The sequence below is a fragment of the Patella vulgata genome, chromosome 5 (assembly GCF_932274485.2).
Source record: "Patella vulgata chromosome 5, xgPatVulg1.2, whole genome shotgun sequence".
Taxonomy (NCBI): Eukaryota; Metazoa; Mollusca; class Gastropoda; family Patellidae; genus Patella; species Patella vulgata.
The window spans coordinates 43332858-43404946 of NC_065883.2; the positions used below are offsets into that span (position 1 = coordinate 43332858).

General features: G+C 35.1%; 1 protein-coding gene across 4 annotated transcripts; it reads right to left on the bottom strand.

Moving 5' to 3' along the window:
- Nucleotides 1-256: 256 nt before the first annotated feature.
- On the bottom strand, nt 257-29754 carry LOC126820265 (uncharacterized). 4 transcript variants are annotated; one of them, XM_050548121.2, is made up of 6 exons: nt 29634-29754; nt 28900-28999; nt 25049-25169; nt 24040-24137; nt 3955-4477; nt 257-1056 (listed from the first exon to the last, which is right to left on the bottom strand). In XM_050548121.2, exons 2-6 carry the CDS (start codon nt 28951-28953, stop codon nt 755-757), a joined length of 1098 nt encoding a protein of 365 aa, XP_050404078.1. In that variant the 5' UTR covers nt 28954-28999; nt 29634-29754; the 3' UTR covers nt 257-754. The 4 variants fall into 4 exon arrangements, with proteins under 4 accessions (XP_050404078.1, XP_050404079.1, XP_050404074.1 ...); XM_050548122.2 differs by lacking the exon at nt 28900-28999; XM_050548117.2 differs by having other exon boundaries at nt 28900-29754.
- Nucleotides 29755-72089: the final 42335 nt, after the last annotated feature.

Below are 72089 nucleotides of genomic sequence, written 5' to 3' on the forward strand. Positions count from 1 at the left end.
TATCTTTATATTTTTTTAGGTATCAATACAAAATGGTACTCATCTTCACCTCATCATTATCACAAAATTTACAAAATCTGTTACTTCTATAAATAAGTTATGGGCAGATAAACGGATTTTTCAAATACATACATCTCAGATGGTAATTTGTTGATGTGACTGAAATAATATCCAATATCCCGTCTGCTGTTCTCTGACTTAGTTTAGACAACATTTATGCAATAAGTTCTAGTAAAACAATGGAAAGAAAAAAAGAGACTAGTAATGGTCTTGATTTATTCATCATCCCAAATAATGAATAACTATAAATAAATACTGAACTTTTCAAAAATAAAAATGACAATAAATATATAAAGAAACTTGCCATATAAATCAAAGATTTGAAAAAAAAACCCAAACATAGAGTACATTTTTACTTAACAGAACAGGTTGAAGTTAAGAAAATGCTCAGTAATAATCCTTCTTGAATCCAGTGATGAAAAGTCCCAGTTTGTACATTGAAAAGTAACAGGATGGTATGTAAGGGGGAATATTTTAAAGTGTTATGAAGTTGAAATTATGAACACTTTCAATTGTGAAGATCATTTTCTAGTTAAACTATTTACATATCAAATTGCACGTAAGAAGTAACTGTTTTCTATAGATATACTATAAATTAAACATGTTACTTACAGATATTCTGTTGTAATACAGTATAAAAAATACATTTTTAATTGTGTATTTTATCATATTGAGGACGGCATAAGATTTCACATTATAATATCTGACAATGACATTTACTGTTGATGATTTCAGGACTAGATGACAAACCAACCTCTGTACTGGGAGTGGATATAGAACTACAAGATAACATAGATTTACGGCTATTGTAAAATCGATTCTGACAATCTTCTATATAGTCGTCATATTTACGATCAAGTTCCTGCGAGGCCTGGATTTGTTCGATCCTTGCTGGTACTTCTAAAGCCCGAGCACAATCTGCAGAACATGCCCAGTGTTGGAATGGTACACAGGTATTACCCAAATATGGATTTTTGAAAGTGATGATTTTATATCCTGTAAATATACAACATAAGTAAAACAATATAAGGGTCATTCCATGTCAAGTGGACCAAATTTCGGAAAGTTGGGAACATGGCCTCCTCCAAAAAAATTATACCAGTGGCTGCCAGGCAGGATACGCCCACATTTTCGAGAGATGGATAGAGAACAAGCTAAAAAGAAAGTGATTTTTCCTACAATCAAGGGCCATAATTCAGGAAATTACAATTCGATATGCGTGAATATCGAAAGGAACCAAGATCTTTGGGTTATAAACTTACATTTCAAGTTTCAACAAAATCGGATTAAAATTGTGACCTCCATAGGTTCCACAACCTTGATATACCATATTTTTACGCTATTTGAGAACGAAGGGCGCTCATTTTGTCTGTCAGTTTTGGGCCGATCTTCACGAAATTCGAACTCAGCTGTCCTGAGGGTGTAACGGTGATATAATAATACGTTTTTTTTAAATCGGATAAAAATTATGACCTCTATAGGGTCCACAAGCTAAAAACGTGATTTTTCGTTCAATCAGGGGCCATAATTCAGGAAGTTACGGTCTGATATGCGCGAATATCGAAAGGAACCGAGATCTTTGGGTTACAAACTTACATTTCAAGTTTCAAAAAAATCGGATAAAAATTGTGACCACTATAGGGTCCACAACCTTGATATACCATATTTTTACGCTATTTGAGAACGAACGGCGGCCGTTTTGTCTGTCAATTTTGGGCCGATTTTCACGAAATTCAAACTCAGCTGTCCTTAGGGTGTAGCGGTGATATAATAATACGTTTTGTTTTAAATCGGACAAAAATTATGACCTCTATAGGGTCCATAAGCTAAAAACGCGATTTTTCGTACAATCAGGGGCCATAATTCACGAAGTTACGGTCCGATATGCGCGAATATTGAAAGGAACCGAGATCTTTGGGTTATGAACTTACATTTCAAGTTTCAACAGAATCGGATAAAAATTGTGACCTCTATAGGGTCCACAAGCTAAAAACGTGATTTTTCGTACAAACAAGGGCCATAATCCATGAAGTTTCAATCCGATACATGCCAATATCGAAAGCAGCCGCCAAGATCTTTTTGAGATAAACCTATATTTCAAGTTTCGTCAAAATCGGATAAGAATTGTGACCTGTAGAGTGTCCACAAACAATTGTGGACGGACGGACGGATGTCCGGACGAACAGAAGCGACGACAATATACGTCCACATGAAAATGTGGGTGTATAAAATAATATATGTTACACTACATGGACTTAAGCTAGGGTACTGAAACAGATAATAAATTCGGTAATTTTTTTCAGGTTTTCGGATGTTTTAAACTCACATTTCTAATAGGAGAAGAACTCTCTAATTTTGTAATCTAAGACAACGTTTGGTGTAGATTATGAATTTAGCATCACACGCAATGTGCGATTCACACAGTTCGTGGCACCAGATGGCAAAATGTGAAACAAATGAACTATTCACTCTTTTTTTTTTTTTCAGGATTTTAACACTGGCAAAGTCACTATTGCATACAAAACCCCCAACATTGGCATAGTTAATGTCAGTGTGTCTTTTATCAATTTACAAAAAATTCTCAGTCGATGGGATATATACTTTTCCAAATGGCCAAAATTTAAGGTGAAAATGGGTATATTTTGTACGTTCTCGGTGTGCAATGAATTTCGAGACTGAATATTTGGAAAAGTATATATCCCATCGACTTAGAATCTTTTGTAATTGATATAAGACAAACAGACATTAACTATGCCAATTTTGGAGTTTGTGTAAATAGTGACTTTGCCAGAGGCTGTGGAAATCCTGAAAATAAAAGTGAATGGTTCATTTTGGAGGCAAAATAAAATTAGAACAATATAATGTACATTCAAATTGATTACATATTTGTAATTTACGCAAAAAAGTCACTCTAAATAGACATGTTTCAGGAGTATAGGTCATTTAGAAGTTATTTTAACATCAACGTGAAAAGTCAAGAATTTGGATAAAACTTGATCACCGCACAGATTTCAATTGCCAATTAAAAATATAAGTCATCAAATACACAAGATGGACTTTAATTAACGTATTTTATAGTAGGGTAATTGAAGTTTTATTATCAAACTTTTTCAGAATTTGACCTCTGCCCCACATGGCCAAAATTTAAGGTGAAAATGGGTATATTTTGTACGTTTTAAGTGTGCATTGAATTTCGAGACTGAATATTTGGAAAAGTATATATTCCATCGAATTAGAATCTTTTGTAAATTGATATAAGACAAACTGACATTAACTATGCCAACTTTGCAGTTTATGTATACAATAGTGACTTTGCCAGAGACTGTGGAAATCCTGAAAATAAAAGTGAATAGTTCATTTGTTCCACATTTTGCCACCTAGTGGCGCGAACAGTATGCACTGGACAATGGGTGAGACTCTAAATTCATAATCTTCACAAAAAGTTTTCTTAGATTACAAAGTTAGAGAGTCCTACTCCTATTAGAAATATGAGTTTAAAGTATCCGAAAACCTGAAAAAAATTACTGAATTTATTATCCGTTTTAGTACCCTAATTTCAAATGGACATATCTTAGCAAGTTTCTAACCTAGACAGGTAAAATTTTGGATTTCTCAGTTTAAGGCCATATACTAAAACATATATTTCTTATAATTTTTTTGGAAGGGGTCATGTTCCCACCATTGGTCCAGTTGACATGGAATGACCCATAAATTTTATTTACAATGTATGGCTTGAAAAAACACATAATGTTGCCATGATATTATCTTCCATAATTCCATAACATTTTAATATGATCATGTTCTGGACAATAGAAACTACTTTTTTTTTTCAAATTTGCAAAATTAAAAGGAATTTTATATATATATATATATATAAAACTTGTAAATACCCACCTGGTTTATTGGCTAAAGTTGCTGTATAACAATTGTGACAGATATTAAATAAGGAATATATATCTGCTATATAATCTCTTAAAACAATAGCAACAGAAGGATCACTAAAGAAGTCTTTTTTGGAAGCAATCACTGCTTTTGCTGCCCAAAACTGTAGACTCTCATGTTTCTGCAAGACACCATTATCATTTGTTTCAAATATTGGTATAATACGGTAGTTTACATCTGTATGATACCACATAAAAGTGGCTTTAAAATAGTTATGATTTCCATGTCGATGAATAGTTTCTATGGAGGATATTTGTAGAAGATATCCAGGCAAAGCATCCAGTAGATTATTGTCTAGTAGTAATGTTTTGAGGTTTTTACAGAATCTTAAAGTATATGGAATGGATTGCACTTGTAATTTATTGTTTGTTAAGGCAAGATATTGAAGTTTTGTTAAACGTCCTATATCTGGGGGTAAACTGTCTAAACTGTTATACTTCAAGGACAAATAGCGCACATTCTTACACTGAAATATCTGTAAAAAAACAAACAATGAAATAAAATTGTATCAGTATAAAAAATTTTTAAAAATAAAAGTTGTATTGATTAAAGGCAATAAAATATTCAGTTCTATTCAAAATATCTTCAGATCATATAAACCAGCGGCTGCCAGGCTGGATACGCCCACATTTTGCAAGAGATGGATAGAGAACAAGCTAAAAACAAACAGGATTTTTTGTACAATCAAGGGCCATAATCCAGAAAGTTATGGTCTGAAATGCGCCATAATTCAGGAAGTTACTATCCGATATGCGTGAATATCGACAGGAACCAAGATCTTTGGGTTATAAACTTACATTTCAAGTTTCAACAAAATCGGATAAAAATTGTGACCTCTATAGGGTCCACAACCTTGATATACCATAGTTTTACGCTATTTGAGAACGAAGGGCGGCCATTTTGTCTGAGTTTTGGGCCGATTTTAACGAAATTCGAACTCATCCATCCTTAGGGTGTAACAGTGATATATTAAAACGTTTTTTTAAATCGGAAAAAATAATGACCTCTATAGGGTCCACAAACGCGAGTTTTCGTACAATCAGGGGCCATAATTCAGGAAGTTACGGTCCGATATGCGCGACTATCTAAAGGAATTGAGATCTTTGGGTTATAAACTTCCATTTTTAGTTTCAACAAAATCAGATAACAATTGTGATCTCTATAGGGTCCACAACCTTGATATACCATAGTTTTACGCTATTTGAGGACGAGAGGTGGCCATCTTGTCTGTCAGTTTTGGGTGGATTTTCACGAAATTCTAACTCAGCCATCCTTAGGGTGTAACGGTGATATATTAAAATGTTATTTTTTAAATCGGATAAAAATTATGACCTCTATAGGGTCCACAAACTAAAAGCGCGATTTTTCGTACAATCAGGGGCCATAATTCAGGAAGTTACGGTCTGATATGCACAAATATCGAAAGGAACCAAGATCTTTAGGTTATAAACATGCATTTCAAGTTTCATCAAAATCAATTAAAATTGTGACATCTACTGGGTCCACAAGATTGATATACCATATTTTTACGCTATTTGAGAACGAACGGCAGCCATTTTGTCTGTCAATTTTGGGCTGATTTTCATGAAATTCGAACTCAGCCGTCCTTAGTGTGTAACGGTGATATTCGCGTACAAGCGGAGGCCACTTTGTCCGGCAATTTTGGTCCGATTTTCATGAAATTTCGAACTCAACTTTCTATACGGTGTAACGGTGATATAATCAAACGTTTTTTTTTTAAATCGGATAATAATTGTCAACTCCAGAGGGACCATTTTTCGGACAATCAGGAGCCATAATTCAGGAAGTTACGATCTGATATGCGCAAATCTCGAATGCACCAGGATCTTTGGGTTATAAACATGCATGTCAAGTTTCAACAAGCTAAAAACGTGATTTTTCGTACAATCAGGGGCCATAATCCATGAAGTTTCGATCCGATACATGCCAATATCAAAAGCATCCAAGATCTTTTGGGGATAAACCTATATTTCAAGTTTCGTCAAAATCGGATAAGAATTGTGACCTGTAGATAGTCCACAAACAATTGTGGACGTCCGGACGGACAGGGGGGACGACAATATACGTCCACATGAAAATGTGGGCGTATAAAAACAAGCCAACAGTGAGGCTGATGTCCCCTGCCCAAATCCCAAAATAAATAGATGACACATATTAATTAATTGCACATTTATTTTTTTCAAAAGTATCAAGCAATCAAACTGATTATCAACTATACACTAAGTTTCATCACTCTCTATCAGATAGAATCAAATCTATCTTGTCCCAAATCATCGACCAATGAAATTTCTTGGCTCTACTTAGCTTTAGCTCGAAATGTTAATCATTGAACTCAGTCAAGACATTCACCTAATGAACATCTACTTCAAGATTAAACATTCTATCTTAATTATAAGCAGAGTTGTTATGTTCCAAAGTCTTGAACAATCATATTGCTTATCGCTCCTTAGCCTAAGCAGAAAATTCTCATCATTGAACTTAGTCAAGGTAATGATATAATGAATCTATACTCAGAGTTTCATCACTCTCACTTAAGTAAAACCAAAGTTATCGTGCCCCAAAGCATCAACCAATCAGATTGCTTATCTCTGCTTACGGTAAGCAGACAATGTTTATCATTGAACTCCATCAAGGCATTCACCTAATGAACGCCTACACCAAGTTTGAATTCTACCTACCTCAATTAGAAGGAGAGTTATTATGTTCCAAAGTCTCAGTCAATCAAATAGCTTATCGCTCTGCTTACCCTGAGCAGAAAATGCCCACTATCGAACTTAATTAAGGTATTGATGTGATAATTAGTACTAATGTTATCTGTCCCAAAGCAGCAACCAATCATAGTGCTTATCTCTGTTTACACTGGGCAGAAAATTCTCATCTTCGAACTCCATCAAGGCATTCGTTTTTCGTTTTTCGACATTCGCCAATATTCAAACTTGAATCTCAAAAAAGCAGATTTGATGGATGTATATCTACAGAATGTCTCCAAAACACATTTGATTAAATATGTTTTATGTCATAAATGAGGATGGCAGTGTGAAGTTAGCTCGATTTTTGTTCTTCGTTTTTCGATATTGGTGAATAACGAAAAAACGAGCTACTCGTTTTTCGATATTGGCAAATAACGAAAAACAACTAGCTCGTTTTTCGATATTGGCGAATGTCGAAAAACGAAGCACTCGTTTTTGGATATTCAAACTTGAATCTCAAAAAAGCAGATTTAATGGCTGTATATCTACAGAATGTCTCCAAAACACATTTGATTAAATATGTTTTCTAAAACGAACTAAAGATGTCATAAATGAGGATGTCTGAGCAGTGGATTCACATAAAAAAGCTCTCCATCATTGTTTTTTTTTCATATTGGCGAGTGTCAAAAAAACAAGCTACTCGTTTTTCGATATTCAAACTTTAACCTCAAAAAAGCAGATTTTATGGTTGTATATCTACAGAATGTCTCCAAAACACATTTGATTAAATACGTTTTCTAAAACGAACTAAAGATATCATAAATGAGGATGCCGGAGCTGTGGATTCACATAAAACTTATATTTCTCCTTGTTTTTTTATATTGGCGAATCTCGAAAAACGAGCTACTCGTTTTTCGATATTCAAACTTGAATTTCAAAAAAGAAGATTTAATGGATGTACATCGACAGAATGTCTCCAAAACACATTTGATTAAATCAGTTTTGTAAAACGAACTAAAGATATCATTAATGAGGATGCCTGAGCAGTGGATTCACATGAAAATTACTCTTTCTACTTGTTTTTTGATATTGGCGAATCTCAAAAAAGCAGATAATGGAATTACATCTACAGAATATCTCCAAAACACATTTGATTAAATCAGTTTTGTAAAGCGAACTAAAGATATCATTAATAAGGATGCCTGAGCAGTGGATTCACATAAAAACTACTCCTTCTACTTGTTTTTTGATATTGGCGAATCTCGAAAATCGAGCTACTCGTTTTTCGATATTCAGGCAGAATACGCCCACATTTTCGAGAGATGGATAGAGAACAAGCTAAAAAGAAAGTGATTTTTCCTACAATCAAGGGCCATAATTCAGGAAATTACAATTCGATATGCGCAAATATTGAAAGGAACCGAAATCTTTGGGTTATAAACTTACATTTCAAGTTTCAACAAAATCAGATAACCAGCGGCTGCCAGGCAGAATACGCCCACATTTTCGAGAGATGGATAGAGAACAAGCTAAAAAGAAAGTGATTTTTCCTACAATCAAGGGCCATAATTCAGGAAATTACAATTCGATATGCGCAAATATTGAAAGGAACCGAAATCTTTGGGTTATAAACTTACATTTCAAGTTTCAACAAAATCAGATAACCAGCGGCTGCCAGGCAGGATACGCCCACATTTTCGAGAGATGGATAGAGAACAATCTAACAAGAAAGTGATTTTTCCTACAATCAAGGGCCATAATTCAGGAAATTACAATTCGATATGCGCATATATCGAAAGAAACTGAACGAACGACAGCCATTTTGTCTGTCAATTTTGGGCCGATTTTCACGAAATTCGAACTCAGTCATCCTCAGGGTGTAACGGTGATATAAAATACGTTTTTTTAAATCGGATAAAAATTATGACCTCTATAGGATCCACAAGCTAAAAACGCAATTTTTCGTACAATCAGGGGCCATAATTCAGAAAGTTACGGTCCGATATGTGCGAATATCGAAAGGAACCAAGATCTTTGGGTTATAAACTTACATTTCAAGTTTCAACAAAATCGGATAAAAATTGTGACCTCTATAGGGTCCACAACCTTGATATAACATATTCTTATGCTATTCCAGACCGAACGACGGCCATTTTGTCTGTCAATTTTGGGCCGATTTGCACGAAATTCAACCTCGGTCGTCCTTAGGGTGTAAGGGTGATATAATAATACGGTTTTTTAAATCGGATAAAAATTATGACCTCTATAGGGTCCACAAGCTAAAAACGCGATTTTTCATACAATCAGGGGCCATAATTCAGGAAATTACGGTCCAATATGCGCGAATATCGAAAGGAACCGAGATCTTTGGGTTATAGACTTATATTTCAAGTTTCAACAAAATCGGATAAAAATTGTGACCTGTATAGGATCCACAACCTTGATATAACATATTCTTATGCTATTCCAGACCGAACGGCGGCCATTTTGTCTGTCAATTTTGGGCCGATTTCCACGAAATTCAATCTCGGTCGTCCTTAGGGTGTAAGGGTGATATAATAATACGGTTTTTTAAATCGGATAAAAATTATGACCTCTATAGGGTCCACAAGCTAAAAACGCGATTTTTCATACAATCAGGGGCCATAATTCAAGAAATTACGGTCCAATATGCGCGAATATCGAAAGGAACCGAGATCTTTGGGTTATAGACTTATATTTCAAGTTTCAACAAAATCGGATAAAAATTGTGACCTGTATAGGATCCACAACCTTGATATACCATTTTCTTAGCTATTTGAGAACGAACGACGGCCATTTTGTCTGTCAATTTTTTGCCGATTTTCACGAAATTCGAATTCAGTCGCCCATAGGGTGTAACGGTGATATAATAATACGTTTTTTTAAATCGGGTAAAAATTATGACTTCTATAGGGTCCACAAGCTAAAAACGTGATTTTTCGTACAATCAGGGGTCATAATTCAGGAAGTTACGGTCCGATATGCACAAATATCGAAAGGAACCGAGATCTTTGGGTTATAAACTTACATTTCAAGTTTCAACAAAATCGGATAAAAATTGTGACCCCTATAGGGTCCACAACCTTGATATACCATATTCTTACGCCATTTGGGAACGAATGGCGGCCATTTTGTCTGTCAATTTTCACAAAATTCGTACTCAGTCATCCTTAGGGTGTAACGGTGATATAATAGAACGGTTTTTTAAATCGGATAAATGACTTCTATAGGGTCCACAAGCTAAAAACGTGATTTTTCATACAATCAGGGGCCATAATTCAGGAAGTTACGGTCCGATATGCACGAATATCGAAAGTAACCGAGATCTTTGGGTTATAAACTTACATTTCAAGTTTCAACAAAATCGGATAAAAATTATGACCCCTATAGGGTCCACAACCTTGATATACCATATTCTTACGCTATTTGGGAACGAACGGCGGCCATTTTGTCTGTCAATTTTGGGCCGATTTTCACGAAATTCGAACTCAGTCATCCTTAGGGTGTAATGGTAATATAATAGAACGTTTTTTTAAATCGGATAAAAATTATGTCTTCTATAGGGTCCACAAGCTAAAAACGTGATTTTTCGTACAATCAGGGGCCATAATTCAGGAAGTTACTGTCCGATATGCGCAAATATCGAAAGGAACTGAGATCTTTGGGTTATAAACTTACATTTCAAGTTTCAACAAGCTAAAAACGTGATTTTTCGTAAAAACAGGGGCCATAATCCATGAAGTTTCGATCCGATACATGCCAATATCGAAAGCAGCCGAGATCTTTTGGGGATAAACCTATATTTCAAGTTTCGTCGAAATCGGATAAGAATTGTGACCTGTAGAGAGTCCACAAACAATTGTGGACGGACAGGGGCGACGGCATAATACATCCACATGAAAATGTGGGCGTATAAAAATTGTAACCTCTATATGGTCCACAACCTTGATATACCATATTTTTAAGCTATTTGAGAACGAGGGGCGGCCATTTTGTCTGTCAGTTTTGGGACGATTTTCACGAAATTCGAACTTAGCCGTCCTTAGGGTGTAACGGTGATATAATAATACGTTTTTTTAAATCGGATAAAAATTATGACCTCTATAGGGTCCACAAGCTAAAAACGCGATTTTTCATACAATCAGGGGCCATAATTCAGGAAATTACGGTCCGATATGCGCGAATATCGAATGGAACTAAGATCTTTGGGTTATAAACTTATATTTCAAGTTTCAACAAAATCAGATAAAAATTGGGACCTCTATAGGGTCTACAACCTTGATATACCATGTTTTTACGCTATTTGAGAACGAATGGCGGCCATTTTGTCTGTCAATTTTGGGCTGAATTTCACGAAATTCGAACTCAGCCGTCCTTAGGGTGTAACGGTGATATAATAATACGATTTTTTAAATGAGATAGAAATTATGACCTCCAAGGGTCCACAAGCTAAAAACGCGATTTTCCATACAATCAGGGGCCATAATTCAGGAAGTTACGGTCTGATATGCGCTAATATCGAAACGAACTGAGATCTTTGGGTTATAAACTTACATTTCAAGTTTCAACAAAATCGGATAAAAATTGTGACCTCTATAGGGTCCACAACCTTGATATACCATATTTTTACGCTATTTGAGAACGAAGGGCAGCCATTTTGTCTGTCAATTTTAGGCCGATTTTCACGAAATTCAAACTCAGTCGTCCTTATGGTGTAACTGTGATATAATAATACGTTTTTTAAAATCGGATAAAAATTTTGACCTCTATAGGGTCCACAAGCTAAAAACGCGATTTTTCGTACAATCAGAGGCCATAATTCAGGAAGTTACGGTCCGATATGCGCGAATATCGAAAGGAACTGATATCTTTGGGTAATAAACTTACATTTAAAGATTCAACAAAATCGGATAAAAATTGTGACCCCTATAGGGTCCACAAGCCAAAATCGTGATTTTTCGTACAAACAGGGGCCATAATCCATGAAGTTTCGATCCGATACATGCCAATATCGAAAGCATCCGAGATCTTTTGGAGATACACCTACATTTCAAGTTTCGTTAAAATCGGATAAGAATTGTGACCTGTAGAGTGTCCACAAACAAATTGTGGACGGACGGACGGACGGACAGACAGACGTCCGGACGGACAGGGGCGACGGCATAATAAAAAAGGAGATTTGATGGTTGAATATCTACAGAATGTCTCCAAAACACATTTGATTAAATCAGTTTTGTAAAACGAACTAAAGATATCATAAATGAGGATGCCTGAGCAGTGGATTCACATAAAACTGATATTTCTCCTTGTTTTTTGATATTGGCGAATCTCGAAAATCATTTTTTCGATATTCAAACTTGAATCTCAAAAAAGCAGATTTGATGGTTGTATATCTACAGAATGTCCCCAAAACACATTTGATTAAATCAGTTTTGTAAAACGAACTAAATATATCATAAATGAGGATGCCTGAGCAGTGGATTCACATAAAACTGATATTTCTCCTTGTTTTTTTGATATTGGCGAATCTCGAAAATCGAGCTACTCGTTTTTCCATATTCAAACTTGAAACTCAAAAAAGTAGATTTAATGGACGTACATCGACAGAATGTCTCCAAAACACATTTGATTAAATCAGTTTTGTAAAACAAACTAAATATATCGTAATAGAGGATGCCTGAGCAGTGTATTCACATAAAAACTGCTCTTTCTCCTTGTTTTTTGATATTGGCGAATCTCGAAAAACGAGCTACTCGTTTTTCGATATTCAGACTTGAATGTCAAAAATACAGATTTTAATCATGTATGTATACAGAATGTCTCCAAAACACATTTGATTATATAAATATTCTAAAACGATATAAAAATATCATAAATGAGGACGCCTGAGCAATGGATTCACATTAAACTGATATTTCTCCTTGTTTTTTGATATTGGCGAACCTCGAAAAACGAGCTACTCATGCAAAACACATTTGATTAAATCAGTTTTGTAAAACGAACTAAATATATCGTAATAGAGGATGCCTGAGCAGTGGATTCACATAAAAAAAACTCTTTCTTCTTGTTTTTTGATACTGGCGAATGTCGAAAAATGAGCTACTCGTTTTTCGATATTCAAACTTGAATCTCAAAAAAGCAGATTTAATGGAATTACATCTACAGAATATCTCCAAAACACTTTTGTATTCAATTTTAAAAACCATTTAAATATATTATTTCACCTTAACATCTTAATAGTTCCATTCAAATTTCTTGAAAATCAGACTGATACTACATGTACCTGACAAAATGGACACTGTCCCTGTGTATGCAAATTGTGTAAAAGTATTTTTTTTATCTGATTTTGATAAAACATGAAATGTATGTTTATAACCCCAAAATATTGGTTCCATTTGGTTATGACCCCTCATGTTTTTAGCTTGTGGTGCCTCTAGGTCACAATTTCGTGAAAATCAGCCCGAAACTGCCCAACAAAATGACTGCTCCTCAGTCTTTGTACACAAGAAATATTATAAAAGTATGTTGCAATTTTTATCTGATTTTGATAAATCTTTATATGTTTCTATATCAATGATCTTGGTTCCTTTAGTTATTAGTGCATATCGGATTGTGACTTCTGGGATTATAGTCCCTGATTGTACGAAAAATTACGTTTTAGGTTATTGGCTCTCTGAAAGTTACAATTTGTATCCGATTTTGATGAAACTTAAAACGTGATTATTGAATATCAATATTAGCGCATATCTGACCATAACGTCCTCGATTATGCCTCCTGATTGTACGAAATATCATGTTTTTAATTTGTTTCTCGGTCAGATATTACCGGATCAAAAGAAGTAAAGTGTCTTTGGATAGCCCCATTAATGGACTATTATATGTCATCTCAATGGTACGATTTCGATGGTTAGAAAATAAATTGTGGTACACCGAAAATCTAGTATTTTCCGTTTTTTGAGCCATTTTAGACGTCTTTTTCTCGAAAACGACAACTCCGATTTTTCTGAAACTTTTTTAACGCAGAGTCCTATGGGTGGGCTATGGCGTGAGTCCAACAATAAAAGCATTGAAATAATATAAGTGGTCCAAAAAGAGCCTCAATCTTGGAAAAAAGTTGAAAAATCCTTAGATTACTGAAAATGATCTTCTAATTTTCTTTCTTTGGAAAACAGCTGAATGGATTATTCTGAAACTTCTTGTACAGAAGGTAAGGTAACCAAACAACTTGTTTAAGCTATCCCGACAATGATCCAAAAAACGGAAGTACATGTAGTCGAAAAAATTTCTGATATTTTGAGAAAAAAAAACCCTAAAAATTAAAAAAATGGAGATCTTGCGAAAAAAGTGATTATTACGCCAGATTTCACCGAATCAAAACAACTAAAGTGTCATTGGATAGTTCGAAAAATGGACAATCTTATGAGATCTAAATGGTAAAAATTCGCGGGTTAGGCAATATATAATGGAACGCTGAAAATCTATTATTTTCCTTTTTGGAGCCAATTCAGACGCTTTTATTTCGAAAACTTCTCTTATTTCCTTTCTTAAACTTCTGTTACTTAGAGTCCTAAGGTGGTCTATGGTGTGAAAGCCTCAATATAGTATAAATGGTCCAAAAGGGCCACACTCTTTGAAAAGAAGTCGAAAAATCGTTATATCTGTAAATCTGCTTCTAATGGTATAAGGGAGGTAAAACTGTCCAATGGATCTTTCTGAAACTTCTGGTACAGGAAATTAAGTTCCCATACCACTTGTTAAATCTATCCCGATAATGATCCGTAAACAGGAAGAAGTCAAATAAATATTCGATATTTAAAAAAAAAAGACAGTAAAAAAAATCGGTGCTCTTGCAACAATCGGGATTTCACCGTCGGGTGTGACCGGATCAAAACATCTAAAGTATCGTTTGGTAGCTCGATAAATGGGCTATTGTATGACACACTTCCTGTCTGATTCCTGAAAGCCGGTTCAGTGCTGCTTGCAGGTCTAGTTATTATTATTATTATTATCATTATTATTTCACCTTGCTTTTTGATATTTTGGCGAATCTCGAAAAACGAGCTATTCGTTTTTCGATATTCAGGCTTGAATGTCAAAAATACAGATTTTAATCATGTATATATACAGAATGTCTCCAAAACACATTTGATTATATAAGTATTCTAAAACGAACTAAAAATATCATAAATGAGGATGCCTGAGCAGTGGATTCACATAAAACTGATATGTCGTTTTTTGATATTGGCGAATCTCGAAAAACAAGCTACTCGTGCAAAACACATTTGATTAAATCAGTTTTGTAAAACAAACTAAATATATCGTAACAGAGGATGCCTGAGCAGTGGATTCACATAAAAAACCTCTTTCTTCTTGTTTTTTTTATACTGGATTCAAACTTGAATCTCAAAAAAGCAGATTTAATGGAATTACATCTACAGAATATCTCCAAAACACATTTGATTAAATCAGTTTTGTAAAGCAAACTAAAGATATCATTAATGAGGATGCCTGAGCAGTGGATTCACATAAAAACTACTCTTTCTACTTGTTTTTTGATTTTGGCTCATGTTGAAAAACAAGCTACTCGTTTTTCGATATTCAAACTTGAATCTCAAAAAAGCAGATTTGATGGTTGTATATCTACAGAATGTCTCCAAAACACATTTGATTAAATCAGTTTTGTAAAACAGACTAAAGATGTCATTAATGAGGATGCCTGAGCAGTGGATTCACATAAAAATTACTCTTTCTTCTTCTTTTTTGATATTGGCGAATGTCGAAAAATGTTAGCTCGTTTTTCAATATTCAGGCTTGAATCTCAAAACAGCACATTGATGGATGTATATCTACAGAATGTCTCCAAAACACATTTGATTAAATACGTTTTCTAAAACGAACTAAAGATATCATAAATGAGGATGCCTGAGCAGTGTAATCAGTTTTGTAAAACGAACTAAATATATCGTAATAGAGGATGCCTGAGCAGTGGATTCACATAAAAAACCTCTTTCTTCTTGTTTTTTGATATTGGCGAATCTCGAAAAACGAGCTACTCGTGCAAAATACATTTTATTAAATTAGTTTTGTAAAACGAACTAAAGATATCATTAATAAGAATGCCTGAGAATGGATTCACATAAAAAAACTACTCTTTCTACCTGTTTTTTGATATTAGCCAATATTGACAAACGAGCTACTCGTTTTTCGATATTCAGGCTTGAATCTCAAAAAAGCAGATTTGATGGATGTATATCTAAAGAATTTCTCCAAAACACATTTGGTTAAATACGTTTTCTAAAACGAACTAAAGATATCATAAATGAGGATGTCTGAGCAGTGGATTCACATAAAACTGATATTTCTCCTTGTTTTTAGATATTGGCGAATCTCGAAAAACGAGCTTCTCGTTTTTCAATATTCAAACTTGAATCTCAAAAAAGTAGATTTAATGGATGTACATAGACAGAATGTCTCCAAAACACATTTGTTTAAATCAGTTTTGTAAAATACAGATTTTAATCATGTATATCTACAGAATGTCTCCAAAACACATTTGATTATATAAATATTCTAAAACGAACTAAAAATATCATAAATGAGGATGTCTGAGCAGTGGATTCACATAAAACTGATATTTCTCCTTGTTTTTTTGATATTGGGCGAATCTCGAAAAATGAACTACTCGTTTTTTGATATTCAAACTTGAATCTCAAAAGATAGGTTGCCAGGCAACAAAACATACGCCCACAGCAGCTAAATCGTCCGAGCGGTCGTCAAGGGTTGTCGCATATTTATTCCTTTGTAGGTAATTGGGGGCCTTTACAAAACAGTTCCATACAGATCAGATTATAAATTTTGAGGTTTGAGGGTTTACAAGGTTCTACAAACTGAAACAAGGGTCTCAACTCTGGAAGTAATCTATAGAAATTGTTGAAATTTGACAGGCTTTTTCGTTTGACTAATTTAAATAATGCATATAAATTTCATACAGATCACATGATGACTTTTGTCATTCAAACATTCACAATCGCCATAACTCTAGAAATTATTGACGGAAATTGCTGAAATTCAATAGACCTGTTTCACAAATTTAAATGATGCATATAAATTTCATACATATTGGATGATAACTATCATCAATCGAGCATTAATAGAGTTTAACAAAGTGAAACAAGAGCAATAACTCTAGAAGTAATTATTGTAAATTGCTGAAATCCAATAGGCTTTTTCGTTTCACTAATTTAAATTATACATATAAATTTCACAAAGATCGGGTGATAACTTTTTGCGTTAGAGCGTTCACAAGGATCAATAAAGTGAAACAAGGGCCATAACTCTAGAGGTAATAAACGAAAATTGCTGAAATTCAATAGGATTCTTCGTCTCACTAATTTAAATAATGCATATAATTTTCAGAAAGATAGGATGATAACTTTTGACGTTAGAGTGTTCACAAGGTTCAATAAAGTGAAACAAGGGCCATAACTCTAGACATAATAAACAGAAATTGTTAAAATTCAATAGGCTTCTTCGATTCTCTAACTTAAATATTGCATATAAATTTCACAAAGATCGTATGTTAACTTTTGGCATTAGAGCGTTCACAAGGTTCAAAAAAGTAAAACAAGGGCCATAACTCTAGACTTAATAAACGGAATTTATTGAAATTAAATAGGCTTCTTCGTCTCACTAATGTAAACAACATATATCAATTTTAAAAAAATTGGATGATAACTTTTGGCGTTAGAGCGTTCAAAAGAAATTGTGGACGATGGACGGACGGACCGACCGACCGACAGACGAACGGAAGGGGGCGACGGCAATATACGTCCACATTTCAATGTGGGCGTATAAAAAGTAGATTTAATGGATGTACATCAACAGAATGCCTCCAAAACACATTTGATTAAATCAGTTTTGTAAAACGAACTAAATATATCGTAATAGAGGATGCCTGAGCAGTGTATTCACATAAAAACTGCTCTTTCTCCTTGTTTTTTTTATATTGGCGAATCTCGAAAAACAAGCTACTCGTTTTTCGATATTCAAACTTGAATCTCAAAAAAGCAGATTTAATGGAATAACATTTACAGAATATCTCCAAAACACATTTGATTTAATCAGTTTTGTAAAACGAACTAAAGATATCATTAATGAGGATGCCTGAGCAGTGGATTCACATAAAAACTACTCTTTCTACCTGTTTTTGATATTGAGGCTTGAATCTCAAAAAAGCAGATTTGATGGATGTATATCTACAGAATTTCTCCAAAACACATTTGATTAAATACATTTTCTAAAACAAACTAAAGATATCATAAATGAGGATGCCTGAGCAGTGGATTCACATAAAACTGATATTTCTCATTGTTTTTTGATATTGGCGAATCTCGAAAATCGAGCTACTCGTTTTTCGATATTCAAACTTGAATCTCAAAAAAGTAGATTTAATGGATGTACATCGACAGAATGTCTCCAAAACACATTTGATTAAATCAGTTTTGTAAAACGAACTAAATATATCGTAATAGAAGATGCCTGAGCAGTGTATTCACATAAAAACTGCTCTTTCTCCTTGTTTTTTGATATTGGCGAATCTCGAAAAACAATCTACTCGTTTTTCGATATTCAGGCTTGAATGTCAAAAATACAGATTTTAATCATGTATATACAGAATGTCTCCAAAACACATTTGATTATATAAGTACATGTATTCTAAAACGAACTAAAAATATCATAAATGAGGATGGATGAGCAGTGGATTCACATAAAACTGATATTTCTCCTCGTTTTTTGATATTGGCGAATCTACTTTTTTGAGATTCAAGTTTGAATATCGAAAAACGAGCTACTCATTTATGATATCTTTAGTTCGTTTTAGAAAACATATTTAATAAGATGTGTTTTCGAGACATTCTGTAGATATACATCCATCAAATCTGCTTTTTTGAGATTCAAGTTTGAATATCGAAAAACGAATAGCTCGTTTTTCGACATTCGCCAAAATCGAAAAACGAGCTAGTTGTTTTTCGTTATTTCGCCAATATCGAAGAACGAAAATCGACCTAACTTCACACTGCCCGTTTCAGCCTACTTGGATGTTAAGGAAGTTGTTTCTGCCCAGTAGAATATAACTTTTAGTTTTACAGAATCCAAGACCACAGTTGTTTGTCCAACTGACTTGAATATTTAATTGGCCCCGAGAGGTGCAGCGTTTTGATATTGGTATAAACTAAATACAAATTTTATCCTGAACTGCACGTGATGGAAATTTGGAAGGAGGCTATAGGCGTACATAATAATAACTCGGTCCATAATATGCAAAAGTAATTGCATAGTTAATGTAAGTTATTCCGTTGCTTAAGACTTTGCTTTGAGAAAATTTAAAGTTGAATTTAGGCTGGAGTAATGATCAGACTAATTGTATATGTAACCTAATTTCTCATGAAGCCTACAACAAAAGTAAAGCAATTTTTATATAATAATTATGCCTGGATTATCCCCTGGTTGATGCTGGTGTGCCATTAAACATTAATTCCATCATTTCATTTCATATCTTCAATCAAGGTTATGCAACGCAGAACACGGCATATGTGACTGTAGATGGTCTCGCTTATTATATAATTTTGTCCTTTTCCGTTTTTTTTTTAGATGGGCCCTCCTTTAAAACGGATATTACGAATGTAATTAATGCGTAGGAAATCTTGTTTTTTGAACTTATATTTTGTAAATAATTCTGTTTCTCGAAATAACTACATAAAAATAGTTTGGTTCATTCCTTGACATCTTGCGTAATTTTCATCTTGAAATAATATAGTGTAGATAACAATAATCAATCATTCAAGGGGTTATATTTTCGAAGATTCACTTTTTTGTCTTTTCTAGCGTAATATCTGAAACAATTCTGAACTTTTGTCCAATAACAATACTATGGATATCTATGATCCAGCAGTGAACTGTGGGGAATATTAAAATACCGGTATTTATTTTGCAAAAAAAAGGAGGTTTAGAAACAGCTCAGAAATATATGGAAAACTTTAACTGTGATGCAGTCGTGACGGGTTTCACCGGTGCCCGTTATCCTTTAACGAACGTCACATTCCCATGAGCATGATACATATTCAGACGAAATGGTCATTTATGATACCATGTTGACGTGTGGAACCCTTACAGAGTGACCAGTGCAAGATCGTATATCTACACAATATTACCAGTGGCGGCACCAAGGGTGGGGGGGACAGCATCCCCCCCCCCCCCCACGCATAAATCTGGTCTGCCCTCTGTTTGCCCCCCCCCCCAATAATTATTTGTGATACTTTTCGGTAATCAATACCTTCTGCGGTGATTAAATCCCACATCCTGACTCAGACATTGACTTGCATGTTGTAGAGTCTGAGTGATATCTTACCAAGCGTATCCTGCTGTAAACCTACTATGAAGTGCTTTTTACGATTTTCAAAGTTTTTGGGTATAGGTCAATGCTGCGAGAATATGCATTCCCTCAATACACTCACTCCGTTCGTTTGACACCACCCTCTCTTTTTGGATAAGCTGGTGATTTGGCGACCAAAAGTATCTGGTCAGCTCTATTTATCTCGAAGACCAGTGTCCGAAATGTTGCATTTCCGGCAGTCTACGTCACAAAATATCGTGGCAAAAATATTCATTAACTTTGAGTCACTCACTCCGTCCGTTTGACACTTTCCTGTCTGGTCGGATAAACTAGTGATTTGGTGACAGGCGGTACTGGTAAGCTCTATTTATCTCGACGATCAATGCCTGAAACACTGCCAGACTGCATTTCCGACAGTCAGTTTTTCCAAATTTTGGGGGGCTTCGTTGAGGTTCATTCATTTGACACTTTCCTCTCTGGGGTCGAATAGACTAGTGATCAGGCGACAGACTGCATCTGATCAGCTCTATTTATCTCTACAATCGGTGCCTGAATACTGTCAGACAGCATTTCCAACAGTCTATTTTTAAAATTTTCTTGGGGAGGTCCCCGGTCTCACTACTTTGGCACTCACAAAGGGACTTCGTTGAGGTTCGCAAGTCCGTTCGTTTGACGTTTTATTCTCTGGTCGGATAAACCAGTGATCAGACGACGGACGGTATCTGGTCAGATCTATTTATCACAACAATCGGTGCCTGACTGAATACTGTCAGACAGGTTTCCCCGCAGTCTATTTTTCAAAATTTTCTGTGGAAGGTCTCCCATTTCGCGCTCGTTATTGGGCTTTGTCGTGGTTCGCAAGTTTGACACTTTACCTCAACGATCAGTGCATGAAATACTGCCAGGCTGCATTTCCGGCAGCCTGTTTTCAAAATTGTCTGGAAGAGACCCCCCTACCCCTAGTTGAAGCTGGTGTTTTTGCCCCCTTAACCTTGGACTTTCCCCAGCTTTGCCCCTCAATCCCCCGACGGCTGGCGCCGCCACTGAATATTACTTAAAGGAAATTAGTAAACAGTATTATTAAATGGTATCAAATAACACTCTTTAGAAAAAAAAAACATGTTTGCTTCAAGGGTTGAAAATATGTCTGGTTTTTTTTTCAAAATCACTGTAGATGTGTTGGGCAAAACAACGTAAAAAGGTACTTTTGGACAACTGCATAAAGTTATAAACTATCTTCTGATGTATTCATATGTTCGCATTGATTTGTGCTTTTCGAATTAAAAGTTTTAAAATTTAAATATAAACAAACAGGTACGTTTGAAATTAAATTTGTATAATAAGGGTTAAAGGTACAACTTTTGCAAAATGACGCCATTTCTAATGACAAGAATGCTACAATAATCAACAGTCGCAGTAGGCATCAAGTAGTGTAAATGTCATGAAAATAGAAATGAAATGAAATGAAATGGGGTTTAACATCCTACTGTTCTGCTCCTATACTGGGCTAATGAAGACGGGCATACGCCATACAGTGTGCTATGAGGGGAATTTTGCCCGAGCAGCGGCACTATCGCCTACTCTTATATCGAATTCAATTTGCCAAGGGATCTTTTATGTGCATTCCAATGTATACACGGGACCTCGGTTTATCGTCACATCCGAAGGACTAGACAGCTGTCCTTATCAGGCCCTCTGGCACCACTGACAAGGGGAAACCATGTCGGAATATCCAGATGAACTTTCTCGGCCAATGCAGGGATCGAACACCCGACCTCCAGGCTAGCGAGCCAGCGTCTTAACCACCTAGCCACCGTGGCTCCCTCATGAAAATAGAACAATATTTTATTCTTTTGAAAAGTGACTCGCACAAAATTGCCTATTTCTCGTAAATAGCATATATTGAAAATGATTCATGAATATTTGGTTGATCTTATATATCACCACTGCACTATATAAATGTTTAGAAAATACAAATATTATATAACATTTGCGGGAAAACTGGGTACAAAAATCGATTCCCGAATTGCTCTGCTTATTTACCAGGACTATCCAGATATATATCAGCTAAATTCGGATAAGATAATATTTTGTACCAATGATTATTATAGCTAGTGCCAATGTATATATTATGCCATTGATACTGTGTCAATCGGATAATTATTATTTAGTTTATACGCTAAAAACTGTAAGGCCACAGGGAGATAATTTGCATAAATATATTTTGAATATTTATTTACAGCTGATCAGAACCTGTATACTTTGAAAAACTAATAAAGTGTTTATAAAAATGTCATATCTCTAGACCTTGCTCTCAAAAACTGAGTGGCTTAATGAACAGATTCTGCGAAATAAGCTGGTGAAAACGGAACATAATATTAATCCGACCAATAAACATGAGTGTGAGTTATAAACATACATTTCAAGTTTAACCCAAATTGTGACCTCTACAGTGTTCACATGCTTAAAACGTGATTTTTCGTACAATCAAGGACCATAATCCATGAAGTTATAGTCCGATACATGCCAATATCGAAAGGAACCGAGATCTTAGGTTGATAAACCTATATTTCAAGTTTCATTGAAATCAGATAAAAATTGTGACCTGTAGAGTGTTCACAAACAATTGTGGACGGATGGACGGACGGACGGGGGCAACAACAATATACGTCCACATGAAAATGTGGGCGTATAAAAATCGATCAAAAGAGGTCATGTTTGTGTCATGTGACACAACGGGTGCGAGGTCAAATTCAGCCAGCAGACCAGCTATCACCAAATTTTGCTGAGGCCTTAAAATTGAATTTTTTTGGGATATACGAACCATTGGCAGACGTTTCTGGCATATCCCCACAAACAGGGTGCAGATGACTTAATAATTAGTAAATTTGCGGGCGACAGTGTCGGGTGATTCCCCATTGCAAGATTCCGAATTCCGGCCCACACCCAGCACAGAAAGTCTATTATACCAGCCCATTCCAGACTCCAGTGATGGCGTGGCGGCCCGTTAAAGCCACCGGCCACATACAACATGATCTTCATCGCTCCATGGCTGGTCCAATACCCCCGCCCCCCATAAAATGTTCAGCAGAAAAAAGTTTTTTTTAGACGCATTGGACAAAATTATTTTTTTCATTTTTTGTCTGACCGGCCCTTCGGGCGATCGCCCGATCCACCCCTGTACATCAAGCACTCAATCTCCACGTGCAACCTTCGATGTCACGCGTGCAGACACTCCTAATCGTCAGGCAGTCGATTAGGGAAACCCGTACATTTTTGTCCTGTATGTGCTCCATGAGTGTTTTTCAGGGAATCCATTATTTTTCTAGTAAGATTGGATATTTCTACTTTCCATATATACCAAAATTGCCATACTTTTATTGGAAATAACCACCCGATAAATACTTTTCTGGAAACGTAGCTTTAAATTAAAAACTGAAGAAATGGCGAGGAATTTTAGAGTCGGGTTATCTCTTGGAACAGACAGTAGTATAAATGTTAGTTTTTGTAAATAAGGGCCATGGACTATTAAAAGATTGATGACAACATTGCACTAGGATATCAAGTCGCATGAGATAATGGAAATACTGAGTACATATAGACCCATGCTGAATGTCTACACATAGCAAGCAATTCTGCATGCACAGCACAATATAAACTTTATGTTTGTATTATGGTCGTTCACCATAATAATATACCTGATATCATCTAAAACACAGATAAAAAAAACTTTAAGATGTCTACTCATAATCTCAGTTTAAAATAAAATATAACATTACATGATCTTATTGGCTTAAAACAATTGACATACAAAGGTAGCCACTAAATCATAGACAACTGATGAAAATTCAGGTCCACTTTTCATACTGTTCTATAATTAATTTGGATTATAGGGTTCATGAATAAACTAACCTCTCTCGCCAGTCGATTATCATCGCCATATTTAAACATACTGTCTAAATGGAACTCTGTAAACTGGTGTTGGGACAAATACTGTGATAACAAAGTTTCTGAAACATTAAGTTAAAGGAGGCTAAGACAAATGAAAATTTTAAAATTGGCACACGAATCGTGTGCCAGAAATATTTTGAGCGAAGCAACTCGATTAACAAGGCTAAACATATCCTACAGGAGAATACTACCGGTGTAGACTGGAGTAACCAGATGCCAAAGACTGCCACTGAATTTGGCACGTATTTCGTCGAACATAACTAATTAGAAATTAATTTATATACATTCATAACACATTATTATGTGTTGAAACCAATTTATGTCCATTTCTTGGTGGCAAAGAATAGCGATTTAGCTCCTTTAAAGTTACAATTAAATATTTTAAAGTTATATTTTTAAAATGTATTAAAATAAAGCCCTATAATAGATGGTATCTATAAACAGTCCTACCTTGTTAAAGAATAATTCTATTAATCCTATAATTCACTATTGCCAGTTGAGAAATTGGCAAAAATATCATTTTCAACTTCAAATTCAAACGTTTGAAGATAGCTATTCCATGGTGGGGAATAGGAAAACAAGGGAAGTAATTGGGAGGTAATTGTGTTATTATTTCCGGTGTGAAGATTTTTAAGTGTGAGAAAGATAACCTATGATTGTATAATACTGAGTTGACAACCTATTGAGCAAAAGACATAGAAATAATTATGTTTTGACTTTCTTAGAAAATATGAAATTGTAACTTTAAAGTACAGTAAATAAAAGGATAATGCCACTTCCACCGACAAGTTTTGACGATATAATTTCTAATTATAAATAAATACAGAAATTACAGATAAAGCATGTATAAAAGTATTGTACCCAGAATTAGTCATTACATAAGGATTTGAAAAGGTAATTTATATGTTGTGATACAATGGATTTCTTTCTCTAAGAAATGATTCATAGTTCTCTACAAAAATACACCTACCATTTTGACGAGGTATTTGCTTTTTCTTCTCTCTTTCTATTTCATCTTTCATCAATGAGAGTAAATATTTCTGTCTGGTATGCAGTGATACAGATAAATACCAGAGATTTTGAGGGATATTCTAACAGAAAAAAAAAAATATGCATAAATTCATTATAGAAATCTTTATACATCCAACTCAAACAATAAAATTGATTAACACTCTTCTTAAAGGAGCTAAATCGCTAATATTTGGGATCTAGAAATTGAAACAAGTGGGTCGCAACTCATATAGTAATGTATATGTAATATGAATGTATATAAACTGTTTTACATTCAATCGTTTCCGTTTTTAATGTAATTTCAAATCAGTTAAACATACATCATGCAAGAGCTAAATCTGATTATTCCAAGTCTTTATTTAGGCTTCAGATGTCATAAAAATTATAAATTAGATCTTTATTTACACAACAAGCACAAAATCAACTCTGTAGATCCACGGATGGCTTGGATTTAAACAGGATTTCATTGATTGATTAAATTTTTAAATGGCGTCGTAAATTAAATACTCCCGGAAATTTTAGATCGAGGCTAAATGATAGAGTGTACGAAGCGAGGCCGCTGTAAAGCGAGGCCGCATGTCAGTCAATTTGATTGAAAGTTTGATATATACGGCCTTGATATTATGTTTAGTTGTGGTTAAAATGAGAGTTTGGATGTCGGTTTTATATGCTCTTTTGTCACTTGCGTTTACAGAAAAATATGGGAATTGATAAACATCGCAGCTAACATCACCCCACCCAGTTGAATTGCAACCCCATTGGATCACTGTTTCCTATTTGTCTGCTTCGGGAGTTACGCTGGCCTACCAGTTACAATACAAGAGTACAAGCAGGCTAACAAGAAGTGGGCTATAATTATGCCTCATTGATTTGGTCCATTCCTTTCAAACTTCCGCTTCTTATCTATATATTAAAAGTCTTACTTTTAATTTGTAATAAAAATAAATGTGATACGAATTGAATTGCAACCCCCGTCTCAAACCAAATAGGCTAACGGTACCACAGCCATTGAAAACGTTACTTGATAATCGAGATTATGTAGGTGGAGTTAACGCCTGTCAATCAAATGATGGGCCATTCTCGGAGACGGTGAAGAGAGAGTTGACTCCTATTTCTAGTCAAAAATTACAATGGTGATAACTTTGTTCAGAATAAAGTAATTTGACCAAAATTTTCAATATATTCTTCTTTCATCATCTATTTTTGAACTGTTATAGCAAGAATGGCCAACTCTCTATTAAAATCTCCCATAATGTATCTTTAAGTTCGGCAAAATAAGCCAGAAGTCTCAATCGAATGGCAATCTCTAGGGTCTGGTTATTCCAGTCTACACCGATAGTATTTATTGCGCATGGTCTCCAGATAAGAATATACCGTCACTGTTTGACATGACATGTGGAATATGTCTAGCCTCGTTCCTCGAGTACTATGTTACAAATGGCACTGAAACACATTATGGTACACGATTCATGTACCAATGGTAAAATGTTTATTTTGTCTTAAATATTGGATATCAGAAGCCCACCTTTTCCTATCACAACATCAATGTTGATTTAGATTGAACAAGCCAACAGTGAGGCTGATGTCCCCCGCCGAAATCCCGGAAAAAAATCGATGACACATGTTGATTAATTGCACATTTATCTTTTTCAAAAGTTTTGAGCAATCAAACTCACTATCAACTATAAACTAAGTTTCATCACTCTTTATCAGATAGAATCAAAGTCAAAGAAATTGCTTAGCTCTGCTTAGCTTTAGCGAGAAATGTTAATCATTGAACTCAGTCAAGACATTCACTTATAATTATAATGAACATCTACATCAAGTTTAAACATTCTACATCAATAAAAACAGAGTTATGTTACAAATTCTTGACCAATCAAATTGCTTATCGCTCCTTAGCCTAAGCAGAAAATTCTCATCATCGAACTTAGTCAAGGTAATGATATAATGAATCTAAAAAGAAAATGCTCATCTTCGAACTGCATTAAAGCATTGACCTAATAAACACCTAGACCAAGTTTGAACATTCTAGCTCAATTAGGTTTTAGTGTCCACAAGGCATTGACCTAATAAACACATACACCACGTTTGAACATTCTAGCTCAATTAAAAGTTATCGTGTCCCAAAGCATCAACCAATCAAATTGCTTATCTCTGCTTACCCTAAGCGGAAAATGCTCATCTTCGAACTCCATCAAGGCATTGACCTAATCAACACATACACCAAGTTTGAACATTCTAGCCCAATTAGGAAGAGAGTTATCGTGTCCCAAAGCATCAACCAATCAAATTGCTTATCTCTGCTTACCCTAAGTGGAAAATGCTCATCTTCGAACTCCATCAAGGCATTGACCTAATAAACACATACACCAAGTTTGAACATTCTAGCTCAATTAGGAAGAGAGTTATTGTGTCCCAAAAAGTGTGACGGACAGACAGACGGACAGACAGACGGACGAACCCATTTTAATAGTCCCCTGCTTTCTTCGAAAGGCGGGGGACAAAAATAATTTGTGTTTTCAATGTCGAAAACTTTGGATGATATTGAATTAGAGACTTACCTACTTTACCCTGAACACAAAATGCTCATTATCAAAGTTAGCCAATGTATTGCAACTATAGACCAAATTTCATCAATCTCACTGAATTTGAATCCAAGTTATTGTTTCCCAAAGTACTGATAAACCAAACTGCTTAGCCTGAACTCAGCTAATTAAGACATTCGTCAAACAAACATCAACACCAAATTAGAACATCCTACTTCAATTAGAAACAAAGTTGTTGCGTTCTGAATTGTGTGACTTAGACAGACGGACAACCCATTTTAGTAGCGCTGGGTGATATTTAGGTTGAGCTTTTTAAAATAAAAAAAATGTGATATAAATATTAATCTATCATTATCTTTAGTATACTCTTAAAAAAAAGTAGGGGACATTCAGAAACAATACAAAACTGCGGAAATGCAATGCTGTTTTTATTAGAGGTAACTAGTGTATGTTAATAACAGGCCAATTGCACAAGAACATAAACACTTCATATGGGCGGCTTATCTAACGGCCCCATTTCACTCGCAAAGAGATACACTGTCAAAAGTGAAAATGGACGTTTTTGATTTTTGTCTTAATAATTAATAATGAGTAATTGCTCCACCAATCCTCCGACATTCAGCAATTCGTCTTGGCATGCTTCTAATCAACCGTCCAATCACGATTTGGGGCAATCTGACCCACTCCTCTTGCAGTGCCACGGCCAATTCTTGCAGTGTTGTCGGTTGACGTTGACGAACACATCCCCCTAAACAGTAAATCTTATGCAAGAACCGATAGGAAAGCAAACATGGATAGAATAAACCAGCAAGCAGCAGTTTTCATCAACCCTTCCTTGAAGTGTCAAATTTGACAATGAACCCCTCCCACGTGTATGGCGCTATTGCGTGTCGCATATGCAGCTCAGTGGTTCTGTTGGGGCGATAAGTTCTTCAGCTGTGAACATACTCTCAAAGCATGTCAAGTGTCCATGACTATTTATCATATCACAACCTGCATAGGTATTTGCATTTCAATATCCCCTACTTTTTTTGAAGAGTATATTTCAACCTAGTCCTCATTCCCCCCCCCCCCCCCTAAATAAAAGAAAGAAAATATCTATAGCATTCATATAATTAAACTTAATTTGGTAATAAAACCAATTAACATCCAATATAGAACAATACTGTCATCCAGACAATAATGATTAAACAGTTATACTACTTGTATAGTAGGCCTAGAAGTAGGCCTACTGTTACAACAAATTTATAATTTCACCTACACCCAAATCGTCTAAATCTTCAATGACCAATCCCGATTTCCCAACTTTCTCCATTAATTTTCCTCTCCATTCTCTCCACTGGTCGGGGTGAGACTGGAACCTTTTAAAGAGCAGCAACTCAAAACCATGAAAAATCTCACCCATTTGATTGAGATTTTTATTGTAAAAAGAAATATGTGCGATTTATTTAGTTTCAAAAGAAAGGCTAATAATAAAAATAGTAATTCATATTTAATATCATTAGTAGGCCTATTATCATTATGATAGGCTAATCGTTATGACTTCAAATCATTTTATAACATCTCTTTCCATTACACCAGTGACGGTTATATGTAAGTAAGTACTACATATTGCATTAATAGACTGGATAATGATACATTTACATCAATTAAACTGAAATCAAACGTATTTCGACCAAAATGAAAAAAATATGCAGCCACAGGCGGGAAGACTAATCACCGGAATTCACCGGAAATCATTTACAATCACCGGAATTCACCGGAATTCACTTCTAAAATCCCGGATTCCTCCCACAAAACTCACTTATTTTAAATGTATAATACATTTTGATCTCTCCGCTGGCCAGAAAAGGGCGCTGTAGGTGAATTTATTTGAAAGACTACCGGAATTCATTTCAAATATATGCATCATGATTATGATAACGTAGGGCGCGTCGTATTACCCAATAGGCCGAACTCCAAAATAACACATAATAACAATTTGCGTCGAATTACCCAATAACTCCAAAATAACAGCCAATAACCCCAAAAATGTTGACTGTGGAACACAATATAACAATTTAGTTGAATTTAAGAAGCCTCGCTGATTTGTGCCCAAATCGGAGGTTCACGGGAGATAACTCGTGTATGTGATTTTTGTTGACAAGAAACTAATGTATACTTTCGTTGCAATTCGTTGTAATGTATTGTAATAAAAGATTGATAATAGTTTATTAAAATAAACAATTTGATATTATAGCTATATTTATTTATTTATAATTGCATATTGCGCCGATTGTCACTTTCGGTCATCGACATCGTAACTTGTTTAGAAATAAATACCTAGTTAACATTGATGGTTAGATTTACGTAAAGTTTACGTCATTATGGTTAGATTTTGGTTAGCGTCCAATAATGGTAAAATTCTTTGGTTAAATTTACGTTACTTTTACGTCATAATGGTTATGGTTACTTTTACGTCAGAAAATGACGTAAATGTAACGTAAACTTTATGACGGATTACTAACCATTTTTTTTCCCTTTGAATACTTCTTGATTAAATAACATTACAAGTGTGTGCACATTCTAACAATTGATATATAGTCGGAATTCAGACATAATAATTATATATGTATTATTGGTTATAATTCTAACGTTAATCTAACGTAAATTTTACATCAGGTTTCTAACCGTTAGTTTATGGTTAGTTTTCTGACGTAAATCTAACGTTAGTTTTCTGACGTAAATCTAACGTTAGTTTTCTGACGTAAATCTAACGTTAGTTTTCTGACGTAAATCTAACGTTAGTTTTCTAACGTTAATATAATGTTAGTTTTCTAACGTTAATGTAATGTTAGTTTTATGTCATAATTTTAACCGTTAATTTAATGTTAGTTTTCTAACGTAAATCTAATGTTACTTTTATAACATAAATCTAACTTTAGTTTTCTAACATAAATCTAACGTTAGTTTTCTAACATAAACCTGATATTAGTTGTAAAACGTAAAACAAATGTCAGTTTAATGTCATGATACTAACAATTAAGGGCCTGACAAGACAGCTGTCTAGTCATTAAAATGGGTAAGACCCTGGCTCGCTAGCCTGGAGGTCGGGTGTTCGATCCCTGCATTGGCCGAGAAAGTTCATCCAGATTTCCGGCGTGGTTTCCCCTTGTCAGTGATGCAGGACAGAGAGCCTGACAAGGACAGCTGTCTAGTTGTTCAGATGGGATAAAAAAAAAAACGAGGTCCTGTGTACACATTGGCATGCATGTAAAAGATCCCTTGACAGTTGGAATTCGATATAAGAGTACGCCGTAGTGCCACTGTCGGGGCAAAATTTCCCTCATAACACACTGTATGGTGTATGGCCATCTTCATTAGCCCAGTTCGGAGCAGAACAGTTGGACGTTAAACCCCATTTCATTTCATTACATTTTGTATCCATTTCTAAGTGCCCAAGAATAGAGATCTAGCTCCTTTAATAGTTGCGGTCTGTAGGTGACACACAAAGAGAAAACGAATGAATGAATGATCTACTCTCATTTCAAATTCCAAATGTCAAGGGTTCTTTTACGTGCACACCCACGTGATGGACTAGACACTGTTTTTTTTAGGTCCTCTGTCCTACACCACTACTAACAAAGGGAACTTTCTCGACCAACATGGGGATCACGTTGGCTAAGTGGGTAAGACGCTGACTCGCTAGCCTGGAGGTCGGGTGTTCGATCCCTGCATTGGCTGAGAAAGTTCATCCAGATTTTTCTGCGTGTTTTCCCCTTGTCAGTGATACAGGACGGAGGGCCTGACAAGAACAGCTGTCTAGTCAGGGATGAAAAACTGAGGTCACGTGTACACACAGGAGTGCACATGAAAGATCCCTTGGTAGTTGAAACTTGATATAAGAGTAGGCCATAGCGCCGCTGCCTGGGCAAAATTTCCTTCATAGCATACTGTATGGCGTATGCTCGTCTTCATTAGCTCAGTTTAGGAGCAGAACAGTAGGACGTTAAACCCGATTTCATTTCATTTTTCTCGACCAACACGGAAATTGAACCCCTCATTTGCTAGCCAGTGTGTTACTAATTACTAGAGAGAGAGAGAAATGGGGTTTAACGTCTACTCGACACAAACTAGGTCATTTCGGGACTAACATATGATTTAATTTTTATTTACATAATTCGCTTGCGCGTAGGGGTCTTTAGCAGTGGGAGAAAACCGGAGTTTGGACAGGCGACCCTACTCCTTGTCACGTACAACCGGGGATTCGAAACCACGCCAGTCAACTCAATGACAGACTTTATGATACAGCGCCCGCACGCTAACCATTCAGCCATCCAACCCCCCGTTACTAATTACTAAGTTTGTGAAATGTAGGTTTTTCCTCATGTAGGTTTTTCCTGATGAAATCGGTTTATTGTCCGACTGTTCTGCTCCGACTGGGCTAATGAAGACAGGTACATACCATACAATGTGCTATGAGGGAAATTTTGCCTACTAATATCGAATCCAACTGCCAAGGGATCTTTTCGTGCAAGCCAATGTATACATGGTACCTCGGTTTTTTGTCCCATCTGAGTGACTAGACTACTGTCCTTGTTCCTGCACCTCTGACAAGGGGAAACCATGTCGGAAAATCCTGATGAACTTTCTCCACCAATGCAGGGATCGAACACGTGCCCTCCGGATTACCGAGACAGCATCTTACGCACTTAGCCACCATGGCTTTATCAAAATTAGTAATGAAGATGTGCTATGACAGAAATTTTGCCTGGACAGCAGCATTACCGCACTTACTAATGAAGAAGTGCTAGGAAAGACATTTTGCCTGGAGAGCAGCATTTCCGCATATAGTCATTACCAATAGTTCTAAGTGCACGCCAACCTGTAAAACAGGTCTTTACACACTTTTCCACCATACCAATTACTAGTCTGCGGGTTCACTAGTCTGTGGGTGCACTAATCCGTGCATTCACTAGTCCACTAGTCTGACTCTATAAAATACTATAAATATGAGTATTAAAGAAACCCAGTAGATATGGTGACTGATATCACCCTTCGTAAGGCGATAACCCAACATCACGGCATTTTAACCCGAAATCACAACATTTTAACCATTATAGCATATGCCCTTCTTCATTAGCCCACTTGGAACAAAATAGTAGGATGTTCAAACCCCATTTGAAATTCATTTTTATACTTTTCTGAACCAATCGGACTATTGAAGATAGTCATACGCAATGCAGAGTGCTATGACGGAAATTTTCTATGGACTGTGGCAGGGCGGAGGATCTGGCAAGGGATAAGGTATAGTTGTTCGGGTCATACGAAAAATCAAGTCCTCGTGTACATATTGGCATGCACGTAAAAGACACTCCGACAGTTGTAATTCAATATCAGAGTAGGCCATAGTGCCGCTATCCGTGCAAAGTTTCCGTCATAGTACACTGTATATAGTGTATGCCTGTCTTCATTAGCTCACTCAGAGCAAAACAGTAGGATGTTTAATCTCATTTAATTTTATAATTTTCCTACTTTTCTGCACCAATGGGAATATAAAAGATAGGCTGGCAAGCGGACGAGTGCACCCATTGACTATTGAGCATCATTTACTTGAAAACGTTGAGAGAACCCTCAACGAAATGTCGCTTTAATTAAAATAGTAATTGTGTTTTTTCTTGTATCATCGAGTCAAGTGAACGTTAAACCCCATTTCTCTCTCTCTCAATTTTGATACCCAAAAATTTGACAAAACAAATAATGATTGATTGTCGGAAACTGTTTCATAAAGCAAAGTTGTTCTCTACTAAAAGGTTATCACTGTCCAAATGTTCGGAGTAGTCCACACCTAGGCCGACTATGCATGAAGTGTTTTTATAATTAAATTTATTAAATATAGTACCTTGCATCAGTAAATATAAAATTAATGATCCTTTCACCAGTAAATATAAAATTCATAGGCCGACAATGCATTGTGTTTTTATAATTAAAGTTATTAAATGTAGTACCTTGCACCAGTAAATATAAACTTAATGATCCTTGGACCAGTAAATATAATATTCATGATCATTATTTATATAAGGCCTTCATCAACCTTGCACCAGTAAATATAAAATTAATGATCCTTGCACCAGTAAATATAAAATTCATGATCATTATTTATATAAGGCCTTCATGTATGTTTGTACAAGTGTACATTCTTGGAATTGTATTACCATTAACAATATGGAGATCAATTATAATAACCTTTGGCCTTGTTCATGAATCCTTAAATTTTTGAAAATTTAGTTCTTAATATGAAACTATCTAAATAAAATATTGCTTAAATCAATGTGTGTTGTTAATGTCATTCAAAATGGCGGCTGTCTACATATACAATATATAAAATAGGTCATGAGTCGATTGTTGCCGTTTTTTTATTTCGAATTTAAAAGTTCAACACTTAATTATATAAGTTGTAAAACCATATAAAAATAAAGGTTGGACCAAGACTAATTCCATTTTTTTAAGTTATGAATCTGAAAAAAAGATAATAATGACCCAGTCAATTAACATAGAGATCTACTCTAGCTATATGAGTCCATATATTTATCGTCTCTCGATAAAAGACCTATCTCTGAAAATTAAAATTACCCGATTTGATTATTCTTTTAATATAACGTAATCATGTAACCTAATATAAAATATGGTAGAGCGTATACAAACAAATAATATGAATAGATTCATTATCAGAAATATTACAGGCCTTTCAAACGAACAGTCGCCATTTTTAGACCTACATACATGTAGATGTACAAATATATTTTTATCGTCTCGGGCAAGGTCAAGGTCACGATCTGTTCACGGTTGATGATTGTGTTTAAATCGGTTTATATCATATTATTTCTATTCACATTACAATATTTTTTTTATAGGTTACGGTTATTGTTGTTATTTATCAAAATTGCTTCAATTATTTATTAAATATTTTTTGTTTGTTCGTTTGACCGGAACGTACGGAATTCTGGGATTTAAAATGGCGGCATAGGTTATTATTTTTCCCAAAGAAGAAATGATGCCGTGATTTAAAGTTAAATAAAGCTATTCCACACATACACACACGATTTTGGATTCAGCAAAGTAAAGTTGAAGGTAAGTGCACTTTTTATGCGAACTTCCGTTGACAGTATACCGATAGATCTAATGTTGATAAAAAAATAATCTGGCCGTGGAAAAAGTTTGCACGCAACTTTGTATATCAGACAGTCAGTATTTGTTTTTAACACGATGCAGTTACATTGTCCGTAAACCATACTATTCATAAACAAAATCAACATTGCTTTAAGTTATCGAAAGTAATACTGGTTCCAAAATTGTTTTTAAAAAATCTGGATCCAAAAATTATCAAACACATAACGAATTTATTAATGATGTAGACTGTTAAAATTCAGGCTGTGCTAATTATAATATAAGTACATGTAGTATTTTCTAAACATTTTTATGGGTGTTTCAGGTTGGGTTTTTTGGTTGTTATTGTACTGATATTTTTGCAAATTTAATAATGCATAATGCAAGAGCTAAATCTATATAGTGTACGTAGGTTAAGTAGGTATTTCTTGAGACTGTAAATGTTAAATTTTTTTATAAGACATTTTAATGTATTAACTTGCTAAGTCTATAATCAAGTCTCAATGCCATCGGGTGCTCGAGATGTTCACAGATTCAAACACTGGCGGTTAATGTTAATGATTTAATTTAATTGAAAAATGTATAATCAAGACTTTAAGCTTATATACATAGGCCTATTTATATGATATAACATTAAATAACAAGTTTGCCCGTACATACTTGTACATAAAGGTTTCAGTACTACTCCCCTGCTTATTTTTTCTTGTGGTGGCCAAGAAAGTTCATCAGGATTTTCTGGCATGGTTCCTCTTTTAACTGGTGCAAGACAGAGGGGCTGGTAAGGGCTAATGTACAGTTGTTCGGATAGGACAAAAACCAAGCTCTTTTGTACACACGGTCCAGTCAAAATTTTCATCATAGCACACTTTCAAGCATTTGTCCAACTTCTTTAGCCCAGTTTGAGCAGCACAGTATGATGTTGAACCACAGTAGTTTGGCTGTCAGCCCAGTTGGAGCTGAACAGTAGGCCGTTTAACCCAATATCGTTTTTTGGGGAGTATAAAGTTGCTTTTTATTTATTTATTTTTTTTACAGATCCTACATGTATATTTCAGCACCCGTGGTGGCAGTAATGACAAAGAAGTTCTAAAAAGATTTATATGGGCTTTATAATGAAAGTTAGACAACACTACTACTTGCCAAACACTACTACTTGTCACATAATGTAATGATATAAATATATATGTATCTATGGTAGCACAAATATCATCAGAATGTAGGCCAAAGCTTTACAAGCATTGTAGGCCTAAAATACTTTCTGTCTGAACTTTTGACAGTCAATTCTTTGATGACTAGTTAGTTTAGAGCAGATATCCTGTCACAGTATTATATAACAGCTCTTTGGCTTAAAATTTAAACTGAGTTGTATCAGTGAGTTGAAAATCATCTGTGTTCCTGTTATTGCTCCCTGCTGCAGCCAGTAAACAATAACCTTTTGCGTTCCTTACAAATCTTCCAATTTTTACTGATAGATCAACCATAGCAAAGATCTCTATTAAGATTATATTTGTAATGTGTGTAACAAATTCTATGACATAGGTATAATATTGGTGTAGTTAAGTATATACCATATTTATGCACACATTTCAATATTGGCATATTATTAGTCTCTATCATCTAGAAAAAAATATTCTATATTCTACGAATATTAGTGTGGTTGCGTTGTCAACATTTGAGAATAATCGGTCATAGGCTAGATTATCCGGTCTTTTACATTATCATAAACAAAGTCTAAGGGAGGTAACTAGTCCTAAAACAAGATGTTGACGCCCATGAAATTTATATAAGAATGCCATTTCCGAAAATCCATTTCATTGCATTGTCAGTTCAATATCCAACACTCTTAATTTTTTTTATTGTAAAATTTCTCTCTTCATGGGCCATATCTATGTTGTTTTTTTTATTGAATCCTAATTCGTCATCACTATTCATGTTTGTTTATAAATGCAAGTGTTATTGACAACTGTCCCAGACCCTCATTATTTATATGGCCCAACTTTTCTTCGGGGTACACCGACACGGTATTAGACTAGGATAAACATTAGTCTTATATACCGCCTCTACTTAATTATGGATGTAGGTCGGAAAAATGTAAAATTTGGCAATTTGACTTATACTCAACATCGACTTATGCTATAACTATTTCAAATGACAAGTGCTAAATGAAGTATTTATGTGGTCTTTGGTGAAAGAAATGAAATGAAATGAAATGGGGTTTAACGTCCTACTGTTCTGCTCCTAACCTGGGCTAATGAAGACGAGCATATGCCATACAGTGTGCTATGAGGGAAATTTTGCCTGGGCAGCGGGGCTACGGCCTACTCTTATATCGAATTCCAACTGCCAAGGGATCTTTTACGTGCACGCTAATGTCTACACGGGACCCCGTTTTTTTGTCCCATAACGACTAGACAGCTGTCCTTGTCAGTCCCTCCGTCCTGCATCACTGACAAGGGAAACCACGCCGGAAAATCAGGATGAACTTTCTCGGCCAATACAGGGATCAAACACCCGATCTCCAGGCTAGTGAGCCAGCGTCTTACCCACTTAGCCACTTGATCCCCCCCTTTGGTGAAAGAGAGAGAGAGAGAAATGGGGTTTACTGTCCACTGGACACAAACTAGGTCATTTCGGGACTAACATGGTTTAATTTTTTATTTACATAATTCGCTTGCGCGTAGGGGTCTTTAGCAGGGGAAGGAAACCGGACGACCCGGAGAAAACCCACGAGGTTGGACAGGCGACCCTACTCCTTGCCACGTATAACCGGGGATTCGAAACCACGCCAGTCGACTCAATGACAGACTTTATGATACAGCGCGCGCACGCTAACCATTCAGCCATCAACCCCCCCCCCCCTTTGGTGAAAGAAAACAGAGCTGTGGCTAGTGAAATGAAAGTTTAACGTCCTACTGTTTTGCTCTGAACTGGGCTAATGAAGTTGGGCATACGCCATACAGTGTGCTATGTGGGAAATTTTGCCCGGACAGTGGCACTACGGCCTTCTCTTATATCGAATTCTAACTTCAAGGGCTCTTGTACGTGCACGCCAATGTGTACATGGGACCTCATTTTTTTGTCCCATTTTAATGACTAGATAGCTGTCTTGTCTAGCCCTCTGTCCTGCATCACTGACAAGGGAGAACCACGCCGGAAAATCTGGAGTAACTTTCTCGGCCAATGCAGGGATCGAACACCCGACCTCCAGACTAGATAGCCAGTGTCTTACCGACTTAACCAACGTGATCCCCGTTGTGGCTACAATTCCTGGATTTGAAGGTCAGGTATGATATGAAACGAATATTTTGAACCGGTTCACCAATGCAACCAATCTGTGACGGGTTAACTGATAGAGGGTTACATCCTTGATATAAATATACTTGTCGCAGGTTTTAAAAATAGAAAGATATATATAAAGGTAGCTCAAAATTCATCTCTACATGTACATAGGCCAAGGGGGGATCGTGTGGCTAAGTGGGTAAGACGCTGACTCGCTAGCCTTGAGGTCGGGTGTTCGATCCCTGCATTGGCCGAGAAAGTTCATCCTGATTTTCCGGTGTGGTTTCTCATTGTCAGTGATGCAGGACGGAGGGCCTGACGAGGACAGCTGTCTAGTCGTTTGGATGGGACACAAAAAACAAGGTCCAGTGTACACATTGGCATGCACATAAAAGATCCCCTGGCAGTTGGAATTCGATACAAGAGTAGGCCATAGCGCTGCTGCCCGGGCAAAATTTCCCTCATAGCACACTGTATGGCGTAACCTTTTGCGTCTCTTCAAAATATTTCAAATCTTTTGTCATGGATCAACCATTGCAAATATCCGTGTTACAATTATATTTGAAATGTGTTAAACCAATTCTGCAACACATGTAATATTGGTGTAGTATATATCTTTGTTTATACACCCACATATCAATTTTGGCCCTGTTTGTCCGTACACTGGGTGTGAAATGTGAATCATTCCGATTGTGAGAGGACAAGCATTATCAATATACAGCTTTTCAGGACTTTGCCTTCCTTGGTTAATTCTCCTTTTTTCAAATGCAATAGATGCTGTGTTTATTCTTAATTGATCTTTTTCAAATTTGTGTTACACACTGGAATCATGAGAGGACGAAACCTATCAATATTCAGTATTCCACAACATTCCATTCCAGTGTCGGCCGAGAAAGTTCTTCGTGATTTCCAGACTTGGTTTCCTCCCCTTGTCAGAGGTGCAGGACAGAGGGCCTGACAAGGAGGGACAGCTGTCTAGTCGTTTGGGTGGTACGAATGACCAAGGTCCTGTGCACACATTGGTTCGCACGTGAAAGATCCCTTGGCAGTTTGAATTCGATATAAGAGTAGGCTTTAGCGCCGCTGTCTGGATAAAATTCCATAATAGGACACTGTATAGCATATTTCCATGTCATTAGCCCTGTCGGAATAGGACATTAAACCCCATTTCATTTCACTCATTCCAAAGTTAACTCCTATTCCATCAATACCTTGAGCAAATAAGATAGAGGCTATAGGTTTTGGCCCAATTTGGTCAATATCCCAGTTTTTTCTTTCTTATATGCATATCAACACTTTCATAGCGCTAATGTAGACCTTTTTCTTGAACATTTTCCCTTGTCAGTGATGCCGGACAGAGGACCTGACATGGATGATTTACTAGTCATACGGAAGGGACAAAAAAAAACCCCAAGGTACAGTGTAAACTCAAGTGTGTGTGTGTGTGAAAGATCCCTTGGCAGTTGGAATTTTATATAAGAGTACGCCATAGCTCTGCACACTGTGTGGCATATGCCCGTCTTCATTTCTCAAACAGCTGTGGATAAAAACTGTTAATATTTAAATGTGTATTTTGTATTTTATAACATTATATTTTTGTCTTTTAAATAAAGTATATGTATACATACTTGTAGTATATTTTGTCATATAATTCTGCTAGATTTTTAACTTTTCTGTGCAATACATTTAGAATTCTGACTGGTTATGGGTAGATAGAGAGCAATGGGGTAAAACATCCAATAGACATAAACTGTCCTTTGGGACTAAGTGATTCAATTCTAGTTGAATAATTCATCCGCACCAGGAATCTTTAGTAGTAGGAGGACCCAGAGAAAACCCATGTTCAAGTTGGGTGTGGAAAGAAACCACTTGACTCAATGACAGACCTTATGATCTAAAGCGCACACGTTGGACCACTCAACTTTTAGCCTCACCCACGGGTCAGGAAAATTTGATTATTGGTTGAATGTACTTCCCATTTACTGCGGCAAATAATGAATAATTTTGAAGGTTTTAATGCTCATCAAAATTTGACATTAGAATTGCATCCGTAAATGATGTTAATTTAATGTTAGATTTACGTTATAATGGTCGGTTAGATATCCATCATTTTGCTCATCCTTTTAACGACAATTTAACGTCAGGAAATGACGTTAATCTAGCGTAAATCTAACGTAATGTTTACGTCATTTTCTGACGTAAATCTAACGAAAATGACGTAAACTTTACGCAAATTTTACTTTAGATTTACGTCAGAAAATGACGTAAAGTTTACGTTAGATTTACGTCAGAAAATGACGTAAATATAACGTAAAAATGACGTAAAGTTTACGTTAGATTAACGTCATTTCCTGACGTAAAATTATCGTTAAAAAGATGAGCAAAATGATGGTAAACTGACTGACCATTTTTACGTAAATGTAACGTAAAACTAACATCATATTGTTATGTGGGTAAATTCTCATTCTCATGTTATCATAGTTTGTTATGACATTTTTGGAGGTGTGATTGTATGTGATTTGTCACCGTTTACAAGGGCAATTAACTGATGAACATTCTATATGCCGACTATTGGCATATTATTAAAATTACACTTTATTTAATCTGGACTGTTTCATGCTACAACGGATTATCTATGAAAACATCCAAACCATTATTGATGAGACTTTATAATTATTTGATTGGCTGATTATTACTAAGTTAATTTTCGAATAAACTTAGCTCATCTACATTCGAGAAATGTTCTGTTTGACATTTTACATGGATTACTGCTGTGTTTTTATTCTGTTTCCCCGAGTTTGCCATCTGGAAATATCGTTTTACAGCAGATACATTCTAGTATTAATATTAATGCAAAATATAAGTAAATACAATTGTCTTGGGGCAAATTCCGATTTTCTCAAAGTGAATTCCGGTGTTTTAAAGTAATTTTTTATTAATGTAAAATACTAGTAAATACGAAGGTCTAAAGTGCGAATTCAGATATTTTGTAAGTGAATTCCGGTGTTTTAAAGTAATTTATTATTATTGTAAAATATTTGTGATCGAGTACGAAGGTCTGAAGTGCGAATTCCGATATTTGAAAGTGAATTCCGGTGTTTATATGTTTTCAATTTGAGTTCCGGTGATTTTCTGTGTTTAATAGTAATTTATTATTAATGTAAAATATTAGTAAATACGAAGGTCTTAAGTGCGATTTCCGATATGTTGAAAGTGAATTCCGATGTTTATATGTTTTCAAAGTGAATCCCGGTGATTTAAAGTAATTTATTATTAATGTAAAATATTAGTAAATACGAAAGTCTTCAGTGCGAATTCAGATATGTTGAAAGTGAATTCCGGTGTTTATATGTTTTCAATGTGAATTCCGGTGTTTATGTGTTTTCAATGTGAATTCCGGTGATTTTATGTGTTTTAAATTCAACATTAATATTAATGGAAAATATAAGTAAATAGGAAGATTGTACGGGCGAATTCTGATATCTCCAAAGTGAATTCCGGTGTATGGATTTGGTCAAATAATATTGTAAGTTAAAATTAGGACTGAAATGCTGATAAAAGAGGCTTTTTGATGAATTACAAATAGGTTCTACACATAATTGTTTTAAAACAGTTCAAATCTGTGTTCACCAATGTAACGGACACTCCGGCTTTACCTAAATCACCGAAACCAGTCATAACATCGATCCCCTCCCTTAACACCACTGCCAAAGGAGTCGAAAACCTATTGAAGAACATGAATGAGCGGAAGGCGACTGGACCAGACAAAATAATCAACACTATTCTGAAGACCTGTAGTAGCCAACTTGCTCCTGGCCTCCGTGAGATATTCCAACTATCAATCAACACCGGTCAACTCCCACCAGACTGGACTAATGCCAACATTGCACCAATCTTTAAGAAAGGGGACGTCCACCTACCCGAAAACTATCGACCTGTTTCCCTGACTTGCTTGACTTGCAAGCTATTAGAACACATCATTTGCCGGCACATCCTTACACATCTTGAAAGGAACAAGATACTGACCTGTCTTCAGCACGGTTTCCGCTCGGGATACTCCTGTGAGACACATCCAGAAACACGACGCCAACAACCAAATCGACATGGTTATCCTAGATTTCTCGAAGGCCTTCGACACCGTCCCTCAAGAGAAACTTCTCCACAAAATTAGAAACTATGGACCTCTAAACGACTGGTTAAGACAGTTTCTGACCACTAGACACATGCAAGTAGTCATTGAAGGAGAATTCTCAGACCCGGTAACAGTTGACTCAGGAGTCCCCCAGGGAACAGTACTCGGCCCGCTGCTCTTTCTGTGCCACATAAATGTCCTTCCGGAAACCGTGAAATCACAAGCCCGACTCTTTGCAGATGACTGTCTGCTCTACCGCACCATCAAATCTCGACAGGACCATCAAACCCTTCAAAATTACCTCTCAGCTCTTGAAGACTGGGCCAATACCTGGGGAATGAGATTCAATGCAAAGAAATGCTATATCATGAGCATCAATAGTAAGTCTACTAACTTCTAGGCTCTAAACAATGTCATACTTCAGCAAGTAAAAGAAAACCCGTACCTTGGAGTTACACTCTCTGAAGACCTAAAGTGGGACACCCACATTACCAGGATAATAAAGAAGGCGAACTCCTCGGTGGGATTCCTTAAGCGCAACCTCAAGTACTGCCCACAAACATGTAGAAGATCAGCCTACTTAGCGTTAGTTCGTTCCACTCTGGAGTACAGTTCAGTTGTCTGGGACCCCTACTTACAAAAGGATATAAACAGACTTGAGAGAGTCCAACGCCAAGCTGCAAGGTTTGTTTCCGGCGATTACAAATCTAAAGATGAATGCAAAACTGATCTTTATAAACACTCATTCTTCCCAAAGACAATTATTGATTGGAACCACCTGGATGATAGCATAGTGCGCGCTCAATCAAAAGAGAGCTTTAAATCAGCTCTATCAAGAACCTAACGCACTCACTCTCCCGTCGCGTACATGCTGTAACAAACAAGCCCTGCGACGTACAGATTCAGATGTCGAGTAATCTCCCTTTGATGGTCAAGATATCGGATTTACAAATTATATTAAATGTAAATATTGTCATTGTATAAAGTGACAAATCACATACAATCACAACATAATAAACTATTATAACATGAGAATATTCTGAACAAAGACAATTAATTGTCGGCGGAACTTATTTAAATTGATTTCATTTATTTATTTCAAAACAAGTTACGATGTCGATGACAGAAAGTGATAATCGACACAATTTGCAAGTATAAATAAATAAATATAGCTATAATATTAAATTGTTTATTGCACTATATATACCATAATATGTTTCATGCATATAATTACTGTTTTAATAAACTATTAATCAATCTCTAATTACAATACATACAACGAATTGCAACGAAAGTATACATAAGTTTCTTGTCAACAAAAATCACATACACGAGTTATCTCCCGTGAACCTCCGATTTGGACAAAAACCAGTCACGCTTCTTAAACTCATACTAAATTGTTATTTTGTGTTTCCAGTCAATATTTTTGAAGTTATTGGTTGTTATTTTGGAGTTATTGGGTAACTCGACGCAAATTGTTTTTTTAGTGTTATTTTGGAGTTCGGCCTATTGGGTAACACGACGCGCCCTACGTTATCATAACCATGATGCATATATTTGAAATGAATTCGGGTAGTCTTTCAAATAAATACACACAGGGCCCTTATTTGGCCTGTGGAGATATCAAAATAGTAATTCGTTACATTATAATGTATTATACATTTAAAATAAATTAGTTTTGTGAGAGGAATCGGGGGGTTTTCGAAGTGAATTCCGGTGATTATATGTGAATTCCGGTGATTATATGTGAATTCCGGTGAATAGTCGGGCCCCCCACAGGCAGTGCATTGAGAGTCATAGCCATTGACAGTCATAGCCATAGATAGACCATGGATCGTATATAATATGGATAGCTGACCCTGCAGCAGCTGTCATTGGACGATGAATTATGTTGTACTTATAAACTCTTCTTCTTATTCTTTGTTTTGTTGCTTTGTTGATGCGATTATGATAAATTTGTGAACTAAGAATGTAATTTGTTTTATTAACTTGTTATTTTTATTTTGTCCTAGTGTTTTCAATTTTTATGGGCATTTTTAGTTGTATTTATTACTCTAAATTTTAAAGATGCATTATACACAATTTAGGTAAGAGTTGGCTGTTCATGTTATTATAGTTCCGAAATAAATCATTCAAAATTAAATTAATATATTGAAAATTTCACTCAAATTACTTTATTCTAAGCGATGTTTGAATTTTTGACAAGATCTGGCAAGTAGTGTTTATTACTGTAGCATTGTTAATCAAGACTAAGCCTTGCTTTTCCATTTTTATATTCATTCATTAAATGGTGATCACATTATAAATTTAAATCATTAAATGGAGATTGTATTTTAATGTTTACATCTGCGTCATCTGATGGTCTAGAGAGTTGATTATATGTGAATAAATGTTTAAAGAATAATTTATACATCATTTGAAGCCAAAATAAAACCCTGTAATTAGTCAGATTTAGCTCTTACATAATAAATTGTTAATATTGTATAGTGTTTAAATATTTGATTAGCTATGTAATATACAATATATCCATATTTCTGGCATGGCTTCCCCTGATCAGTGGTACAGGGCGGAGGGCCTGATGAGGACAGCTATCTAGTCATTCGGATGGGACGAAAAACCAAATTCCAGTGTACACATTGGTGTACATGTAAAAGATCCCTTGGCAGATGGAATTTGACAAAAGAGTGGGCGGTAGCGTGGCTGTCTACACAAAATTTCTCTCATAGCACACTGCATGGCGTATGTCCATCTTCATTAGCCCAGTCGGAGCAAAACAGTAGGATTATAAACACCATTTCATTTTCATATTACTATTGTAATTTATGGAAAGATTATAATTTATTAGGACTTCATGTTTCAATTACTGTGTAATTTCTAAAGTGGTATTTTAAATACTTCATTTTTATGAATAAAGGAGTAACTGAATTTTATGTTGTTTTTCTGTAACCTCTCTATACTCAAGTCTTCAAAAGAGCTTTGATCATCTGGTATCTTGCACAAATGGTATTGCTAAACCAATCGATTCTTGGTCAGAATTTCACGCATGCATACCAAGGATATCAATGATCATCTGAAATAGCTGAAAATTTAAATGTTAATAGCCATTTAATTACCCTCATCTCGATCAAATACTTTGAGATGCTTTTAAAATTAAACATATGCAAGTCACAAGCAGTGACAAATACAGAATGTCAGCCCGTCATTAATGGGGAGAAAGAAGTTATATGTTATATTGCTGGTTCTGTTATATCAAAGCTTTTTAAAAAAATTTCTCAAGGTGCAGGGAAAAGAACAATTAGTAAATATGTTACAAAATATCAAGACACACCAATCTTCTGAGAGCGCATCATTTAATTTTGTTAAGATTCTAGATCGTGGAGGCTTAACATATGTTAACAAAGAGACAGCAGATTTTTTTTTAGGATTAGAAATGACTTTTCGGCGACTTTACCCAAAATCCCTACTTACCAGGCACATAAGTATATCTGAGTTTTTGAAAACATGTCTTTCAAATAAGTTAATAACAAAAGATTTTATCTGTGCTGTGTCATCTCCGTCAGGTACACCAAAATATGATGACAGTGATATTTACTTAAAGGAATGTATGAAATTATGCATTAATAAATATTTTATTATTAGGACACATCACAAATGTAAAAGAATGTTGGGACAGTTCACTGCAAAATCAAAAGGCAAGGTCTCAAAATTCACAAAAGGTTTAAGAAAAGACTTAAAAAATTACTAGAGTCCTTAACAGTAATGATGTTTTACAAATCATAGTTGGCCTATTTCAAGTCAGTAAGTTATGGTTCGGAGCAGTTTAGAGCTCTGTAAAATATAAATTAAATTAATATGTAAATGTATCAGAATATCTCAATTCTATCAAGTTTGTTATCACATGTACCCGGTAGCTTCTCTTAAACCCTCAGCCATTACCAGAGTAAGTAACCCAATAACCATCACACTTTTCATTCATGGGTTCAAGGCTCATCTGGAGAACTACCTCATAATTCAATTCATTAATGCAATTGTTAATTGCTTATTGTTATATAATAAAATCACTTAAATACACATAATTTATTTCAATATTGATCGTTGTATACAAGAAAATGAAATAAAAGCAATTGGCACGTCCAACCCAACAGGATTCGATCCATAACATCACGTTGTGCCATTTACATATTTTAACCACGTGGTCATACGAAGGGTTGTTTGCTTATCATTATAATAAAATCACTCAAATACGCATAATTTATATCAAACTAAAGGGCAAAGGGACACTCAATTGGCACGTCCAACCCAACAGGATTCGATCCATAATACCATGTTGTACCATTTACATATTTTAACCACGTGGTCATATGTAGGGTTGTTTGCTTATCATTAGGGTTTCACACTGCGTAGCTTGTGTGAAACACTATTGTTTTTAAGATTATTATTCTTCTTATTAGGCTTTCACCTTCGGTGAAAGGCTATTGTTATTACTAAGATTAATATTATTATTAGGCTTTCACACTTTCGTCTGAAAGACTATTGATTTTACTAAAATTATTATTATTAGGCTTTCAGACTTTGTCTGAAAGACTATTGTTTTTACTAAAATTATTAATAGGCTTATTGTTTTTACTAAAATTATTATTATTATTATTATTATTTTCCGCTGCAGCCTATTTCTCCATGATCGGAGACAGATATCGATCTGGAACCAAATTTTCTATTAGGAAACCATGTGGTGGCTACTCCTTAAAACAATTTTGAAACTTCTGCGCAGACCGGAAGTGGCCGAATTTCGTGTGGTGCATAAAATTTAAAAAACGGCCGTAGCTTCGTCAATTCTGTACTTATTTTCATACAAATGACATTTTCAGAAACCCTGAGTCTTTTTTCGGACGATAGCAGTTGAAAATTTTGAAATTTCGAAACTTAGTCGCTGACTTCTAGCGTTCGAAAAATGAAAAAAATTGTTTAAAACACAATTTTTGTTATTTTTCAAAATTTTCAAATTTGACCTACATTTTTAGATACCTGAAGACCATCCGATACCAGAAATATAAGTTTCATTCCGAGTTATCGCCCTTTATTTTTCGATTTTTTTTCGAATTTTCTGCCCATTTCCCAACCCTTATATTTTTGGGAAAGGATAAATCGATAGTTCTGAAAGTCCTGGAACATAAAGCTATATAGTCAGACCGCTGCATAAAGCAATTTCAAAAACGATCCGGAAACCGGAAGTAGTCGAAATAATGATAGATATTTCGAAAAAAATGCAAAAAATGGGTGTTTTGGGGAAAAACTTGATTTCTCCGTCCAGTATCAAAGGATTAAACGAATTAAACTTTCGTTGAGTGGCCCGAGGAATGGACTGTCGAATGATGTCCAATTTATACGGATACTGTTACCAAGCAGCAAAATATGACAAGCAGAAAATCAAGTATTTTCTGATTTGGAGCGTTTTTGGACGCCTGTATCTCGAAATCTTAACCGCAACCTTTTTTTTTAACTTTCTCTATCGAGAGTCCATTCGAAAGTCTTGTGAATTATGCCATCCAATAAGACTTTGAAATGTATGGAATACGATAAAAAAAGGGACTGAAAATCGAAAAAAGTCGAAAAATCGTGAAATTTTGCAAAATGCTCTATTACTTTATTATTTAAACAAATTTTTACAAAAAGATTACAGATTCGGATAGCTGACCTAATTACGATTCTAACGATGTATAATATGTATTGAGTTATTGAAATTTAATTTTCGATATTTTGACATTTTTGCATTTTTGGCACCTTTGAACATAGGATTTCTCAGGGTCATTTTATCTGATCAGATAATGTAATATATCATTACAGAGCCCTGCCGCTATTTAATTGCCCAAACTGGTTATTAAAACTATTCCGACAATAATCTCCATACCGGAAGTATTCAAAAAATGTAAAAAAAAAAGGTTAAAAAATTGTCGCTCTTGCGAAAAGCTGGATTTCTCGGTCAGATATTACGGTACCAAAAGAAGTAAAGTGTCTTTGGATAGCCCCATTAATGGACTATTATATGGCATCTCAATGCGACGATTTCGATGGTTAGAAAATAAATTGTGGTACGCCGAAAATCTAGTATTTTCCGATTTTGGAGCCTTTTTAGACGTCTTTTTCTGAAACTTCTTTTAACGCAGAGTCCTATCGGTAGTCTGTGGCGTGAATCCAAAAGGAAAAGGTTTGAAATAATATAAGGGGTCCAAAAATGGCCTCAATCTTTGAAAAAAGTTGAAAAATCGTTAAATTATTGAAAATGTTCTTTTATTTATCTTTTTTACAAAAAACTACCGAATAGATGTTTCTGACACTTCTGTGACAGAAAGTTAAGTATCTAAACAAATTGTTAAAACTATCTCGACAATGATCCAAAAACCGGAAGTAGTCGAAAAAATATCCGATATTTTTGAGAAAAAAACGTAAAAATAGGGTGGCCCATGTACTCTACAGAAATAAAGTCCACTGCTGATCGTTCGAGACTACCACTGAAGCGTACACATTCGCCGTGCCGAGACCAACTTTCTGACAGTATGATACTATAAATAGCAATGGCACGTGCAATTCTCTACAAATCTATCAACTATTACAGTCGTAAAAAATTTATTGTTGACGATTTTGAATAGCAGTGAAATTAAGCTTCTTGGTTATTACAGCAGATTTAGAAATTACGTTCGTTTCATTTTTTAAATCGCTTTATCATTAACTGTACCGTTAAGAGCGGCATCTTTTGGTTTAGTACAAATAATATCTCTGAATCACTCGGGTTAGACAGGAACATGATACTAGCAGTAGTTTCATTTTACTTTTACAAGGTTCTTAAAACGATTGTTGAGCTACCTAACGTGCTTATTTCTAAATTCAATTTCTTGTTCTAGCTTTCTGTTATGTTTCGTAAAAAAGTAGTCTTGATTATCCCGACCTGTCAATCAGACGTAGAATGGTCGATAGACTGGTTAAGCGAGACTGATTTCAAAACAAGGGCACGTAACCTATCTTTTACTCAAAAGTGTCTGGATGTTATGGACGACAATTGGAACCAGTTTTCAGTCTATTATTTGTAGATGATTAATGGTCATAGCTTATTAAGTACAACATGATCGTTTATTTAGTGACTATAATTGTGTGAAACTGATTTGAGGCTTGGCATATATATCAATAATGTGGCGTAATTGTCGAGATATATGGAGATATATGGAGATATTTATTTATGGTGGGTCACCCTAGTAAAAAGTAAAAGAAGTGGTGATCTTGTGAAAAAGTGATTACTATGCCAGATTTCACCGAATCAAAACAACTAAAGTATCATTGTATATCCTGATTAATGGACGATTTTATGACATCTAAATGGTAAAAATTTGCTGGTTAGGCAATACATTATGGTACGCTGAAAATCTTGTATTTTCCTTTTTGGACCCTATTCAGACGCCTTTATTTCGCAAACTACTCTTAATTCATTTCATAAACTTCTGTTACTTGGAGTCCTAGGGTGGTCTAGTCTCAATATATACTCAAGTCCAAAAGAAAGTATACGCTGTGCATTTCATAATGCATCAACCAAAGTCGTTTTTCCATTCTATGCGGTATTTGGGTACAATTTCAATTTGTTTCACCTTTTGTTGCTTAGAAATGTTGAGTTTGGATGCAAGAGACAAGCTCAGTAATGTTTTATCAATTGTTTTTAATCTAAACAAAACTTAGACATATTTTTAGTGTGTATACTTTCTTTTGGACATCAGTATAGTATAAATGTTCCAAAAAGGGCCCCAATCTTTGAAAAAAAAGTCGAAAAATCGTTATATTTGTATCTGTACTATAAGGGTATTAGGGAGGTAACTATCTCTAAGCACGGTGGAATCCGGCTACTAATTATTAGTCTCTATCATCCAGAAAAATATTCTACGAATATTAGTCTGGATCCGTTGTCAATACTTGAGAAAAATTGGTTAGATAATCCAGTCTTTTACATTATCCAGGGGAGGCAACTCCTCTTAAAACCAGATGTTTACGCCCACGAAATTAATTTAAGAATGTCATTTCAAAAAATCCATTTGATTGCATGCCAGTTCAATATCTAACACTCAATTTTTTTTGTAAAAGTTCTCTCTTCATGGGCCATATCTATGCTTTTAAAATTAATCCTAATTCGTCTTCACGATTCATGTTTGTTTATATCTTTGGAAGAATTATGGGATTTATTGTGGGAAGGGGCGCAACTCTTAGTTGACTTTGGCTAAAGAGACTGGATAATCAACCACATTAAAAACCAAACTCCCGGTTACGCATGGGTTTTCTCCCACTAGACAATCCGGTCTTTTACATTATCCTAGGGAGGTAACTCTTCTTAAAACCAGATGTTTACGCACACGAAATTAATTTAAGAATGTCATTTCAAAAAATCCATTTGATTGCATGCCAGTTCATTATCTAACACTCGATTTTTTTTGTAAAAGCTCTCTCTTCATGGGCCATATCTATGCTTTTAAAATTAATCCTAATTCGTCGTCACGATTCAGGTTTGTTTATATCAATGCAAGAATTATGGGATTTATTGTGGGAAGGGGTGCAACTCTTAGTTGACTTTGGCTAAATCGGCCGTGGTTTCGTCTATTCTTTACCTATTTTAAAACAATTCACAATTTTGGAAACCCTGAATCTTTTCCGAGACAATGGCTATCTCACATTTTTTAATTTCGAACATTCATCTATGGCTTTTGTCGTTCGAAATTTGAAAATTCAAATTTTTACAAAAAACTTTTTTATTTATGAATATTTTTTAGTCGTGTTTTACACAAAATTAACGAGTCATCTGACTTGGGCAAAAATATGATTTTTTTTGTCTCAGTAATTTTCCTTGGCCGCCATTGGCTAATTCAGTTTTTCAGTCCTAGATTAATTATTTATTGCTCGATTTGTATAAAACAAAGTTCACATACTCCATTGTCTCAATTGTCATTTTTTTTGTTACCAATAGAGTTATCTGTCCGCACCGGAAGTGGCTTAATTTTACCAAAAACTACAATTTTGACAGTTAGGTACCATTTTTCGAAAGCAAATATTATTTTTTTTTTAAAAACTGATATAACTAAAAGAGTGTGCCCTTTAAAGGCGCACAAAATGTTGGGAACAGTTTTTTTAATTTCGATTTCATTTTCGAGCAAATTCGATTAAGAGGTGAAAAAAGGTGTAAAATTGACCTATTTACAACCCATTCAGGCTTTTCAGATTTTCAGATATTTCTACGTAACTTTAATAAACTTGTAGCTATAATCTATACGAAGAAAATGTATGTTAAAATTAGTTTGTAATATAAGCAGTTACCTAGAAATGTGAAATTTTTTTGTCTCGGTAATTTTCCTTGGCCCCCATTGGCTAATTCAGTTTTTCAGTCCTAGATTAATTATTTATTGTTCGATTTGTATAAAAGAAAGTTCATATGCTCCGTTGTCTCAATTGTCATTTTTTTTGTTACCAATAGTGTTATCTGTCGGCACCGGAAGTGGCGTAAAGCAAATATTATTTTTGTGAGCTCGGGTTTCGTTTTATGGCAGAATTGACGTTTCTGAAACTTCTGGAACATGAAGTTATAGTCCAATACCAACTTATAAAGCAATTTCGACAAGAATCCTTAAACTGGAAGTAGTCGAAATAATATGCGATATTTTGAAAAAAACGTGAAAAATTGGTGTTTTGGGTAAAAACACGATTTCTCCGTCCGATATCAACGGATTAAACAAATTAAGGTATCATTTGGTCGGGCGGTGATTGGGCTACTGAATGATACCCAATTCCTGCGGATACTATGATCAGGCAGCAAAATATGGCACGCTGAAAATCAAGTATTTTCTGATTTTTAGCATTTTTGGACGCCTGTATCTCAAAAACTACGCCAGCGATTTTTATGAAACTTTCTCTATCGAGAGACCTTGTGGTAGTCTTGTGTAGGAGGCATTCCATTTCAACTTTGAAATATCTGGAATAGGTGAAATAACGGACTGAAAATCGAAAAAAGTCGAAAAATCGTGAAATTTTGGAAAATGCTCTACTATTTTTTTTATTTTAAGAGATTTTCAAAAAAAGGTTGTATATTCTTATAGCTGACCTAATTACGATTCTAACGATGTATAATATGTATGTAGTTATTGAAATTTAATTTTCGATATTTTAATTTTTTTGCATTGTTGGCACTTTTGAACATAGGATTTCTCAGGGGCATTTTATCTGATCAGATAATGTAAGTAGTAGTTATTAGCTTCCTTTCCGAGGTGTATCGGTGAATATCAGGACAGTTTTGGTCGAGGGGCCCAGCCGAGGCGGAGCCGAGGCGGCTCCCGACCAAAACTGTCCTGATATTCACCGATACACCGAGGAAAGGTGCTAATAAGTTACTTACATCACATTTCTATCGAGTATTGTGAAGCAAAATGTGAAAAATAGTATTTATTATCGAGTCGTTTCAACCGAAAAGTGACAAATACTTTCTGCTCTTTCATTATTTATCCCTTTATGAGCCTCACGTTACATTTCATGGTAGAATGATTTCGCAGTGGAGAGACGACCTGAGTAGTATTTACACGTGCGTCTTGCTATGATACTCTGAGCGTAAAACATTCACGTGTTTGTTTAGACCACATCGTCAAAACAAACTTGTCTATGGCGTAGAGGACTGCGATATTATTAAATGTAGTGTAAAGGAAATGCGAAACGTGGGTCATTCCTGGTGAAAGTATGCATCGGCGGATGGTTCTTCCGTTGAAATTTATTTGTAATAAAGTTTATGACTTTCTAGGCGTTTTTTTTTCATCCTGCTTATTTTTAATGCCTGTCCTGTGAAGTGTCAAGCAAGAGAACTGCGCCTTCTATCATCACAATTAATTAAAATAATTATTCAAAATTCTAATTTATATATTTTGCATATTAATATAAATCAAACCAAATTATGAAATAGATGCCAATTGATATGTATAATAATTGATTTTTGTAATATGTTGTTATGTTAATTTAATGTCATTGTATATGTTTTTGAACTGCCATGTAGTTCCCCCCATTTTGTTTTGTTACTATGATTTTGACTAGTCGTTTCGTGGACATTGTACAGAGCCGTCGTTATCAATTGCGATCTGGGTCGGACTAAACGTCCGCTACTTATTGCTTGATAGGTATCTAAAACGGTATAAAAGTATCCGTGTATCAGAAATGAACAGTACTCTTTCTGAACATTTCTGATACACGGATACTTCTCTGCATGTACTGCAATTAAACAGGACAGTTTTATCAAAGGTTGCCAGTGGCAACGAGTAGAAGTGGGATGTAATATATCATTACAGAGCCCTGTGGCTATTTTAGTGCCCAAACCGGCTATTAAAACTATTCCGACAATAATAACCATACCGGAAGTATTCAAAAAATGAAAAAAAAGGTTAAAAACATTGTCGCACTTGCGAAAAAATTGATTTCTCCCTTAGGTAATAGCGGACCAAAAGAACTAAAGTGTCGTTGGATAGCCCTATTAATGGACCATCATATGGTATCTAAATAATACGATTTTGATGGTAAGGAAATAAATTATTGTATCAAGAAAAATCTAGTATTTTCCGATTTTTTAACATTCTGAGACGCCATTTTCTCGAAAACGACGCCTACGATTTTTCTTAAACTTTTCTTACTCAAAGTCCTATCGGTTGTCTATATAGTGAATCCAAAATGAAAAGCATTGAAATAATATAGGTGGTCCAAAAATGGCCTCAAACTTTGAAAAAAATTGAAAAATCGTTAAATTTTTGGAAACGCTCTTTGATTTATCTTTTTTCCAAAACTACTCATTGGATGTTTCTGACACTTCTGGTACAGAAAGTTAAGTATCCAAAGAACTTCATAAAGCTATCACGACAATGGTCGTAAAACCGGAAGTAGTCGAAAAAATGTCCGATATTTTGAAAAAAAATTTTTTTTTACGAAAACCTTTTTAATTTTTTTTTTACGAAAACCTTTTTTATTTATGAATATTTTTGATGGTATTTTACACAGGGTTAAAATATCATCCTACTTGAGCAGAAATGAGAAAGTTACCTATTCAAACAACATGTTAAAAATATCCCGACAATGATCCAAAAGCCGGAAGTAGTCGAAAAAATATCCGATATTTTGAAAAAAACAACTTAAAAAGTAAAAAATGGTGATCTTGCGAAAAAAGTGATTACAACGCCATATTTCAACAAATCAAAACAACTAAAGTGTCATTGGATAGCCCGAACAATGGGCGATCTTATGACATCTCAATGGTAAAAAATCGCTGGTTACGTAATATATTATGAGATGCTGAAAATCTAGTATTTTCCTTTTTGGAGCCTATTCAGACGCTTTTATCTCGAAAATTACTCTTATTTCCTTTCTTAAACTTCTGTTACTTAGAGTCCTAACGCTGGTCTTGGGTGTGAATCCAAATTTAAAAGCCTTAATATAGTATAAATGGTCCAAAAGGGATACAATATTTTAAAAAAGTCGAAAAATCGTTATATCTGTAAATCTGCTTCTAGTGGTATAAGGGAGGTAAAACTGTCCAATGGATCTTCCTGAAACTTCTGGTACAGGAAGTTAAGTTCCCATACCACTTGTTAAATCTATCCCGATAATGATCCGTAAACAGGAAGTAGTGAAAAAAATATTCGATATTTTAAAAAAAAAGAGAGTAAAAAAATCGGTGCTCTTGGAACAATCAGGATTTCACCGTCGGGTGTGACCGGATCAAAACATCTAAAGTATCGTTTGGTAGCTCGATAAATAGGCTATTGTATGACACACTTCCTGTCTGATTCCTGAAAGCCGGTTCAGTGCTGCTTGCAGGTCTAGTTATTATTATTATTATTTACCGCGGGAGCCTATTTCTCCATGATCGAAAACAGATATCGATCTGGGGTTCAATTTTCTCTCTGGAAACTGGGTGGTGGCTACTTGATAAAGTATTTTCGAAACTTCTGCGCAGACCGGAAGTGGCCGAATTTTGTGCGGTGCATAAAAATTAAAAAAACTTCGTCAATTCTGTACCTATATTCATACAAATGACATTTTCAGAAAGCCTGGGTCTTTCTCGGATGATAGCAGTTGAAAATTTCGAAATTTCGAAACTTCGTCGCTGACTTCTAGCGTTCGAAAAATGAAAAATGTTGTTTAAGAGACAATGTTTGTTATTTTTCAAAATTTTCAAATTTGACCTACATTTTGGGGTACTTGACGGCAATCCGATTCCAGTAATATAACTTTCATTCAGAGTTATCAGCCTTTATTTTTCGATTTTTTTCGAATTTTCTGTCCATTTTGTGAGCCCGAGTTTCGTTTGACGGCCGAATCGACGATTCTGAAACTTCTGGAACATGAAGTTATTGTCCAAATCCAACTGATAAAGCTATTTCGACAAGCATCCTTAAACCGGAAGTGGTCGAAAAATTGTCCGATATTTTGAAGAAAACGCAAAAAATGGGTGCTTTTGGGAAAAACGTGATTTCTCCACCCGATATCAACGGATTAAAGAAATTAAGGTATCGGTGGGTAGCCCGGGGATTTGACTATCATATGATTCCAATTCCACACGAATCCTATGAGAGGGCAGCAAAATATGACATGCTGGAAATCAGGTGTTTTCTGATTTGGAGCGTTTTTGGACGCCTGTATCTCGAAAACTGCTCAAGGATTTTTCTTAAACTTTACTTATCGAGAGTCCCTGCGGTAGTCTTGTGCATGAATCCATACAATAAGACATTGAAATGTCTGGAATAGGTAAAATAACGTACTGAAAATCGAAAAAAGTTGAAAAATCGTGAAATTTTGAAGAATGCTATATTATTTTATTATTTAATCAGATTTTTACGAAAAGGTTACACATTCAAATAGCGGACCTAATTACGATTCTAACGATGTATAATATGTATTGAGTTATTGAAATTTAATTTTCGATATTTTGACATTTTTGAATTTTTGGCACTTTTGAACATAGGATTTCTCAGAGCCATTTTATCTGATCAGATAATGTAATATATCATTACAGAGCCCTGTGGCTATCTAATTGCCCAAATTGGTTATTAAAACTATCCCGACAATAATCTCCATACCTGACGTATTCAAAAAATGAAGAAAAGGGTTTAAAAAAAATTAGCCCTCGTGCGAAAAACTTGATTTCTCCATCAGATCTTAGGGGACCAAAAGAACTAAAGTGTCGCTGGATAGCCCCATTAATGGATTGTCATATGACATCTGAATGATACGATTTAGATGGCTAGAAAATAAATTATGGTACATCGAAAATCTAGTATTTTCCGTTTTGGAGCATTTTGAGACGCCATTTTCTCGAAAACGAAAACTATGATTTTTCTTAAACTTTTTTTACTCAGAGTCCTATCGGTGGATTATGGTGTGAGTCCAAAAATAAAAGCATTGAAATAATATAAGTGTTCCAAAAAGAACCTCAATCTTTGAAAAAAGTTTAAAAATCCTTAAATTACTGAAAATGATCTTGTAATTTTCTTTCTTTGGAAAACAGCTGAATGGATTATTCTGAAACTTCTTGTACAGAAGGTAAGGTAACCAAACAACTTGTTAAAGCTATCCCGACAATGATCTTTTGAGCAAAAAAAACGTAAAAAGTAAAAAAAATGGCGATCTTGCGAAAAAAGTGATTACTACGCCAGATTTCACCGAATCAAAACAACTAAAGTGTCATTGGATAGTTCGAACAATGGACGATCTTATGACATCTAAATGGTAAAAATTCGCGGGTTAGGCAATATATAATGGAACGCTGAAAATCTATTATTTTCTTTTTTTGAGCCTATTCAGACGCTTTTATTTCGAAAACTTCTCTTATTTCCTTTCTTAAACCTATGTTACTTAGAGTCCTAACGGTGGTCTATGGCGTGAATCCAAATTTAAAAGCCTCAATATAGAATAAATGGTCCACAATCTTTGACAAAAGTCGAAAAATCGTTATATCTGTAAATCTGCTTCTAATGGTATAATGTCCAATGGATCTTTCTGAAACTTCTGGTACAGGAAGTTAAGTTCCCATACCACTTGTTAAATCTATCCCGATAATGATCCGTAAACAGGAAGTAGTCAAATAAATATTCGATATTTAAAAAAAAAAGACAGTAAAAAAAAATCGGTGCTCTTGCAACAATCGGGCTATTGTATGACACACGTCCTGTCTGATTCCTGCGCAGACCGGAAGTGGCCGAATTTTGAACGGTAGCAATAAATCAAAAATCGGCCGTGGTTTCGCAAATTCTTTACCTACTTTAAAACAATTCACATTTTTGGAAACCCCGAATGTTTTCCGAGACAATGGCTATCTCACATATTTCAATTTCGAACATTCATCTATGGCTTTTGTCTTTCGAAATGTTAAAATTTAAATTTTTACAAAAAACTTTTTTATTAATGAATATTTTTTAGTCGTGTTTTACACAAAATTAACGAATCATCTGACTTGGGCAAAAATGTGATTTTTTTTTGTCTCAGTAATTTTCCTTGGCCGCCATTGGCTAATTCAATTTTTCAGTCCTAGATTAATTATTTATTGCTCGATTTGTATAAAACAAAAGTTCATAAACTCCATTGTCTAAATTGTCATTTTTTTTTGTTACCAATAGAGTTACCTGTCGGCACCGGAAGTGGCTTAATTTTACCAAAAACTACAATTTTGACAGTTAGGTACCATTTTTCGAAAGCAAATATTATTTTTTAAAAAAACTGATATAACTAAAAGACTGTGGCCTTTAAAGGCGCACAAAATGTTGGGAACAGTTTTTTTAATTTCGATTTCATTTTCGAGCAAATTCGATTAAGTGGTGAAAAAAGGTGTAAAATTGACCTATTTACAACCCATTCAGGCTTTTCAGATTTTAAAATATTTCTACGTAACTTTTATAAACTTGTAGCTATAATCCATACGAGGAAAATGTATGTTAAAATTAGTTTGTAATATAAGCAGTTACCTAGAAATGGGCAATTTTGCATAAGTCACTATTTTCGTTATTTTGCCTGTAAAATAGTCAATTATTATTGGATTTTCACGAAAGTGACACCATTTGATTCAAAAATCAAGTATGCGTCGTATCAAATTGATTACAATTTAAAATTGACACCGGCAGTGACGACATTTTGTCAAAAAGTGCATTTTTAACTTTTAAAATCAATATTTTTTTCAAACAAGAATTATTTAATATGTATTAATAATTTTAACTTTTTGTTTACATTAACATATTAATAAAATCCATAAGGTCATATAGATTTCACAAAATTGTTTCTAACTTGTTCAGTTGCGTAGAAATAGGCGATTTTCAACAGGTCACTTTTCAAGGTTTTTGGTCCATAAAAGTGTCAATTATTATTCGATTTTCATAAAATTTTCACTGTGTGATACCTAATGCCATTTACAATGTCATACAAGTAATTTAAGATTTTCATTATCACCGGAAGTAACGTCATTTTGGCAAAAACTGTATTTTTAGCCTTCAAAACAGATATTTTATTCAAATGAGTCTAATTTGTAATGTTTTTAAAATTATGATATTTGATTCCAATCAACAAATAGATTAAACCCATATGATCATACAGATACCAGAAAATGGTTTCTAACTTGTACGGTTGCAGAGAAGTAGACGGTTTTATACAAGTCACTTTTCAAGGTTTTTGGTCTATAAAAGTGGCAATTATTATTCGATTTACATAAAATTTTCACCATGTGATGCCTTATGCCATTTCTGATTTCATAAAACTAATTGAACATTTTCATTATCACTGGAAGTACTGTACACATACATGTAACAAATGTATAAAATGAATTGATATTGCTGGATTTGGTTGATTCGGCGTCCATTTTATTTGATGTGTGCAATGCTTATGTGGAAACCTGTTTAATGGTTTCATTGGTACCGGAAGTGACAATGAAACCATTGATCTCTTTAATAGTACTGTTTATATGTAATTTTCTACAGGCTTCTGAAATCAAATTTAAGACTAGATCTGCATAGCAGATATGAAAGCTTTCATATTAACTGCAAAGGGGGTTATTAGAATCTATTGAAACAATAAGTATAAATGTCATCAGGTATCTGAAAAATTACATTTACCTTATGAACAAAATGGGAAAAATACAAAACAAAAATTGTCGACTTGTGGCTACCATCCAAGGCATATTTAGAAAACCGTATATTATATTTATAGAGTACGCAGGACAGGAATTAGTTGTACTTCAATGTAAACCGGCCCGTTTCTTGCCTTTAGTTTTAGAGTTAGGTGTGATTTTCAAAAGATTCAATCGGAAATCGCTGAAAATCAATTGGCTTCTTCATCTCATGACCTTAAACACTGTATAAATTTAAGGTCAATCGGATATTGAATTTAGCTTCTAGAGCGTCCACAAGATTTTTTAAAGTGATCAAGGGCAATAACTCTCACGGTAATTATCCGAAATGGCAGTAAATATCAGATATCGCTGAAAATCAATACTGTAGGCATCTTCGTGTCATGACCATAAATTTAGAGTCAATCGGATATTAACTTTGGCCTCTAGAGCGTCCACAAGATATTTTGAAGTGATCAGGGGCCACAACACTGCGCATAAATTTAAAGTCAATCGGATATTAACTTTGGCCTCTAGAGCGTCCACAAGATATTTTGAAGTGATCAGGGGCCACAACTCTGGCAGTAAATATCAGATATCGCTGAAAATCAATCGCCTACTTCGTCTCATGACCTTAACCACTGTGTATAAATTTAAAGTCAATCGGACATTAACTTTGGCCTCTAGAGCATCCACAAGAATTTTTTTAAGTGATGAAGGGCCATAACTCTGACAGTAATTATCGGAAATCGCTGAAATTCAATTTCAATGTGGGCGTATAAAAATTAACCGATGGCATATAATATTTAATGTATGATAAAGACAAAATAGTCGATTTCGGTTTTTGGTGTTGCGCTCATTTTAAAAAAAAATGTCTTTTACGGATAATGTGTATAGTACTAATAGCAATCACATACGGAAGAGGCGATAAGATCCCTTTGCATTTGGAATTTCAAAATTAACCCACCCCCAACAATCAAAGGTTTTTTGCTTAAAAAATTGCCGTATTTTATCGAATTTTTATTGTTCTTGATATCTGAGGATTTTCTCAATTTAATATGTGATAAATATCATCGCGGCGCAGCCAACCGCTAGAAATTCCAGAGATTTGGACCACCGGAAGGATGCCTCAGCAGTCAAAAAAGGTCAAAATAGGCGATTTCGGTTTCTAGTGTTGATACATCGTTACGGTCATTTTAAAAAATTGTCTTTTAAGGATAATGTGTATAGTACCAATACCTATCACATAAGGAAGAGGCGATAAAATCTCTTTGCATTTGCAATTTCAAAATTAATTAAAACCAATATTAAATTCCGAAAATCGTTTTTTTTCTAAAACTCTTTTTTTTTAATCGGATCAAAATGGGAGTAAGGCACAGAGTCCGGGGTGGTAATGGGCGTATTGTGTCCAAATTTCATGGTTTTCGGACAATCGGTGCCGGTGTCACGGCGAAATTCCACTTTTTTCCCCTCATGGAAGCCGTAAATTGACTTGAAGCCAGGGTCCTTGAAGTTGTACAGCTGTACCCGGTGACCGATATTTATTTAACGGGGAATAAGTGATAATTCATATTATAGCAGTAAATAATTAAAATATTTCATAGGGATTATAATAATATGTATATCTTGTCTGGGTACAGGGTTAAAACCAATATTAAATTCCGAAAATCGTTTTTTGGTAAAACTCTTTTTTTTTTAATGGGATCGAAATGGGGGTAAGGCACAGAGTCCGGGGTGGTAATGGGCGTATTGTGTCCAAATTTCATGGTTTTCGGACAATCGGTGCCGGTGTCACGACGAAATTCCACTTTTTTCCCCTCATGGAAGCCGTAAATTGACTTGACAAGAACAAACGACTTGAACGAATGCAGGTATCACCTTGAAATTTTCAGGGTACCTAGGTACCAACGTGAAAAGTTGCTCGCCGGAATTTAGTACTCATGGTACCTTTGGTTCTAGCGTAGCGCATGCGCGAAGTCAAATCCAGCTAAACTCGAAAACAACCTTGTCGGCACGGAAAACATCAAAGGAGAAATTCGAATTTTTGAAATATTCAAATACCAAACGTTCGACCATGATCCAGGCTATCCTGGAGACATATTCTCTAGGTCACGACCAATTGTATATGTTTTCAAGCCCATAAATGTGGATTTTTCACTAATTGTCATTTTCAATTCAAAATGGCGTCCATCATTTGCCGGAAATCAAAATTGTGTTATCTACCGTTTTTCGGCTTTCCTTCAAGGATTCGGAAAATATAATTGCCTTGTCTGTAAGTAAAATATCAAAAAAGCCTTATGTAATTTTCACATTTCAAGATGGTGGCATTTCCGGTTTGAGCTACAAACTCAATTTTTTGTGTACGAATCAGTAGTGTCGTAGCTAGTAAAGAAAAAAAAATCAAGGCAATCTGACCTATATTTCGTCGATTTTTTTGAAAACTTTGATCCTTAATTTCATCAAGGGGAGATAATTTAGAAAATTTCTAATGATATTTTTGAAGTCGCATTGATAAGATCTACTTACATTCTAAATTTCATGAAAATCGTGCAACTATTAAAAAAGTTTTCAAATTGATCTCAACTTCCGGTTCAAAATCACAGCGACGAATTTTCGAATTGCAGATTTTAAGTAAATGTTTCAAGGCACCCCTCAAAAAAAGAATTAGTAAAATAGGTCAAATAGTTACAAAGTTACAGTAATGTAGGTCAAATGAATTTGTTCGTAAAATTCGGTGATTTCGGATTCGAAAAACGATTTGAAAATATATTTAATCAACATTCGCACCCCATTTTTGGGGGGGGTAGGTCAAAGTTTCAGATTGATCCTATGGTTAGATTCTGAGAAATCCGATTTGTAGAAATGACACAAAAAAAAAAAAATAATAATAATAGGAACAAGTGGTATCAGATGCCTCAGAGAGAATATTCAAATGCTCCTTGTGATACGTTTGTAACACAATTATAACCTAATGTATTACACGGGAGTGGAGTGGGTGGGTCGGGGGGGTTTTCGATTGGCAGGGGACTATTAAAATGGGTAAGCAGAGATAAGCAATTTGATGAAACTTTGTGTATAGTTTCATTACATTAGTACCTTGACCATATTACCTTGACCAAGTTCGACAATGAGCATTCTCTTAGTCAGGATAAGCAAAGCAACTTGATTGGCCGGGACTTTGAATTGGTTGATGCTTTGGGGTATGATAACTTTGGTTATAATGAAGTACTGGAACATAACAACCCAGCTTTTAATTGAGCTAGAATGTTTAAACTTGGTGTAGATGTTCATCAGGTCTTGACTGAACATTTTGAGCTACAGCTTGGCAATTTCATTGGTCGATGCTTTGGGACAAGATAACCTTGATTTCTATCTGACAGAGAGTGATGAAATTTACAGTATAGTTTGATTGCTCGATACTTTTGAAAAAAATATGAAAGTGCGATTAATTAATGTGTCATCTTTTACTTTGGGGTTTTGGCGGGAGACATCAGCCATACTGTTTGCTTGTTTAATATCCCCTATACAATATACGCTCGACCTCATTACCCGAACTGGGGTAGAAAAGTGGGATCTTTGACAATGAGGCAATGAACTTGTACATTCTTTTGCAGCTGCACAAGAGGGAACATCAACGCCGGATTAACCATGGTGGTGGGGAGGGGGGCTGATACCGACCGTGAAGCCCCGCAAGGGGGTCGGGTCAGGGGGTTCTCCCGCTAAGAAATTTTAATTGGAGGCCGAAAACGTGATTTCATGGCATTTCAGGCACTTGTGTCGGAGCCATTTAGAAGTACCTCCCCCAGAAAAATAAAATTCTGCCACAAAATTAGCCACAATCCATGCGGGTGCTGTGAAATTTCTAGAGGAGGGAGCTGGAACCCATGAGCCCGTTAAATTCGCCACTGTAAATGAGCAGAGCTACATCAAACCTAATTTTGAGTCCCTCAGTGATAAATAACTTGATTCAAAATCGTATTATAGCCCCAACGACGATTTGATGAATGGAGACCGTAACGTTACGACAAAGTCTAACACTGTAAGTACCAAATAGTCATACGAGATATGTGCATCTCATCAAATTCAGCTTATACCATACCCACAATAATGTTACGGAGTCAGTGAGTTCAAGTTAGACAATACGCTGATCTTCCACTGACCATGCTTATATACTATTCAAAAAAAGTAGGGGATATTTGATTTTTAAGTGTTATTAAAGTCACCTAATGAAACTGACGAAGAAACAAATGACAAAATGAAATGAAGTTCACATTCATCGATTTATTCCAAATGATCGTTAGACTAAGTAAGGCACAGACTGACCATTATAAGGGTAAAATGATACCCGGGGTCAAACAGCAAAGTTACCACAGCATCACAACCAAGTCAGTAACGGGTAAATCCTCCTCTGTTTGCCAAACAAGCATTGATCCGACGTGGCATACTCCTAATGAGACGTCTAAGGTCATTTTGGTCCAGATTGTCCCATTCCTGTTGCAACGCAGCGGCAAGTTCTTGGACATTGGCAGGACGTTGTTGACGTTGACGTAACCTCTGTCCAAGCATGTCCCAGACATGCTTGATGGGGGAGAGGTCGGGACTCAGTGTTGGCCAAGGTAATGTGGTGATGTTCTGTTGTTGGAGGTAACCTGTAACGATCCTGGCCCTGTGACATCTTGCGTTGTCATCCTTGAAGATGAAACGGCGGCCATGACGTCGTGCGAACGGCACAACATGGACTGCCAAGATGTTGTCCCGGTAGTACTAGCCTGTAACACGCCCTGCAACAACATGTAAAGCCGTTCTTCCAGCAACAGTGATGCCTCCCCACACCATAACAGAACCACCCCCAAATCGATCATGTCTGATGACGTTAACGTCTTGGAAGCGCTCGTTTCGACGACGCCACACCCTCCTACGTCTGTCCTAAAAATCAACAGTGAACCTTGACTCATCTGAAAACATCACATTGCTCCAGCGTCGATTATCCCAGTGTTGACGATCCCTACACCAACGACGTCTTGCCTGAATGTGATGATCTCTCAAACAAGGGATCACGCGAGGACGTCGGGCGCGAAGGTGACCCCTATGCAGTCGATTCCGAATCGTCTGGCCACTCACTCTCACACCAGTGTCTGTTTGAAGACGAGCGCTGATCTGATTTGCTGTGATGACACGATTTCTCAAGGCTAAGGTACGGATAAATCGATCCTGGGCTTGAGTTGTCGCCCTTGGTCGACCTGAGCGTGGTCTGTCCTGTACAGATTGTGTATCACGGTATCTGGACCATAGCCTGCTTATGACAGACTGAGAAACATTCATCGTCCGCGCCACAACCGCCTGTGTTGTGCCGATCTGTAGCATGCCAAGGGCACGTAACCTTTCATTTTGGGTAAGCCGACGCATATCAAAATTTGTTTTCTGGTCACTAAAACAATTAAACTGATGTTTCCACCCTGGAATTCAATGCCACAATGACTGTAACATTCAAAGTCAGAGTCGTGCAAATCTTGGGTTGGACCCCCATGATGATCCCAAGCATCACCTGCATTCCATGCGGTAGCTATTGGTGCGTTTGGGCGTCACATGTAACTGGAAATGTTTCTTCTGTTAGGTTCTATAATTATTTTTTTCGTAGTCATTTGCATATTTTAGTATTATGCCCCAAAAATCAAATATCCCCTACTTTTTTTGAATAGTATAATATAAAATCTGTCAATGACAGCTGATTCATTGTTTAGTTTTTTATATGATATATTTAATATCAATAATATATGTATATGCATGCTTTATTTTACTTTACACGACCTCTAAAAATGCCCCAAATCGTAAAAATACGACTTTTTGGATTTCGATCTCCTTTTTTCGGCTACCCCGGACATTTTCAAAAAATGATACAATGATTTCACACAACAGGCCAACTATTAGCCTCTCGATTGACAAGAGTTTCATCGCCCTCCATTCATTATAACCAATGTCATCGTGCCCTAAAGAATCAACAAATCAGCTTGCTTATCTCTGCTTACCCTAGGCAAAAAATGCTCATCTTTGAACTCAATCATGACATTGACCTAGTGAACGCCTACACCAAGTTTGAACATTCTAGCTTAATTAGAAGGAGAGTTCTTGTGTTCCAAAGTCCCGGCCCTTCAAATTGCTTCTATTTTTCATTTTCAATTCAAAATGGTGACCATCACGTGACCGAAATCAAAATTCTGATCCGATAGATTTTTAGGCATTCCTTCCAGGATTCCGAAAATATGACGCCCGAGTCTGTAAGTAAAATAGCAAAAAAGCCTTTTTGATTTTTCACGTTTAAAGATGGTGGCACTTCCGGTTCGATCGACAAACTCCATATTTTGTGTACGAATCAGTAATTACTTGTCTAGTATCGAATTTTTTTTTTAGGTCATTCTGACCTATATTTCGACGATTTTTTTGAAAACTTTGATCCTTAATTTCACCAAGGGGAGATAATTTAGAAAATTTCCAAGGACATCATTGAAGTCGCATTGGCAAGATCTACTAACATTCTAAATTTCACGAAAACTATTAAAGAAGTTGTCAAATTGGTAATAACTTCCGGTTCGAAATGACAGCGACGAATTTTCGAAATGCCAAAATCCGAAATTGCAGATTTGAAGTAAATGTTCCAAGATACTCAAAGAAAAAAGAATTAGTAAAATAGGTCAAATAGTCACAAAGTTACAGCATTGTAGGTCAAATGCATTCCTTCGTAAAATTCGGTGATTTCGGATTCGTAAAACGTTTTGAAAATATATTTAATCAACAGCCACCACCCATTTTTGGGGGGATAGGTAAAAGTTTCAGAACGATCCTATGGTTAGATTCTGAGAAATCCGATTTGTGGACAAAACACAAAAAAAAAAATAACAATAATAATCTTAACAGAAACAATAAGCTTTCATATGTAATATGAAAGCTTAATAATCTTAACAGAAACAATAAGCTTTCATATGTAATATGAAAGCTTAATTAGTTAAACATGTGTTAGCATTAGAGTGCATTTTAACCAATATTTCTAATAACAGCTTTTCTACTTCAACAAATTTAATTTTTTTCATTATTTACAGAACAGGCAATACATATTTTGTTCAACTTCTACTAAAGCTTTATGTTTCGATAGCAATTGACACAAGTTAAAACCTTAGCCTACACAAAATTTTTAAAAGTTATCAAGGGCAATAACCTGGACAGTAATTATCGGAAATCATTGAGACTCAATAGAATTCTTCATCTCATGACCTTAAACGGTGTGTATGATATATAAACTTAATCAGATTATGATTTTGTTGACAATCAATAGGCCTTCTTCTTCTAGGTGTTGTGGTAGAAATACAAAAATCATTCAACAGAGAAATTTGTTTCTAAGAAACTTCTAATTAGCAAAATGCACTACCACTATAATAAATAGGTTTATGTTTGTACAAGCTTAAAAGCTTATCATGTATGCTCTGGAATACAAAATTGTAAAAGGAACAAGCAGTTGTCATGCAAGATATGCAAGAGATGGACAGAGAACAAGCTAAAAAAGTGATTTTTCATACAATCAGGGGCCATAATCCAGGATGATATGGTCCAACATGCGACAATATCCAAAAGGAACCACGAGTTTCAGGATATAAATTGTGACATACATGTACATCTATACATGTTGGTGGTCCAATACCTTGGTGTTACATAATTTTACAGTATTGATGTACAAGACGCAGTCATTTTTTTTTTGTCTGGCAGTTTCGGTACCATTTTCACAAAATCCAAACACAAATGTCATTAGGGTGTAACAGTGATATATTTGAATGTTTTTTACAATCAAATAAAAATTGTGACCTCTAGAGGGTTAACAAATTAAAAACATGATATTTCGTACAATCAGGAGGCATAATCGAGGACGTTATGGTCAGATATGCGCTAATATTGATATTCAATAATCACGTTTTAAGTTTCATCAAAATCGGATACAAATTGTAACTTTCAGAGAGCCAATAACCTAAAACGTGATTTTTCGTACAATCAGGGACTATAATCTCAGAAGTCACAATCCGATATGCACTAATAACTAAAGGAACCAAGATCATTGATATAGAAACATATAAAGATTTATCAAAATCAGATAAAAATTGCAACATACTTTTATAATATTTCTTGTGTACAAAGACTGAGGAGCAGTCATTTTGTTGGGCAGTTTCGGGCTGATTTTCACGAAATTGTGACCTAGAGGCACCACAAGCTAAAAACATGAGGGGTCATAACCAAATGGAACCAATATTTTGGGGTTATACACATACATTTCATGTTTTATCAAAATCAGATAAAAAAAATACTTTTACACAATTTGCATACACAGGGACAGTGTCCATTTTGTCAGGTACATGTAGTATCAGTCTGATTTTCAAGAAATTTGAATGGAACTATTAAGATGTTAAGGTGAAATAATATATTTAAATGGTTTTTAAAATTGAATACAAAAGTGTTTTGGAGATATTCTGTAGATGTAATTCCATTAAATCTGCTTTTTTGAGATTCAGGTTTGAATATCGAAAAACGAGTAGCTCATTTTTCGACATTCGCCAGTATCAAAAAACAAGAAGAAAGAGTTTTTTTTTATGTGAATCCACTGCTCAGGCATCCTCTATTACGATATATTTAGTTCGTTTTACAAAACTGATTTAATCAAATGTGTTTTGCATGAGTAGCTCGTTTTTCGAGGTTCGCCAATATCAAAAAACAAGGAGAAATATCAGTTTAATGTGAATCCATTGCTCAGGCGTCCTCATTTATGATATTTTTAGTTCGTTTTAGAATATTTATATAATCAAATGTGTTTTGGAGACATTCTCTATACATACATGATTAAAATCTGTATTTTTGACATTCAAGTCTGAATATCGAAAAACGAGTAGCTCGTTTTTCGAGATTCGCCAATATCAAAAAACAAGGAGAAAGAGCAGTTTTTATGTGAATACACTGCTCAGGCATCCTCTATTACGATATATTTAGTTTGTTTTACAAAACTGATTTAATCAAATGTGTTTTGGAGACATTCTGTCGATGTACGTCCATTAAATCTACTTTTTTGAGTTTCAAGTTTGAATATCGAAAAACGAGTAGCTCGATTTTCGAGATTCGCAAATATAAAAAAAACAAGGAGAAATATCAGTTTTATGTGAATCCACTGCTCAGGCATCCTCTTTTACGATATATTTAGTTCGTTTTACAAAACTGATTTAATCAAATGTTAATCTGAAAGTTACAATTTGTATCCGATTTTGATGAAACTTAAAACGTGATTATTGAATATCAATATTAGCGCATATCTGACCATAACGTCCTCGATTATGCCTCCTGATTGTACGAAATATCATGTTTTTAATTTGTTATACCTCTAGAGGTCACAATTTTTATTTGATTGTAAAAAACATTCAAATATATCACTGTTACACCCTAATGACATTTGTGTTTGGATTTTGTGAAAATGGTACCGAAACTGCCAGACAAAAAAAAATGACTGCGTCTTGTACATCAATACTGTAAAATTATGTAACACCAAGGTATTGGACCACCAACATGTATAGATGTACATGTATGTCACAATTTATATCCTGAAACTCGTGGTTCCTTTTGGATATTGTCGCATGTTGGACCATATCATCCTGGATTATGGCCCCTGATTGTATGAAAAATCACTTTTTTAGCTTGTTCTCTGTCCATCTCTTGCATATCTTGCATGACAACTGCTTGTTCCTTTTACAATTTTGTATTCCAGAGCATACATGATAAGCTTTTAAGCTTGTACAAACATAAACCTATTTATTATAGTGGTAGTGCATTTTGCTAATTAGAAGTTTCTTAGAAACAAATTTCTCTGTTGAATGATTTTTGTATTTCTACCACAACACCTAGAAGAAGAAGGCCTATTGGTTGTCAACAAAATCATAATCTGATTAAGTTTATATATCATACACACCGTTTAAGGTCATGAGATGAAGAATTCTATTGAGTCTCAATGATTTCCGATAATTACTGTCCAGGTTATTGCCCTTGATAACTTTTAAAAATTTTGTGTAGGCTAAGGTTTTAACTTGTGTCAATTGCTATCGAAACATAAAGCTTTAGTAGAAGTTGAACAAAATATGTATTGCCTGTTCTGTAAATAATGAAAAAAATTAAATTTGTTGAAGTAGAAAAGCTGTTATTAGAAATATTGGTTAAAATGCACTCTAATGCTAACACATGTTTAACTAATCTTAAATTTGATTTCAGAAGCCTGTAGAAAATTACATATAAACAGTACTATTAAAGAGATCAATGGTTTTATTGGAGATACCCTCAAATATGCTCAGGTTATCAACTTTATCATATTTTCAATTTGAGAGAATATTGTTACCATAAAAGTCAGTCCATCAGTCTGTAAAATTCCAGTATTAGTGAAACTTTATTGGGCCAGAGAAAATCATAAGTCCAAAACTTAAGTGTGACTTTAGCCCAAAGATTTGTCTTATCTACGATGAGGAGATCTAAACAGACTTGGGAAAATCTTAGTTGAGAAGTATCTAAAGCATTTATCAGGAATCATAACACATATTCAAATGTTTTTGCGGCCATGGTTCTCAATTTTTTTTCGAACATGATTTGCAGAACTGCCAATCAAATGAGGTAAATTTAGGCAATTGATTAGCAATTTCCGGTTTTGATTAGCAATATTTTGGGAAAATTGTGATTAAATAATGTCTTTAAATTGTAAATTGTTGAATTTACAATATAATGCTAAGATTTATTTAAGTATAAATATTTCAAAAATTATTATTATAAATATAGATTTCAAACTTTGCCCACTGCTGTCTATACTTTCATGTCTTACAAATACTTTCTTCAAAGCAGTGCCAGTTGAGACACAGGTTGTAAACATATCGGAATAGTTTTGATATGATATTTCTGGGTTGATTGGTATTTTGGAAATGACATGAAATAAATTGGGGTTTAATGTCCTACTGTTCTGCTCTAAATTGGGCAAATGAAGATGGTTGTATTTTGGTCACAAAAAGCACAACCATATTATGTGCTGTCATCCACTCATTAGTTTACTGGATATTTGTATAGACATTTCATGCCAAAGCTAACTTGCCTCATTTTGTTTTATAATTACAGAAGAGTTACCTTACAAGATACAAATGATAGTGATGAGTCATAATTATATACTGCATGATTACATGCTGATTCTGTGATACTGTATGACAATATATAAACTGATTCTGTGATACTGTATGACAATATATATATACTGATTCTGTGATACTGTATAATAATATACTGATTTTGTGGTTCTGATACTGTGATATATGATTGTATACAGATTTTGTAATTCTGATTACTTTGATACTGCATGATTATATACTGGTTCTGTGATACATGTATATGATTATACATACTGATTCTGTGATACTAGTTGATTAATATATTCTGGTTCTGTGGTTCTGATTACTGTGATACTGTATGATTATATACCGATTCTGTGATTCCAATTTCTGTGATACTGTATGACTATGATAAAATATGATAATACACTTATACTGTGGTACTGTATGATAAGATAGTGATTAGAGAGATACTATGATAATATACTGATTCTGTGATACTGTCTGATAATATACTGATTGTGTGAAACTGTGATTATATACTGATACTGTGATACTGTATGATAATATGCTGATTCTGTGAGACTTTGTGATTATATACTGATATTGTATGATAATGTACTGATTCTGTGATACTTTATGATAATATACTGATTCTGTGAGACTGTGATACTATATGATTAATACTGATACTATATGATTATAATACTGATACTGCATGATTATAATACTGATTATACAGGTATACTGATTCTGTGATACTGTAGGATTATATAGTGATGCTGTGATGCACTGATACTGTATGATAATATACTGATTCCGTGTTACTATATGATTATATACTGATTCTGTGATTCTGATTACTGTAGGATTATTTACTGTTTCTGTGATATTGATGTATGATTTCTGTGATATTGATTTAGGCCTATACTTTTTAATTTATTGTTATCATTAATAATTAAATTTATTTTTAAAAAAATTCTGGTTAATATTCATATTTTTGATGATAGAATTAAGCTGACCTTTGAAGAAATGATATTACAGGTTATACTTGAGTTACACGTTATCTGTAACATTTAGGGGGAATAATTTAATGCATGCTATAGACGTTATAGAGAACGTTTCAGGGGGAGAATTTAAAACCTGCTGTATACATTATCGGTAAGGTATTAGGGTGGGGATTTAGCATATGCTATTGACGTTATAGAGAACGTTTTAGAGGGAGAATTGAACACCTGCTATGGACGTTATCGGTAATGTTTTAGGGTTGGGATTAAAGACTTGCTATTGACGTTATCGGTAATGTTGGGGGGAGGGGGTATTTAACACATGCTATAGACGTTATCGAGAACGTTTATGGAGGAGGATTTCACGCATGCTGTAGACGTTAACGGGAACGTTTACAGAGAGGAATTTCACAAATGCTGTAAACGTTATATGTAACGTATTGCGGTTAGAAATTAACACATGCTTTAGACGTTATAGGGAACGTTTACCAAGAGGATTTTAACACCTGCACTAGATGTTATCTGTAACGTTCAAGGAGGGAAATAAAACACATGCTATAGACGTTATCTGAAACCTTACAATGGAGGGATTTA

Excerpts from the sequence above, each read along its gene's own strand:
- LOC126820265 (XM_050548117.2), bottom strand. The coding sequence starts at position 29,043 with ATGGGTGAGATTTTTCATGGTTTTGAGTTGCTGCTCTTTAAAAGGTTC. Across the intron at positions 24,138-25,048 it reads GCAAATACCTCGTCAAAATG|AAACTTTGTTATCACAGTAT; the intron begins GTAGGTGTATTT and ends TTAATGTTTCAG. Across the intron at positions 4,478-24,039 it reads ATAATCGACTGGCGAGAGAG|ATATTTCAGTGTAAGAATGT; the intron begins GTTAGTTTATTC and ends GTTTTTTTACAG.